The following is a 72,089-nucleotide window of genomic DNA, read 5'->3' as shown; positions in this document are numbered from 1 at the left end:
TGGTGAATTGCAGAATTTTAGTTGTTGCATTGCAGGCCTGCAGGCTTTGCATTTGCGAAGCTTGGCTCGCAAATGCGAAAGAAGCCCAGGCCAGCCTACCTCGCAATTGCGAGGGTTCTATCGCAAATGTGATACTCCCTCTTTTAGCTAGTCGTCGCAAATGCGACGCATCCTTCGCATTTCCCATCTCGCAAATGCGAGAACCCCTTCGCAAATGCGAACATAGTAGACTGGTCGCAATTCCCATATCTGCAACCTGCAATTTTATACTTAGCCGAAAATCTCTCATTTTTCCCACTCTTTCAAAACCAAAACACTCTTGGACGATTTTTCAAAGACAACTCTTCTTCCAAATCGATTGTAAGTCAACTTTAACTCGTTTCTTTCAATCATTAACATCTTTTCACATGATTTCAACTCAAAATCAATGATTTTTATGGGGGAAATTGGGTGTTTTGGGTAGAACCTAGGTGTTTTAAACATTGGGGATTTGGACCTCGATTTGAGGTTCGATTTCAAAATAAATTATATATTTGGGTTCGTGGGGGAATGGGTGATCGGGTTTTGACCATGTGGGCCCAGGGGCGACTTTTGACCTTTTGGGTAAAACTTTAGAAAACTCATTTTTATGCATTAGAATTGATTCATTTAGCATTTATTGATGTAATTAAGTAACTTGTGGCTAGATACGAGCGAATTGGTGGTGGAGTCAAGAGGTAAAGCGATAATAGAGGCTTGAATTGTGTTAGTGGCATCCAGCTAAGTGTTTGGTCTAACCTTAGCTTGAGGGATTAGGAGTCTAGTCCTATTTGCTATGTGGTATTTGTCGTGACGTATAGGCATGGTGATGAGTATCTATACGTTGGTGTCAAGCATGACCGTGAGTCTTATATTGTGACTATTATGGCTTCTTTGTATTATTAATGCTTTGATGATGATTTCTATTGTTGGAAAAATTTGTGGAAGTAATTGTGACATTTGAACATTGAGGAGCGTTGGCTCAAGTTGTACAATGAAATGTGAAAGTATAAGTGGAAGTTGAACCTTTTAGAGCATTGGCTCAAAGTCGTGAAGTGAGTTGTGAAGTAAAAGTGAAAAAGAGAAGAGAATCATTATACTATCTCCCTTGCCGGGAATTTGTTATTTTTTTATATTATCTCCCTAGCCGGGATGTTGATGCTTCTTTTGATGTTATTCCCTTACCGGGACTTGATTGTTGAACTATTATTCCTTTACCGGGATTCTTATTGTAATTTCAATTATTCCCTTGCCCTATTATTTGTGATTGTTGTTTGGGTGAGGAGGAGTGTTAAAGCACGAAGGGTGATGTCGTGTATTGTTTTGGTGAGAGAGTGTTAAAGCACGAAGGGTAATGTCATATATGATATGTGAGGAAAGAGTGTAAAGCACGAAGGGTGATGTCGTGCCGCACGATGTACCATTATGTGCCAATTATATTGATTATATGGTGAGGACGAGAATAAAATCATGCCTTGTACATTTTCATTACTTGATTGCTTTGGTGAGGACGAGAGTAAAAGCACGAAGGGTGATGTCGTGCACTTATTGATTTCTGATTCTTTGTTGATATCTCAGATATGTTGTTTCTTTCAACTTCCTGTTGTCTTTCGATTCTAAATTGATAGTTCCCCCACAGCATGTTACCCCTCCCATACTTGATCGTATATTTTTATTCTTCTTTTCCGTTGGATATAGTTAAATTGCACAGGTTTATTTGGTAGTCTGATCCTAGCCTCGTCACTACTTTGTCGAGGTTAGGCTAGGCACTTACCAGCATATGGGGTTGGTTGTGCTGATACTACACTCTGCACTATGTGCAGATACTGGTACCGGAGCGTTTGGACCGCAGTGAGGTTGCTGCTTTCAGTCCAACAGGTGACCCGAGGTAGTCCTGCAGACGTCCGCGGGCCTTGGTGTCACCTCCTATCTTTCCTCTTTATGGTTTTACTTATTCAGAGACAGACTTATGTATTTCATTCAGACTTTGTTTGTAGTGTTCTTAGACTGTCTGTGAAGCTGTGACTCCAGTTTTGGGTAGTATTGTACTTCAAATTATATAGCAGCGTTCGGTTGGAATATTAAGTTTCGGCTTCCGCATTTTCCGCTTGTTTAATCTTATTCCGTTGTTTAACTACTTAGTATTTTACATTGTTTAATATGTTTAAATAAAATGGGAGATAAATTCGCAATATTCGACTTGCCTAGCTTCCACGAGTAGGCGCTATCACGACTTCCGAGGGTGGGAAATCCGGGTCGTGAAAAATATAACTTAGGCAAACACTATGAAGTAGAGTGAATGGAGTGGGGTGAGCGAGTAGGGAGTTGGGTGGGTGGATTGGTGGTTGTGGGGAATGATTGAGGGTGAGTGGGTGGTGGGGTGAGGGAAGTGGGGATGGGATGGTGGGTGGGTGGGTGGGGGTGGGGATGGTGGGGGAGGTGGGTGGGTGAGAGTGGGGATGGGGATGGGGATGGGGATGGTATGGTGGGTGGGTGGGTGAGGGTGGGGATGGGGATGGTGGAGTGGAGGAATATGGAGGATAAGGTTAAAGAAGAGTTTTGGAAATTGTTTTTCATCGTCTTGTTAGAGAAAATATTTTTCTGCAATTGAAGAAAAATGAGTTCATAAAAAAATATTTTCTAAAATATTTAAATCAATCGAATGTGAAAACTAAACAGACCCTTGAACTCATACTTACCATATGATTAACTTACTCTCTATATGATAAACTTCGATGGATTAAATACTTAGATAGCATAATGAGTGACACTTTGTTCTAACTTGACAGTAGGAACATTTATTTTCTATTCTCGCTCTTGACGGGGTAAATCTAATGTGGTCAAATAATGTAACTTAGCGGTAGATCTATCTATCTATATATATATATATATATATATAATTAGGAATTGGCCAGCTGACATCCCTATTTGCCCAGGAAACCTAATTATCTATTTTGTCAATTTTTCTATTGTTATCCTATTTTTTACTACTTTCTACTATTTCTAAAAAATTCCAAAAGTCACCACCTCAGGCGACTATTAAGAGAGCAATTATGGTACTCTTACAAGTTACAATTCCAAACAAAAGTAACGCCCTTAAACAAGCAATTAAGTCCTACAAAAAGCAATCACTTGTGTACCAAAATTGAAGAAATCCTCAATTAATGTCTCTAAGAAATCAATCAGTTTCTCAAAAATTCTCAAAAAACTGCCATTGATTGTGTTTGTACCAAGACAATAAAGAATTCCTCAAATTTGTTTGTTCTACTTTGTATGATTCTGTCTATGATATAACTCTCTCTCTCTCTACTCTCTCTCATCTATGTTACTAATTCTTATATTTGATTTTTCAGTAGAACGTTAGACTTTTTCTGCAAAGGGTTTTTGTATCTTCTGTGCTTCTCGATCGGTTCTTGCTGAAGATCAAATATGCTATATATGGTCACTGGCGGCTCAACAATTTCCAATACATCTGATCTTCTTTCTTTAATTTTATTTTTTTTTTGCTTTTATCCAAATCTTATTAATAACAAATTAGATTTTAAAATATAAAAATCGTGATTCACGTTCCTGGTATCATAGAAATTCAATAAAGCAGAAAAGAATAATTTATTATAGGGTTCAAATAGATATTCTAACAATTAAATTCCTCACTGGGTAAGTACACAGTTTTTCAGTTCAGATTTCCTTCTTCGTCAGCCGTTGTTGGTTAAGCCGTGTCCACGAGAATGTCAATGTGACCGACAAAGTAAAGGTAGTATCGATAAGAGTTTTCAATATTAATTCTATATTTTTTCCCAATTCTGAAATTACACAGATTGAGTTGCACACAAATAGACTCTTAGGTATACTGCCTTTTTTAATTTTCTTTTTCCTTTTTCACATTTCTTTCTTTGATTTCAATTTTTTTAGACGTGTACATGAAAATATTGATCTCTGATTTAAGGGAGCATTTCACTAATTAAATAATTTTCAAAATAAATTTATTCCTTTTAATATATAAGATAACAACCATATTATCTTTTTCCATACTTTCTTATCGTTCTTCACTTGATAGCTTCGTGTTATTTGTACACCATGCCCCTTTACAATTTTGAATTTAAAAAAATGAGCTTTTTAGATTTCTTATGTGTAAAAGATAGATCTTTTACGTGTAAAATAAAATCTCCCATGTGCAAAAAAGAGATGAGTCAAAAAACTAAAAATAAGTTTGCAAAGAGCCAAAAAACCAATTGACCCTGATAGCTTCTTACATAATTTGATTGAGATATACTGTAAGTTTGTATTTATATAGATGTTATGTCTGAAAGTACAATTAGTAAATTGATCTTTCCATAGTTACTAATTTACTTAGTTAATTACTTCTTGATGGTTTGGTTTGTTCTTCTGTTAGTTCAGTGCAAGAATGTCCAAGAATTATAAGGTTGATGTGTCTTTATAAATGAGAAGTATAATTGCATTCCTTTTTTGGTTCAATGTGAATGTCCAATAATTGCATTCACATATACTCTCTCTCATGCTAATTTCCATATTTTTGCTATGAGATTTTTATAAGTTAATGTTTTTTATTTAAAAATATTTAATTTCTTATTCTCTTTTTGTATAGGACAAGAAGCTCTTTGAAAAATACGAAATAGGAGATGTTTCCAGCAGTACACAAACTTTTGCAATACTTTATATGGGAGCTTTTAGTTGGACCATGTGATTTCATTCTATTTGTGTCTGAGGTAGGATCATAAAACTAAAAATAAATTTGTAAAAAGCCAAAAAATCAATTGACCAAGCTAAAGGATTGCAAACCATACTTGTGCCTTTTTATGAATTGTCAACCCAATGATCTTTTTATAAATTGTCAAGTGTGCACTAATACGATTACTATCACAAACTCCCGCTTGATTTGGATGCTTTTTCGTTGGATAAAAAATATTTTACATTCTTAACATCTCTTTATTAATGATCAATTTTCATAGGATGTTCTGGAAAGGTCTCATTGTGCTAGAATCTTAAGTGACAATTTTTAAACTAAGGGGACAAGAAGATTTAAAAAATGGCATCTTGAAAACAAGACAACAATGGGTAAGTTGAACAAGAAATTTTCACTTAAAATTCTCTTGGAACTGAAGTGGGGTATTGATTTTTTCTCTTTATACTTTAACATTCTTCTCTTTTCTCGCCCAAGTGAACTTTCAGACATTATTGTCTCTTCGTTTTCTACCCTTTTGCTTTTGTTGGTCATATATGAAAGAAAATGATAAACATCTTAATTGATGGAAATGATCTTATGAAACGACATAATACTTTTAGGACGTTATTTTGATTTTGAAGGAAAAAGGTTTTTTCATGTATTTAGAGAAGTGATTTTAATTTTTTTCTTAATAAATGACGGGTACTAACAGGTAAGAAGAAAGGATATCAAAATGAAAAGACAAAGGAAAAAAAAGGTGAAGAAAATGAGAACCAAAATATATAGTATTAATTAGAATAAGGAGCAAGTAACTATTTAGAACAAACACATGATAATATCTATTTTGTTTTCTCAATCACCGTCTGGACAGAAGTGTTGTTCTATTAGCATTGGAGAACTTTTTGAAAATATTTTTTCGAAGAAATTTTAAAGAACAGGGAGGAAGAACAATTTGAAAACACGCGCTATTGCCCGTTTACCGTTTCCACATATAAGTATTTTTTTTATTATTTGGACTAATTTTTGAAAATATTTTGTTGGAAAAATTTCTAGAACAACAACAACAACAATAAACCCAATGGGAATTTCCCACGAGTAGGGTCTGGAGAAGGTAAGATGTAAAAAAAGCGATTTCCGATAGACCCTCGGCTAAAGAAAAAAGGAAAAATAATGTGTTTGAATAGTTTAGTTTCTACCCAAACACAATAGACTTTCTTTCTTTTGAGATATTTTTATTTATGTCTGAAAAACACTTTGGTTTCTTGGCCAACAACAAGCAATTGTTCTTTTGCGAACAAATTATTGATTGCTACTGGTTTTTTTGTTGCTATTGATGAATGTTCTAATAAAGCATTAATCTAATCCCAAAGGTTAAAACCTCAAAACTAAGAGATGCAATGAGAACTAAACTTTCTTAAAATAAATTTCTACTGAATATCATATAGTCATATGTTAGAACCATCTTTGATAGAGGTGGAAAAAAAAGGAAGGATAAAATTTGAAATCTAGGAAAATGACCTTTTTTCGTTGAGAAGCTAAACACAGAAGTTCCTTTATTTATTACTTTCAAACTTTATCTTACTTCTAAATTAGACCCATATGAGAAACTCGCTCTTTTATTTTCTTCTCACTATACCAAACAACCAACACAATAAATTTTGAATTTCTTATACGAAACAAATAAATAAATGGATTTCTCTTTTATTTATGTTTCTCCTTTACTTTGTTAAACCAAATATGATATGAAAGAACTAGGGCATAAATAAAATAGCTCCTCACAACCTATTATTTTATACTTTTAACTATCTAAATGTTGGAAACAATTCATTTCTAAATATAAGAATTCTTTTTAATTGCGCGAAGCGCGATAAATTCACTAGTATATACTAGTATATATATAAAAAGGGACTTAGAAAAGTGATGTGGCACCTCTTTAAAGCCAAGGATTATTTTTTCTCCTTTTTTTGCTTTTTCTTACTCATTTTTCATTTATTCTATTAATTAAATTAATAGAAAGTGCAAAAGTCATGTTCTAACGTATTATTTTGGTTTCTCTTCGCCATAAATCGTTTTGCTCCGAAAGCGTTGCGAAGGTAACTCATTGTCTCTATTATTTCTTCCGTTACTTATAATTAACCATTATTAATATATGGTAATGTTGTACCGTTTGAATTCTGGCACAACAAACTTATATATATATATATATATATATATATATATATATATATATATATATATATATATATATATATATATATATATATACACACACACACACACACACACACACACACACACAATTATTATTATTATTATTATTATTATTATTATTATGAGATAAGAGGGCAAACGATGCAATGGAGTTTTTTGGGAGGCTGATAAACATTTTCAGAGTTCTTAAAAACTCAAGTGATGTGGATCTGTTTCTTAGTAATTCTCAACATTTTGTTAAACCGTTTTAGAAGAGAAGTTGTTCCCAGATGTTGCTATAGTGTTTATCTTGTGAATACCAGATAGTTTTGCTGCTTTGTTTTAAATAATTCTTAATATGTTCCCTTGCTTCTGAGAACACGTAAGTTATTGGGTTTTCCTTCTAACAGATTATACATTTAATCTCTTATTTCATTGATGATCTACCTTCTTCATTTTGTCTTTCAGTGACTGTATTCCACATTTTTAAAAACTTTTCTTTCTTGGTTTACTAACTTCACTGAACTTTTCAAATGTGCTCGGGGTTCCTTTTTACAGGGATATAGGGTTCCTTTTTTCAGGGATATAAGCCAGCAGTGGAAAGTGGAAGAATGACTTTGCAGTATATATGTGAACTTGGATGGAGGGAAGGTTTCTGAGAATTGATGTAAAGATTAATATGTTGTTATCTGTAGTCTCATTCTTTCTGTGAGGAAACATCCGATATAGAAGGAAGTTTTAGTGATTGATATATCAAAATCTTTCAATGAATAAATTGAGATTATGAGATCTTACGAACTTATGCAGAAAGCTATGCATTTGGTGGTACTGTTTATGATGGGAAGAGATAGCAAGTCATAATTTAAAAGTTCTCTTTACCATTTTTTATTAGCATAGATAAACTCGATATGTTTACTTTAATGTGATTATTATTAGAAGAATTTGTTTTTGCACTATATAAGTTTAGTGTTAATATTAAGTCAACTTTTATACCTTTGAAATGTTTTGTGTGTGATTTTTTTTCTCTCTATTCAATTCTCATAAATATTCTCTGTAAATTCAAAACAGAAAACAACCTATAAATAAAAACTGGTTTATTCGACCGACTAAGGTGTCAGTTGTATGGCACATCTTATAAGCCATCAAAGGTACATTTTCTCTCATTTTTTCAGTTATCTTCTTTTAAAAGCACCGCTACATAACTCATCTCTTCAACTACCTTATCCATAACTCTCAAACTCTTCATGTCCATAACTGTTAAATTTTAGTTTATAAGTTAATGACACTTTATGACATTCCTCCATTTTGCCGATATAAATTTATTTTTGTCATAAAGATTTTCCCCCAAAGTTATGTGTTCCATGCCATATTTGGAATGGTAATGTTGTTTGTTGTTTGTTGTTTGTTGTGGAATCAGATGACAAATTTAGATATTAATTTACTCTCTTTTCCTTGCAGAAAGACAGATATGTGATGGTAGTACTCCTATTTTCTAATCAGAATAATTACACAATTGATTGCACATGATATTGAACCACAGACAGTGCTATAGTGATTGCTACTTTTTCATTTTTTTGGTAGAAACAAATGCCTTAAGCTACATGTATAGATTAACTTGATTACATATAGACCTTAAATAGGCGAAAAAGTCCCGACATTGATGAATATACAATTTATAGAAAATAAATCTGGCAGACAAAAACACATTCCTAAAATATAAATGTACTACAATAGAGAATGAAACAATAAAATTAAATAGCACTTCAACATAAAAGTAATGGGTATACTGCAGACAAATATTTATACAACTTTTCGATAGATGTATAATGTTGTCACTATGGGGAATAAAATAATAAAAGAACATTACTACAAAATAAGAACAATAGGTAATATTTCGATGGTGCTAATTTAAGTAGTCTTCTTTTCCTTTTGGATTGACATATTAATTTCCTAAGAACCATGTCTTTTGTCATGAAGAGTTAATGAAAAATACTATAGGTGTTAATAATAAGATGGATTAAAACTTGAACTCCATTATTTTAAAAAGAATCATTAAAAATATTTTTTTGAATATAATGATGAAATAAAAGCGCATAAATTTAATAAGTTCTTTATAACTGCGCGAAGCGCGGTGTAATTTACTAGTGTATATATATTTATCTTTTAGGCCAAGAAATATATTTATCTTTTTTCTCCCTTTTTGGGATTTTTTATCATTCCTTCAATTTATTTTATAGTAAAATTAAAAAATGTATTTTCATTACTCACAACTCTTTATCTTCATAACCTATACTTTTAATAGTCTCAGTAACTCCAATCCATTTCATATTCATAACCTCCAAACATTTAATGTGTAAGTTTATGATAACTTATCTCATTTTGTTAATTTTCCCCTTCATTTCTCTCATTTTCATAATTTATACTACCTTAACTTCTAATTTTAATAATATCTATTACTCCCATACTTTTGATATTCATAACTGCCAAATATTTAATTTAAAAATTAAAACACCTTATGGTATTCATCTATTTTTTCCTATATAAATTCATAACTTTGTTTCATGAGACCCCTACCCAAGACTATCCTTTCTATTCTTTACCTGAAACAGTAATGTTGTCGCATTTACTGTAACATTCGATTCATATTTTAGTTTGGCTTGAGGAAGAAGGCTCTTTAATAATGATCGATATTGCGGGAGGGGGTGTCGACAAGAACACGAAAAATCATCTGAGTTTGCATTTCTATTTCCTTCTATTTTCTTAAGATTAAGGTCTCAAGTTGTATCTTTTTCTTTTCTATTTACTTTCTCATATGTTCTCTTTCACTTTATTTTCTATGAACTTTTGTTTGTCGCAAATTTGTATTTTCGTTTAGACTCAAATTAATTACATATGAGTTAAACTTTGTTTGAAGTCTGCTAACTACTAACCAATAACAGCTCATTGTGTAAAAGGGATAAATTTTAAACTTTCAAATATGCCCTTCATTGGATATTTTGACAACACCTCTTTTTTTTTAGCGAGTAAAAAGTGTTAGAGCTAAAAGTCACAGAACAGGAGCAGATTCTTCTTTGTTGAGTCATCGGCATGTGTTGTTTCTTGTAAAATAGAAATTATTTTCTACTTCATTTCTACTTGTGATTTTTATAAAATAAGTAGTTATTTTATTCGTATGATTGGAACATGTATTATATGTACGATAAAATTTAAATTATTTAGTTTACTTTATAACTTTTGATTCTTTTGAAGTATTGTGATAATTATCTTTCTTTTTGAAAGTTATGTTTTGATTTCTTCTTTGAATTACCTATTATTTGTAAAATAATTTTTTTTATTTAGCCGAGAGGATATAAAATAATTGAGCAAGTATTCTGAAGTGAAGTACTCTGTTCTCCTTGGAATGGAGAATATGAGTGGGAAACTAATGAATAGAAAAGAAAAGACAAAAATGAAGAATAAAAATGGCATAACAAGAAGGAATAGAAAAAAGAATATGCTGCAATTTCCACATATTTCTTTTGTTTTGTTTTCTTTTCGTTATTAGTTTCTTTACTTTTATTTCATATTTCTGTTATTTGAATATGAGAAATTTTAGCAAAGCCGATATTTTACTATCTATTGAAAAAATAATCTATTTACATGCCTCTAACATATAATTGTACTTAAAAAGTCATGTATCAACCTCTCACTTTCTCCTCATTTATTATAATATATATAAGTGTAATTTTTTTCTTAAAAATTCTAAGTGTAATTTTTTTCTTAAAAATTCTTTCTCTTTTTGTCACGACCCTAACTCCGAACCCGGTCATGATGACGTCTCTCGTGAAGACAAGGCCAACCAGTTCAACCCAACTCAACTTTTAAAGTAGTTAATCAACATAAAAATAGTCTAAACTTGATTTAAACAATACTAAATAGCGGAAATATCGATAACAATGCGGAAAGTCCAACCCGACATAGCCCTAACCGGGGTGTCACAAGTCACGAGCATCTCTAAACCATAATATTGGTCTGCTAAAGTTATAAAATACTACAAGTGTTTGAAAGGAAACAGAAATGATAAAGAAGTAGAGACACGGGGCTGCGGACGTCAACATCTACCTCGTAATCTCCGAAAACCGCCTGGAACTGGAGGAATCAGCACTCAGGACGGTACCAGCTACTCCTGAATCTGCACACAGGGTGCAGGGAGTAAAGTGAGTACTCCAACTCAGTGAGTACTCCAACTCAGTGAATAACAAATGTAAATAACGACTGAAAGTAAGAAAACACATAAAACACAAGGCATGCTATACTGAAGCAGTAAAAAAAATCACTTAAAATAGTAAAACAGTGAAGAGTCAAGTAAAATCCCTTTTTAACAAGTAAAACAAGTAATTGACAGGTAAGTAAACAAATAGAAGTTCGCCCCTCAGGCACAGTATCAACGAATTCGCCGCTCGGGCAACATCTCAGAATAGTACCAGCCCCTCGGGCTCAATCTCAGAACAATATCAGCCCCTCGGGATCAATCTCACATCACAATGGGTATCCGCGCTCACTGGGGGTGTACAGACTCAGGGTGGGGTCCCTTACGGCTCAAGCACAATATCAAGCCATCTCGTGGCATCAAATCTAGGCCCTCGGCCTCATATCAATCAAGCCACCTCGTCGCATATTTATGTATCTCAGGCCCTCGGCCTCATATCAGTATCAATGTATCCTCACAATTAGGCCTTGTCCTTACTCAATCTAAAAAATCATCACAAGCCCCTCGAGCAATAGTAAAACAGTATTTCTCAGCCCAAAACATCATTTAAAAATATCATTTAAGTCTCAAAACTGAGAAAGATGGCTGAGTAGTAAAACTGTAAAAAATAACATGACTGAGTTCAAGTAATAAGTCGAAACAGTGAGGAAATAATAATAAAAATCCCCGAAGGATTCAAATAGTTGGCACAAAGCCCAAATATAGCAATCAGCCCAAATCATGATAATAGCAAATAAGTTTCAGTCAAATACGCGGTAAAATCATCAATCGGGACGGACCAAGTCATAATCCCCAATAGTGAACGACCCCACGCTCTTCATTGAGCGTGACTCTCACCTTAATATAGCACTACGATATGAAAATTTGGGGTTTCAAACCCTCAGAGCATCATTTACAATCATTACTCACCTCGAACCGGTTGAATCTCTATCTCGTGATACCTTTGCCCCTCGAATCGTCCTCCACGCGCGTCGAATCTATCCAAAATCAGAAAGAATACGTCACAATATGCTAAGGGAACAAAGCCCAAGCGAAAATAATCAACAAAGGGCACGATTCCCGAAATTACCAAAACCCGAGCCACAAGCACACATCTCGGAATCGGGTAAAATTTGCATTTTCGGAATCCTCATAACCTCACGAGTCTAATCATACCAAAATTATTCAATTCTGGTACCATTTGGTCCTTCAAATCATCATTTTATATTTTTGGAAGATTCCACAACTTTTCTTCCCAAATTCCATCCCAAATCACGAATTAAATGATGAATTCAATGATAGATTCATGTATTCTAGCCAAATCTGAGTTAGAATCACTTACCCCGATGAATTTCTTGAAAACCCTTCGAAAAATCGCCAAAATCCGAGCTCTCTAGGTCAAAATTTTAAATAAAATCCAAAATCTCGTATTTATAGAGTACCCCACAGATTTCCACCTCTGCGGACCACACAAAAACGACCGCGGTCCGCACAAAACCAGTGCGGTCCGCACAAAACGACTGCGGTTGCACAGGTTTTTATCTGTAGTGACAGGCTTTAGTATTTTGGCCATAACCTTCGCTACAGATGTCCAAATTGCGATATCTTTACCTTTTTGTAAACGAGACACGAAGGGCTACAACTTTCGTTTTGAATCATCTCAAAATTCCTTGTAGATCAAAAATATGAGCTTCCGAAGTAGGACCAGTGAAATGTTCCCTACCGCGGCCACACTACATTTTGTGCGGTCCGCACAGCACCTACCGCGGCCGCACTTCATTATCTGCAATGACAGGCTTTAGTATTTTGGCCATAACCTTCGCTACAGATGTCCAAATTGCGATATCTTTACCTTTTTGGAAACTAGACACGAAGGGCTACAACTTTCGTTTTGAATCATCTCAAAATTCCTTGTAGATCAAAAAATATGAGCTTCCGAAGTAGGACCAGTGAAATGTTCCCTACCGCGGCCGCACTACATTTTGTGCGGTCCGCACAACACCTACCGCAGCCGCATTTCATTTTGTGCGAACCGCGCTGGTAGGTTCCGAGGCCTACAACCCTTCTGGACCTGCTACAGCTATGATTTTCGGCCTAAAATATCCCGGAACCTACCCGAATTCCCCGGAACTTCAAACCAATTGTACCAACACATCCCATGACATCGTTCAAACTTGTTCAAAACTTCGGAACGCTCACAACAATATCAAATCACCAATTTAACACAAGATTCAAGCCTAAGAACTCCAAGAACTCTTAAATTATGCTTTCGATCAAAAAGTCTATCAAAACTCGTCCGAATAACCTAAAATTTTGCACATATATCCCAAATGACACAACGAAGCTACCGCAACTCTCGGAATTCCATTCCGACCCCTATATCGAAATCTCGCCTATCAACCGGAAATCGCCAAAATATCAACTTCGCCAATTTAAGCCTAAATCTTCTCTACAACTCCAAAACTCATTCCGATCGCGCTCCTAAGTCACAAATCACCTCCCGAAGCTAACCGAACCATCAGAACTCACTTTCGAGCCTTCTAACACAGAAGTCAATATCCGATTGACTTTTCCAACTTAAGCCTTCTTAAAAGAGACCAAGTGCCTCAAACTTCACCAAACTCATTCTGGACTTGATCCGACCAACCCGATACTACAAAAATATGGATAACAAAGCATAAAGAAGCTTAAATGGGGGAACGAAGCGGTAACTCATGAGACGACTGGCCGAGTCGTCACACTTTTATTTTCTTTTAAAAAGAAAACCAAGAAAAAATGCAGTAACCTAAAATCTAATTTTAATTAAAATGCTTAATAAATGATTTATCAATATGTAGAATTATCTTTTATATCCATATTAATTTAAAAAATTATGTCTCTCATCTGTTATATGTCGTTATTTTTTTTTTCTTTTTAAATTTAGTGATATTTCTTATAACCGCGTGAAGCGCGGAAATTTTCCCTAGTTAAAGTATAATACACCTATAAAAAAATCATAAAAACTCTTTTCAAAGTAGGTCTATTTGTAAAGCAAATGTTGTTTCATTTCATCTACTTTTATTTTTTAAATATAAAATTACAAGTTTTTAATGTTAAAAAAAGAATTATTAATATTCTTATTTGATGTTTTAACAAATAAGTGGAAAAAATAGTTGAACCCACTTGTTTTAAAAGTAAATTCTGCGTTCTGAGGCCTTAAAAATCTCTTTCGGTATTATCTTGATTTACGTGCGTAGTCCGGGTGTGTAGCCAGAAAGCCATTTTTCGAAAATCTATGAAAATGATGAATTTTGACTTTAAAATGAGTTTAAATTGACTTCGGTTAACATTTTAGGTAAACTGACCCAGAACCGTGATTGGACGGTCCCGGAAGGTCCGTAGGAAAATATGGGACTTGAGCGTATTCCCGGAATCGAATTCCGAGGTCCCAAGCCCGAGAAATGAATTTTTTAAAGACAATTGTTTTCTGAAATTATTTATGAGTTTTGGAAATGAAATGTATTTAAAACTTGATGGTATCAGGACCGTATTTTGGTTTCGGTGCCCCGTACAGGTCTTATATGTGATTTAAGGTAAGTTTGTGAAATTTGGTAAGAAACGGATTTGAAACGACGTGAATCGAATCGTTTTTGAGAAAATTGGAAATTTGAAGTTGTTAAGAAAATTTCATAATTTTGATGCTAAATTCATAGTTGTTGATGTTATTTTAGTGATTTGAACACACGAGCGAGTCCGTATGATATTTTTAGGTTGATGTGTATGTTTAGTTCGGAGCCCCGAGGGCTCGGGTGAGTTTTGGATAGGCCACGGGGTGGATTTTGGACTTGGTGAGTTGCAGGTTTTTAGCTGGTGTGATCAGGCCTGCAGGCTTCGTATTTGTGAAACCAGGCTCGCAAATGCGAGTTTGCAAATGCGAAGGCTGAGTCGCAAATGTGAAACAACCCAGGCCAGCTCTTCCTCGCAAATGTGATACGCCCCTTTTGGGCATGTTATCGCAAATGCGATCCTTTGTTCACATTTCCCAACTCGAAAATACAAGAACCCCTTCGCAAATGCAAACATATCATCGCAATTCCCATATCTGCAACCTGCAATTTTATAACTTAGCCGAAAATCTCTCATTTTTCACACTCTTTCAAAACCAAAAAACTCTTGGGCGATTTTTCAAAGACAACTCTTCTTCCAAATCTATTGTAAGTCAATTTTAACTCGTTTCCTTCAATTAGTAGCATCTTTTCACATGATTTCTAACTCAAAATCAATGATTTTCATGGGGGAAATTGGGTGTTTTGGGTAGAACCTAGGTTTTTCAAAAATTAGGGATTTGGACCTCGATTTAAGGTCCGATTTAAAAACAAATTATATATTTGGATTCGTGGGGGGAATGGATAATCGGGTTTTGGTTTGAACCTCGGGTTTTGACCATGTGGGCCCGGGGGCGATTTTTGACTTTTTGGGTAAAACCTTGGAAAAACTCATTTTATGCATTATAGTTGATTCATTTAGCATTTATTAATGTAATTAAGTGTCACGACCCGAATTTCCCACCCTCAGGGGTCGTGATGGCGCCTACTCGTAGAAGCTAGGCAAGCCGCGAAATAAAGAATCACTAACTCTTTCATTTTAGCCCTTTTTAACAATTTGAATTAATAGGTAATCAACATAAAAATATTAACGATAAATAAAATCAAGCGGAAGACTTAATCTAATAGAATAATCAAAGCCACTACGACAATGCTAACATACGTCTCTATCCAGAATTCGGTGTCACAATATCACGTACTATTTATGAATTCTACAAGAAAATGTCAGAAAAAAAAGTACAATCTGTCTCAGAAACAACTGAAAACAGAATACATAATAAGATAGAAGAGAACGTCGGGCCTGCGGACGCCTACAGGACTACCTCGGGATCTCTAGCCGGACTGAAGGCAGCCACCACAAATGCTACTATCCAAAAGCTGCTCCGGGATCTGCACATAGTGCAGAGTGTAGCATCAGCACAACCGACCCCATGTGCTGGTAAGTGCCTAGCCTTACCTCAGCGAAGTAGTGACGAGGCTAGGACCAGACTACCAGATAAACCTGTACAGTTATATAATATGCAATGGAAAATAAAACAGGAATAACAAGTAAAGATGGGAGGGGGTACATGCTGCGGGGGTATATCAATATCAACAGTAAATCAAAAGTTAAGGCATAAGGACAACATAGAATTCACAGAATAATAAGGAACTTGTATCCAATCTATAAACACTTGTATCATCAATTGTTACGGCGCGCAACCCGATCCCAGCATATAACAACACTGTTGCGGCATGCAACCCGATCCATATTATTTATCACTGTTGCGGCGTGCAACCCGATCCGATTATATTATTGTTGCGGCGTGCAAACCGATCCATTTATATCATTGTTGCGGCGTGCAACCTGATTTACATATAATATTGTTGCGGTGTGCAACCCGATCCACATATAATATTGTTGCGGCGTGCAACCCGATCCAAATATAACATTGTTGCGGCGCGCAACTCGATCCACATATACAATCAACAACAATCATAACAAGAGTCCCGACAAGGGATCAATAAAGAACTATACTATCCCGGCAAGAGAATCGACGGTATAAGTAAATACGTCCCGGCAAGGGAGAAACAGCTATAACCAAACTTGTTCCAACATCTAACTACCTCATCTAACACCAATACTCAACCATAAGTAATTTCCACGAGAATAATCATAATCCTTGCTCAATTCAGAGGATCATCAATTTAAGCATCCGCAGTATTATTTAAGAACACAATAAATTACAATTTGAGACTCATGGTCATGCTCGACACCAACGTATAGATACTCGTCACCATGCCTATATGTCATACTCAATAAGAAACAAGTAGCAAATAGGACACAACTCCTAATCCCTCAAGCTAAGGTTAGACCAAACACTTACCTCGAACTTCCACGGTCAACGCAAGCCTCAAACACCGTTTTTCCTTTTGAATTTGGCTCCAAATCAATTGTATCTAGACATAATCGACTTAACAACATCAATAAATGCTAAACAATCCAATTCCAATGCTTAATTATAGCTTTTCCATCATTCTTCCCAAAAAGTCAAAAATTGACCCCGGGCCCACACGAGGTTCGGACCAAAACCCGATCATCCATTCACCCACGAGCCCGAATATACAATTAGTTCCAAAATTCAACCCCAAAATGAGGTCTAAATCCCAAATATACAAAAAGCCCTAACCCTACCCAATTCCCTAATTCTCTACCCTTAAGAACATGATTTAGGCCTAGAAATCTAATGGGTGTTAATGAAAATTGAAGAAAATAAGTCTAAGATTACATACCAATGGATTGGTGGTGAAATCCCCTTTCAAAAATCACTTAATTTGGAGTTTGGAAGAAGAAGTTATGAAATTTTGATTAAGTCCCGTTTTGCTTCTGTTTTAAAATCACTAGACAGGCCTTCATCGTGTTCGCGATAGGCCTGTCACATTCGCGATTAGTTAGGCCTAAGTGACCTTCGCGTTCGCGACATTGGTCTCACATTCGCGGAACTTTGACCCCTTGAGCCTTCGCGTTCGCGTAGAACAAGTGAGAACCTCTCCCCCAGGCCAATTGACTTACGCGTTCGCGAGTACCTGGACGCATTCCCGAAGGGTACTCCCCCCTCAGCCTCGCGTTCACGTCTCAGGCTTCGCGTTCACGAAGAAGAAAATTGGCACCTGGGAAATTTGCCTTACGCGCTCGCGAGAGGGACCATGCGAATGCGAAGAACAAAATCCCTGGGCACTGAACAGCAAAAACCTGCAACTTTCAATAGTTCAAAAACTTTCCGAAACTCACCCGAGCCCTCGGGGCTCCAAACCAAACATATGTACTAACTCAAAAACATCATATGAACTTATCTGTGTGATCAAATCGCTAAAATAACTTCTTAAACAATGAATTTAGCATAGAAATCTAAGAAAAATCTCAAAACTTTCAAAGTACTAATTTTCAGCATTACGGGTCCGAATCACCTCAAACGACTTCTGTTTCTTACCAAATTTCACAGACTCATCTTATTTCAAATATAAGACCTGCACCAGGCTCCAGAACCAAAATACGAGCCCGATACCATTAAATTCTAAATGTATTTCATTTCCAAATCTCATATAAATTTCCAGAAACTAATTTTCTTTAAAAATTCATTCTCGGGCTTGGGACCTCGGAATTCGATTCTGGGCATACGCCCAAGTCCCATATTTTTCCACGAACCCTCCGAGACCGTCAAATCATGGGTCCGGGTCCGTTTACCCAAAATATTGACCGAAGCCAACTTAAATGCATTTTAAGTCAAAATTTCAACATCTTTCACAGATTTTCACATAATAGCTTTCCGACTACACGCCCGGACTGTGCACGTAAATTGAGGTGATGCTGAAAGAGGTTTTTAAGGCCTAGAAATGCAGAATTCATTTTAAAAACAAGTGATGACTCTTTTGGGTCGTCACATTAAGTAACTTGTGGCTAGATACGAGCGAATTGGTGGTGGAATCAAGAGGTAAAGCGATAGTAGAGGCTTGAATTGTGTTCGTAGAATCGAGGTAAGTGTTTGGTCTAACCTTAGCTTGAGGGATTAGGAGTCGAGTTCTATTTATTATATGGTATTTGTCGAGTACGATGTATAGGCATGGTGACGAGTATCTATACGTTAGTGTCAAGCATGCCCGTGAGCATTATATTGTGACTATTATGGCTTTGTTGTATTATTCATGCTTTGATGATAATTTCTATTGTTGGAAAAAGTTTGTGGAAGTAATTGTGACATTTGGACATTGAGGAGCGTTGGCTCAAGTTGTACAATGAAATGTGAAAGTATAAGTGGAAATTGAACTTTTTAAAGCATTGGCTCAAAGTTGTGAAGTGAGTTGTGAAGTAAAAGTGAAAAAGAGAAGAGAATCATTATATTATCTCCCTTGCCAGGAATTTGTTATTTTTTTATGTTATCTCCCTAGCCGGATGTTGATGCTTCTTTTGATGTTATTCCCTTGTCGGGACTTGATTATTGAACTATTGTTCCCTTGCTGGGATTCTTATTATAATTTTATTTATTACCTTGCCCTATTATTTGTGATTATTGTTTGGGTGAGGAGGAGTGTTAAAGCATGAAGGGTGATACCATGTATTATTTTGGTGAGAGAGTGTTAAGCATGAAGGGTGATGCTGTGTATGATTTGTGAGGAAAGAGTGAAAAGCACGAAGGGTGATATCGTGCCGCACGATGTACCATTCCATACCGATTATATTGATTATATGGTGAGGACGAGAGTAAAAGCACAAAGGGTTATATCATGCACATTTTCATTACTTGATTGCTTTGGTGAGGACGAGAGTAAAAGCACGAAGGGTGATGTCATGCACTTATTGATTTCTGATTCTTTGTTGATATCTGAGATATGTTGTTTCTTTCAATTTTCTACTGTCTTTCTATTCTAAATTGATGGTTCCCCCGCAACATGTTACCCCTCCCATACTTGATCGTATACTTCTGTTCTTCTTTTCTGCTGTATATAGTTAAATTGCACAAGTTTATTTTTTAGTCTGGTCCTAGCCTCATCCCTACTTCGCCGAGGTTAGGCTAGGCATTTACCAGCATATGGGGTCGGTTGTGCTAGTACTACACTCTGCACTATGTGCAGATCCCGGAGCAGCAGCATTTGGACCATAGATTGGGGTAGTTGCCTTCAGTCCATGCGGAGATCCAAGGTAGACCTGCAGGCGTCCACAGGCCCTGGCGTCTCCCTCTACCCCTTTATTCCTGTTTCATTTCCTTAATTCAGAAACAATGTATTGTTTGTTTTCAGACTTTGTATGTAGCATTATTAGATCATCTGTGGTACTGTGACACCAGTTCTGGGTGGTCTAGGTTCAAATAGTTGTATTAGACATATATATTCAGATAATTTACTGCATTTCTTCCGCTTATTGAAATTTTTTGTTGTCTACATGTTTTGGCTTTATAATTGTTAAAGAGTATAAAATGGATAAAGAAGCAATTTGTTCAAATAATTGGGTCATGAAAAGTTGGTATCAGAGCTCTAGGTTACATGGGTCTCAACGTTCACAGACAAGCTTAGTAGAGTCTGAGGGATCGGTACGGAGACGTCTGTATTTATCCCCCAGAGGCTATAGAGTTAGGAAAATTTTCACATTTATTCTTTCCTGTCGTGCGGTTGGGTTTCTCAATACTAATTCGATTTCTACTCTGTTCTTTCGCAGATGGCGAGAACACGCGCTTCCTCATCCATTGACCAGCAACCCGAGCCCTCAGCAGCAGCTCCCTCAACGTTCACAGACAAGCTTAGTAGAGTCTGAGGGATCGGTACGGAGACGTCTGTATTTATCCCCCAGAGGCTATAGAGTTAGGAAAATTTTCACATTTATTCTTTCCTGTCGTGCGGTTGGGTTTCTCAATACTAATTCGATTTCTACTCTGTTCTTTCGCAGATGGCGAGAACACGTGCTTCCTCATCCATTGACCAGCAGCCCGAGCCCTCAGCAGCTCCCATGAGGGGTAGAGGGTGAGGTCGAGGCCATGCTAGAGGCCGAGGTAGGGGCAAATCTCAACCTAGAGCAGCAACACCAGCGGCAGAGCCTCAAGTTGACTTTGATGATGAGGTTTCGGCCCAGACAGTTCCGGTGGTCCCAGAGGGGTTTATTGCTACCCCCGTACTCCAGGATGCTCTGGTCTACCTAATGGGCCTCATGGAGAGTGTCACCTGGGCAGGCTTGCTTCTTGTAGCACCAGCCGTCTCTCAGGCTGGAGGAGGAGCCCAGACTCCTACTACTCGCACTCCGGAGCAGGTAGCTCCCCAGTTCCAAACTCTATCAATTCATCCAGTTAGAGCAGTTCAGCCAGGTGTGGTAGCTCAGACCGGTGATGGAGCAGCTATGTCTGTCGATGCTTTGTGGAGGTTGGACAGGTTCACCAAGCTCTTCACTACTACTTTTAGCAGTGTATCTTCTGAGGATCCCCAAGATTATCTAGGCAGCTGTCGTGAGGTTCTCAGGAACATGGGGATAGTGGAGACCAATGGGGTCGATTTTGCTACTTTTCACTTATCTCGATCCGCCAAGACTTGGTGGAGAGATTATTACTTGGCTAGACTAGCCGGATCACCAGCTTTAACTTGGGAGTAGTTTACTCAGTTATTTCTGGAGAAGTTTCTCCCTATTACTCAGAGAGAGATCTATCGAAGGTAGTTTGAGCGTCTCCAGTAGGGTTCTATGAGAGTTACTCAGTATGAGACCAGATTCATCGGCTTGGCCCGTCATGCTCTTAACATACTTCCCACCGAGAGAGAGAGAGGGTGAGGAGGTTCATTAAGGGACTTATTCAGCCGATTCGACTTCAGATGGCCAGGGAGACTGGGAGTGAGATTTCTTTCCAGGAGGCGGCTAATGTAGCCAGGAGAGTTGAGATAGTTCTATTGCAGGGAGGTGGTCAGGGGTCTGACAAGAGGCCTCGTCATTCAGGCTGATTCTGTTGTACCTCGTCTGGAGACAGAGATTCGTATGGTAGAGGCTATCCTCCTAGGCCTTTTTAGTCAGCACTTCAGGTTTCTCATGGTGCTTCAAGTGGTCGTGGTTCCCATATGCAGTATTTCAATTAGCAGTCCCACAGTGCACCACCAGCTCCTGTTAGTGCACCGCCGCTTCAGAGTTTTCGGGGTGGTCATTCAAGTCGTCAGGGTCAGTAGTCTCAACAGCTGAGGGCTTGTTACACTTGTGGTGATATGGGTCACATTGCTAGGTTTTACCCTCGAGCACCGAGTATCTCTCAGAATCAGGGTTCCCGTGCTATGGTTCAGGCACCGAGTGTTCCACAACTCGCCCAGCCAGCTAAAGGTGGGGGTAGAGGTGGAGGTAGAGGTATTAGAGGTGGAGCTCAGGTCACTAGAGGTGGAGGGTAGCCAGCAGTAGGCCATCCCAGAGATGTAGTTCAGGGTGGTGGGGCCCATCCCCAATGTTATGCTCTTCCAGCGAGGCCCGAGGCTGAGGCTTCAAATGCAGTTATCATAGGTATTGTTCTGGTTTGTGGCACAGATGCTTCAGTTTTATTTGATCCAGGGTCTACATACTATTATGTGTCATCTTATTTTGCACTGTATCTGGTCATGCCTAGTGATTCTTTGAATGCTCATGTTTATGTGTCTACCCCGGTGGGTGATTCTATTGTGGTAGATCGAGTCCATCATTCATGTGTAGTTGCGATTGGGGGTCTTGAGACTCGTGTAGATTTGGTTCTTCTGGACATGGTTGATTTCGATGTCATATTAGGGATGGACTGGTTATCACCTTACCATGCTATATTGAATTGTCATGCCAAGACTGTGACCTTAGCCTTGCCGGGTTTACCTCGTTTGGAGTGGAGAGGGACTCCTGGATATTCTACCCGCAGTGTTATCTCATATATAAAGGCTCGGCGTATGGTTGAGAAGGGGTGTTTGGCCTATTTAGCCTATGTCCATGATTCTAGTACTGAGGTTCCTTCTATTGATTCTGTGCCCGTTGTTCATGAGTTTCCTGAGGTATTCCCTTCAGACCTGTCGGGTATGCCACCCGATAGAGATATTGACTTTTGCATTGATTTGGCTCCGCGAACCCAGCCCATTTCTATCCCGCTATACCGTATGGCCCCACGTGAGTTGAAAGAGTTGAAGGAGCAGTTGCAAGACTTTCTTGAAAAGGGTTTCATTAGACCTAGTGTTTCGCCTTGGGGTATGCTGGTGTTGTTTGTTAAGAAGAAGGACGTCTCGATGAGAATGTGTATTGATTATCGGTAGTTGAACAAGGTTACAATCAAGAATTAGTATCCATTGTCGAGGATTAATGATTTGTTTGATCAGCTTCAGAATGCCAAGGTATTTTCGAAGATTGACTTGAGATCTGGCTACCATCAGTTGAGGATTAGGGCATCTGATGTCCCTAAGACAGCTTTTCGCACTCGGTACGGGCATTATGAGTTCTTGGTGATGTCATTCGGGTTGACAAATTCCCCAGCAACTTTTATGGACTTGATGAACTGAGTGTTCAGGCCTTACTTGGATTCGTTCGTGATAGTCTTCATTGATGATATTTTGATCTATTCACGTAGCTGGGAAGAGCACGAGCAACATCTTAGAGTGGTTCTTCATACTTTGAGGGATAGTCAGTTGTATGCTAAGTTTTCGAAGTGTGAGTTCTAGCTAAGTTCAGTTGCATTCCTGGGTCATGTTGTATCAGCAGAGGGTATTCAGGTTGATCCGAAGAAGATTGAGGCAGTCAAGAACTAGCCTAGACCAGCATCTGCTGCAGAGATCCAGAGTTTCTTGGGATTGGCAGTCTACTATCGTCGGTTTGTGGAGGGGTTTTCGTCTATTGCAGCCCCTATGACCAGGTTGACCCAGAAGGGTGCCCAGTTCATATGGTTGGACGAGTGTGAGGCGAGCTTTTAGAAGCTCAAGACAACTTTGACTACGGCATCGGTATTGGTTTTGCCCGCAGGTTCAGGGCCTTATACGGTTTATTGTGATGCATCTCGTATTGGACTAGGTGCGGTGTTGATGCAGGATGGCAAGGTTATTGCCTATGATTCACAGCAGTTGAAGATCCATGAGAAGAACTATCAGGTTCATGATTTGGAGTTAGCAGCTGTCACACCTCCTTTTTTCCTACACCCCCGGAAGGGAGTATATAAGGAAGCTTTTTCCAACTTAAAGTGACAATCGAAACGGGATTATTTTATTAAAATTCAGAGTTGCCACTTGGGATAGTTTATGGTGTCGTAAGTCACCGGTTCAAATCCCGAATCGAGGAAAAGGTTGAATCTGTATTACAGTCCGCGAACACAGAAATTCGGGTAAGGAATTCTCTTAACTCGGGAGAAGGTGTTAGGCATTCCCGAGTTCCGTGGTTCTAGCACGGTCGCTCAACTGTTATTATTAGCCTATTATCTGATTTTAGTACATGTTTTAGCCTATGGTTCAATTTTAACTTTATAACCGCTTTTTTTAAAATATTTTTAGGAAGATTGCAACGTCATTTAAAATATGTCTTGAACCACGTCACATAAATGCACATGCAGTCCGCAACACATTTTATATAACATTGTCGAGATTTGGATTTGGGCCACATAAATGCGCACCCGAGTTTAAGAAGGTAAATTATTAAATAGCGCGCCTAAAGCAACTGCACATTTTCAAGTTAGCGAGGGCCATGGAAATTCAACTAAATGGCATGCCTCGATTTTTAAAGATTAAAATTAATTGAGTGAGGGCCATGGGTTTCGGGATTTTATTTGGCATGGAACGCCTCAAATTATTCCAAAGGGTTTTATTATTCGAAGTTGTTATGATCGGGTCACATGAAATGCACCCCCGAATTTCGGAATTAGGCATCGCAACTACGTCACGGGAACCGTACCCATAGTCACAATGGTTTATTAATCGTGCCTAAAGCAACTAGCGCATTTGAGTTATTTTCCTATGTTAAGAATTATCAGTGCTTTTCAAGTCCATAGTACATTCACCTTTTCTCTAGGATAAAGACATGCTAATACATATTGATTATATCATGAAGTACTACTGACAAGAAAAATATAGCAACTTTGGAATGTTATTTTTCAGTTTAAAATTCTATGCACTTATAAGTAACCAAAAGGAAACAACAGAAAACTAAAAAAAAGGACGAGCAAGATCAAGGTTTTAATTAATTTATTCACATAGGCAAATAAGATACCAGTAGCGTCAAAGTCATCCAAAGGATAAACAAATAAACCAACATAAACATGCATAGGAAAATAAAACAATACACAACCAGTAGTTCTCCTATTTCCCTTTGACCATTTCTTACATCACTGTCATTTCAATGTTCACGCCAAAATTACAAGACTTTCTACAAACTAATATTCAAAGTGTCAAAACAGCTTCTTTTAATAAATTAGCCAACACCCACTTCATTTTATTGATAATCTTTGATTTTCTCTACAACTTTTAAAGATGGTGTTCGTTTCAGGCAACGTCCAAAAGCAACAGCCTCTTTCAAAAATAGCCACGGAGAAAACTCAACTTATTTTAACTCACACCAACTCTAAGTTAAGTAATTATGTTCTCTTCTCAAATCAATTATGTACTGTTACTTCCTTTTCGAAATCATTCAAGCTCACGAACCACTGCCATCTAAATTAAAATTCAACTTCATATGAAAAATAAGTAGGAATCTCTAACTAAGGAAAAAGAAAGTTAAGAAATAAAACCTACTAAGTGAAATGGAATCGAAAGAGTGAATAGTAACTGAAGCTTGCAAACATGTTACAACCCATATCCACATGTGTTAGTTCATGCCATATATTAGTTAACATAAATCTAAAAAGGAATTATCTTTGAGATGATAAGAAGTCAATCCTATTGGTCTTAAATGATACAAGAGTGTATAAGGGTGATTAACCAGTATTAGAAGTTAAACGAATCAAGGATGTTGTAACTCGTATTTTCAGGTAATCTAGCGGTGCTTAATACACTCAAGAGGTCATTTATTAAATTATTTTAATCATATAATATCTGTATCATAAGTCTTGAAGTCAAACGAGTTATGAAACAAAAGTCGACAAAACTTGTCGCAACTTAGGTTCATAAGTTTACTTAAACATTAGGTCAAATGTTTCTATTCTTTTCTCATAATTTACAAGGAATTACGGGGTGATCTACCAACAAAATTAAACATCTATGAGTCTAGTTTTCAAATCATTAAACCGTTCATCGATACGATCTCGGAGTAGAGAGATATTCATATATTCGCGAGACTGCGCCAAGCACCTCTCTATGGGGCCCACTAAGGCGGTTTAAGATATTTGGACCTATATAGGATGACTCCAACCCGTTTTAAGTCATTTATTTTCACTATTTTCAGACCTTAGAACCCTAGGAACATCCTCTCAAGGTTCTCTCAAGATTCAAGACCCAAAAAAAGGGCAAACAACATAAATCAAGTGTCGGGAATTCCGTGGCGCTAGTAAGTCTCTTGTTCTTCTTGTTGTTGCTCATTTTTGTGTCGTTCCAGCTCGTGTGGGAGGTTGTTTTAAAGGGTTTATGTTCTGTAAAAACTCCCTCATGTTCTTAATATCAATCTTAGGTGATTTCAAGCCTTCTAAAGTGATTCTAGTGCCGAAAAACACTAATTGATCGCTAGTTTCGCTTTTTTGTTGTTGTGGCAGCATTGGAGGGATATTTCATGGAAATTTAAGGTCAAATTGGAGTTGTTCTTTCTGTATAAAGGTAAGGAACCTCTTACTCTATATGTATTTAAGATTATCCAAGTTGCAGCTAAGCCATTGAAGCTAGAACTTGTGAAATATATATCGAAAGGCTTGGAAGTAATGTTATTGTTTTGTGGACTGTTTTGCGTTGTTGTTGGGCTGCATATTTTACTACTATCTTGTGGAGTTTTGGAGGAGTAAGGGTGTGGATAAACACCATATATATGTAGGGTTATGGGCTGATAGTTATTCGTAACATTTCCAGGTTGTTTGACACGACTACGGTGGTCGTCGTATGTATGGAGTGATTAGGCTGTGTGTGGACTATTTTGGGAGGCTCAATATGTTTATTATTGATGTTGTTTGGGATGTTTGGTGATTGTTTTTAATGGTGTGAGGTCATATATATAGGGGAGGTGTTGTCCGTTTCATCGTAAAATAGGTTGTGGTCGATACATAATAGTTATGACACTTAAATGATAATGATAGTATCGTTTCTCTTATTGTAGACTAAGGAGTTTTGACAATTGCATAGCTTGAGATTGGGGCAGTATATACAAGGTATGTGAGGCTATCCCTTTCCTTCTTTTGCACGACTCTGATTGTACATAATGTAATGAACGATCTTCCAAGATACTCTACTCTTAGAAGCTAGCAGTACTTACATTGTTTTCCCTCTTATGGAACGATTGATGTTAATGTTGCTTCTCTTAGTCTTATGTTATCAATGTTGTTGGTACTTCCTGATTCTTATAAGGTTCATAGTGAAGAGTTAGTCCTAATAACGTGTACAGAGGATACCGACCTTACGTCACTCCGAAAGGTTTAGAATGTGATTCCATGAGTCGAGCATGCATTATATATATGTATCTATTTTACTCTACCGAGCCACGCTATAGTTGGCCGGGTACGGCACCTATTGTGCAAACACTGATCAGTTGGGTTTTACCGAGCTCCACGTGGCCGGGTACGATTCTACCGAGCCTATTATGGCCGGGTACGATATGATGATGATGATGCCCATAGAGGCGAATGCTTTAAAGGTTTATGTATTTATACATATGTATCATGCATTTCATGTAAGTAGCCCTCAGGGGTACTAAGATGTTACAGGTTGTATATTCTCTATCCTTGCTTACATTACTGATCGTATTTATGGTTCCTTGCCTTACATACTCAGTACTTTATTCGTACTGACGTCCTTTTATTTGTGGACGCTGCATGTCGTGCTGCAGGTCCTGATAGACAGGTAGGTGCAGCTCCCCCACCACAGTAGACTGTCCAGTTCAGCGGTGATTGGCGAGATCCCTTCTCCGGACTTGCCTTGGTCTTGGTATGCAATTTTTGTTATAGAGATTATGGGTATGTCGGGGCCCTGTTCCGGCTATGTTGCAACACTTATGTTCTTTTAGAGGCTCATAGACAGGTGTCGGCTCATGTATAGTTTAGTATGCCTTGTCGGCTAGTTTTTGTTGTATAGTCTTTCATAGTAGCGTGGTAGCTCATACCTTATATGTAGTTTCTTGATTGTCTGGTCATCCCCTGCTATGTATGTTCATGCCGTCATATTTTATTGCTGGTTGTCCATGATCTAGGTCTACCATTTATATTGATCTCGTCAGCCCTAAAAGATAATAATGAAGGTTAGATGAAATGTATGTTGGTGCTCGGCAAGTGTGGTCGGGTGCTAGTCATGGCCCTTCAGTTTGGGTCGTGACAAACTTGGTATCAGAGCAAGTCTGTCCTAGGGGTTGTCTATGAGCCGTGTCTAGTAGAGTCTTGATTATGGATGTGTAGCGCGCCACATTTATAATCAGGAGGCTACATGACATCTAGGGTTGTTACCTTCTTCCTGAATCTAGATCGTGCGTAGAGTTGAGTCGTAAGTGTTCGTCTCTAATATTCACCTTGTTTTTTTCAGTGATGCCTTCGACTAGGAAGCAAACGATTAGTAGACGGCTTGATACAGCAGCGGGAGAGGGTACCAGTCAGGTGCCCCAAGTCAGAGCAGGACAAAGTGAGGCTCAAAGTGAGATGCCCTCTCATACCTCATCTACTCCATCTCCTCCAGAGGATATTAGAAGGCACCTAGCACCTCCAGTTCCTCCGTCTGGCACTCCAGACCAGGATATGCGAAGTGCTTTGCAGTTATTGACTAGCTTGGTAGCTGCTCAGGCTCAGAGGCAGAATACAGGTGCTGCTGAGAAACCAGTTAGTACAAGAGTTCGTGATTTTATTAATTTAGACCCTCCAGTGTTTACCGGATCAGACCCCAAGGAGGACCCACAGACTTTTATTGACCAGGTTCATCGTACACTTCGGGTTATGCATGTTAGTGATACAGAGGCAGTAGAGTTGGCTTCTTATCGGCTACGGGATTTAGCAGTTCTCTGGTATGATAGTTGGGAGAGATCCAGGGGTCCGAACCCTCCTCCAGCTGTGTGGAAGGAATTTTCTGAGGCCTTTCTTCGTCACTACTTGCCAGTTGAGATACGACGAGCTAGAGCTGATAAGTTCTTGAACCTTAGACAAGGTAATATGAGTGTGCGAGAGTACAGTATGCAGTTTGATTCTTTGGCAAGGTATGCTCCCCATATGGTGGCCGAGATGAGTGATAGGGTGCATATGTTCGTGAATGGGTTGGGACCACATCTAATAAATGAGTGTACGACAGCCTCCTTGGTGGAGGGCATGGATATTTCCCGTATTCAAGCTTATGCCCAGACCCTAGAGGATCGTAAGCGCCAGTAGAGGGCAGTTAGGGAGCAGGATAGAGGCCAGCATAAGAGGGCGAGATTTGCAGGGTATTCTAATGACTTCAGAGGCCGCATCAGGCCACAGTTTTCGAGGAGTTCGGCGCCACTTGTAGCTAGTGCTCCTCCACAGTTTCAGAGGCCTCGATATGATCGATCCTATTCTGGTCCAGGTCAGATTTCGCGGGCATCTGGCTCGTAACATCATAGGGATACTAGTCAGATGAGACCCCCAACACCACATTGTGATCAGTGTGGCAAGGCCCTCTTTGGATTGTGTCATCTAGGTTCTGATGCATGCTATTCGTGCGGGCATCCTGGCCATATGATGCGGGATTGTCCTAATAGAGAAGGTGATGGTATGGCTCAGCCGACTGGATCTGTGTCTGGTTCTTCCTCATCAGTTCGACCTCCAGCACGGGGTTTTCAGCAGTCGACAGGTCGTGGTAGGGGTAGAGGTGCAGTGCCGAGTTCGAGTGGTGCTCAAAATCGAACCTATGCTCTAGTAGGTCGACAGGATCTCGAGTCGTCTCCAGATGTTGTTACAGGTATTATATCTGTGTTTTCTTATGATGTATATGCGCTGATTGATCCGGGATCTACATTATCATATGTTACACCCTTTGTGGCTAATAAGTTTGGCATTGAACCTGAATTGATAAGTAAACCCCTCGCGGTATCTACTCCGATAGGAGATTCTGTGATTGCTAGAAGGGTATATAGAGGTTGCACTGTGATGATTTGTAGTCGTCAAACCTCGGCAAATTTATTTGAGTTAGAAATGGTTGATTTTGATGTGATAATAGGAATGGACTGGTTGGCCTCATGCTATGCAAATGTTGACTGTCGTACGAAGATGGTTAGGTTCCAATTTCCGGGTGAACCCGTCATTGAATGGAAAGGGAACATTGCTACACCGAAAGGTAGGTTTATTTCCTATCTTAAGGCAAGGAAAATGATCTCAAAAGGTTACATTTATCATCTCGTTCGCGTTAGGGATGCGGAGGCGAAACCGCCTACTTTACAATCAATCCCTGTGGTCAACAAATTCCCAGATGTTTTCCCAGATGAACTCCCAGGCCTTCCTCCTGAAAGGGAGATTGAGTTTAGCATTGATGTGTTGCCTGACACTCAACCGATCTCTATTCCTCCATACAGAATGGCCCCGGCAGAGTTGCGAGAGTTGAAGGTGCAGTTGAAGGACTTGCTGGATAAGGGCTTTATTAGGCCTAGCACTTCACCTTGGGGTGCACCAGTCCTATTCGTGCGGAAGAAAGATGGGTCGTTACGGATGTGTATCGACTATCGACAGTTGAATAAGTCTACTATAAAGAACAAGTATCCACTTCCAAGAATTGATGACCTGTTTGACCAACTCCAGGGTGCCAAGTATTTCTCTAAGATTGATTTACGTTCAGGGTATCATCAGGTGAGGGTTAGGGAGAAGGATATTCCAAAGACGGCCTTCCGGACAAGATATGGGCACTTTGAGTTCTTGGTGATGTCGTTCGGGCTAACAAATGCCCCAGCAGCTTTTATGGATCTCATGAATACTATATTCAGGCCCTATCTTGATGTGTTCGTGATTGTATTCATTGATGACATTCTAGTGTATTCTCGTTCGGAGGCGGAACATGCGGGCCACTTGCGGATAGTATTACAGACGCTTCAGGATCGTAAGTTATATGCTAAGCTCTCCAAATGTGAATTCTGGCTGAACTCAGTAGCATTCCTTGGCCATGTGATATCTGATGAGGGTATTAGTGTCGACACTCAGAAGATCGATGCAGTAAAGAATTGGCCGAGACCTACAACACTATCAGAAGTCCGCAGCTTCCTAGGGCTAGCAGGATATTATAGGCGGTTTGTAGAAGGATTTTCCTCTATATCATCACCATTGACTAAGTTAACACAAAAAGCTACCAAATTCCAGTGGTCTGACACTTGTGAACGTAGTTTTCAGGAGCTGAAGAATCGATTGACATCTGCACCAGTGCTCACTCTTCCTGAAGGAACAGAAGGTTATGTGGTATATTGTGATGCCTTAGGTATAGGTTTGGGGTGCGTATTGATGCAGCGTGGGAATGTGATTGCTTATGCATCAAGACAATTGAAGAAGCATGAAAAGAATTATCCAACCCATGATTTGGAATTGGCTGCAGTAATATATGCTTTGAAGATATGGCGGCACTACTTATACGGCGTCCATGTTGACATCTACACAGATCACAAGAGTTTACAATACATCTTCAAGCAGAAAGAGTTGAATTTAAGGCAGCGTAGGTGGCTTGAATTATTGAAAGACTACGACGTCGAGATATTGTATCATCCCGGTAAAGCCAATGTTGTGGCAGACGCTCTCAGCCGTAAATCAATAGGAAGCTTAGTACATATTGAGGCAGGTAGATGGGGGTTGATTAAAGAGCTTCATCAGCTAGCCAATATGAGAATCAGATTGTTAGACTCTGATGATTGAGGTGTTACTGTACAGAATACATCAGAATCATCTTTAGTAGCCGAGGTAAAAGCACGACAATATGAAGATCCTATCTTAGTACGATTAAGAGAAAGCATTCAACAGTGTAAAAGTATGGCTTTTGGGATCGAAAAAGATGGGGCACTGAGATACCAGAGCCGATTGTGTGTGCCTAATGTGGTAGGGTTGCGAGAGAAGATTATGAATGAGATTCATCAATCCCGATATTCCATCCATCCAGGCTCGACAAAGATGTATCATGATGTCAAGGAGCAGTATTGGTGGTATAATATGAAGAAGTCTATTGCAGAATTTGTAGCCTAGTGTCCCAATTGTCAACAAGTAAAGATAGAACATCAGAAACCCGGTGGATTTCTTCAAAATATAGAGATTCCGACCTGGAAGTGGGAGGTGATTAATATGGACTTCATTATTGGATTACCTCGCTCTTATCATAAGTTTGACTCCATCTGGGTGATAATTGATCGACTTACAAAATGTGCCCATTTTCTGCCAGTGAAAGACAACTTACACGGCTGAAGATTATGCAAAGTTGTATATCAAGGAGATTGTTAGGCTTCATGGTATGCCCATATCTATTATATCAGACCGAGGAGCTCAATTTACGGCTAACTTTTGGAGGTCTTTCCAGAAGGGTTTAGGCACACAGGTAAATCTCAGCACTGCATTTCATCCGTAGACTGACGGACAGGCTGAACGTACCATTCAGACACTGGAAGATATGCTACGAGCATGTGTTCTAGATTTTAAGGGGAATTGGGATTATCATCTTCCACTCATAGAATTCGCCTATAACAATAGCTACCATTCCAGTATTAAAATGGCCCCATACGAGGCACTATACGGGAGGAGATGTAGATCACCAGTTGGATGGTTCGAAGTCGGTGAAACAGAATTATATGGCCCAGATTTGATTCACCAAGCTATTGAGAAGGTGAAAGTGATACAGGAGCGATTGAGGACGGCACAAAGCAGGCAAAAATCTTATTCTGATGTCCGACGTCGTGATCTAGAGTTTGAGGTTGGTGATTGGGTTTTCCTGAGGATCTCACCAATGAAGTGTATTATGCGTTTTGGGAAGAAAGGTAAGCTGAGTCCAAGGTATATCGGACCGTATAAAATTCTTCGACGGATTGGACAGGTTGCTTATGAGTTAGAATTGCCATCCGAATTGGAATTTGTCCACCCGGTATTCCATGTATCTATGTTGAGAAAATGTATTGGAGACCCTTCTCAAGTCGTCCCTATCAAAGATGTACAAGTTACAGAGGACCTATCATATGAAGAAGTGCCAGTGGCGATATTAGATCGGCAAGTCCGCAAGCTGAGAACAAAAGATGTAGCTTCCGTCAAAGTATTGTGGAGGAACAAAAATATGGAAGAAATGACATGGGAAGCAGAAGAGGAGATGAAGTCTAAATACCCTTACTTATTCCAGAATGAAGATAACAATAATGCTGGTGGAAGACAGGATACATTGGAAGGTGAAACGGCTCTATGAGGTAAGCAATAATTTGAGAATACTCCTCCTTAATACAAAATGGTGATATGTAGATAATGTAAATATGCATAATGCTTTGTGTAGACTTGTGAAGCCATATGTTGGGCTTAATTACTTGCAAGTTTTGCTAGTGACCATTTTATAGGGGAAAATTGATCGGAAATTTCCATTGGAATCCACGATGATTAAAACTCCCCATAAACCCTTACATTCGAGGACGAATGTTCCTAGGGGGGAGGGTGTTACAACCCATATCCACATGTGTTAGTTCATGCCATATATTAGTTAACATAAATCCAAAAAGGAATTATCTTTGAGATGATAAGAAGTCAATCCTATTGGTCTTAAGTGATACAAGAGTGTATAAGGGTGATTAACCAGTATTAGAAGTTAAACGAATCAAGGATATTGTAACTCGTATTTTCAGGTAATCTAGCGGTGCTTAATACACTCAAGAGGTTATTTATTAAGGTATTTTAATTATATAATATTCGTATCATAAGTCTTGAAGTCAAACGAGTTATGAAACAAAAGTCGACAAAAGTTGTCGCAACTTAGGTTCATAATTTTACTTAAACATTAGGTCAAATGTTTCTAATCTTTTCTCATAATTTACAAGGCATTACGGGGTGATATACCAACAAAATTAAAGATATATGAGTCTAGTTTCCAAATCATTAAACCGTTCATCGATACAATCTCGGAGTAGAGAGATATTCATGTTTTTGCGAGACTGCGCCAAGCACCTCTCTATGGAGCCCACTAAGGCGGTTTAAGATATTTGGACCTATATAGGATGACTCCAACCCGTTTTAAGTCATTTTTTTCACTATTTTCAGACCTTAGAACCCTAGGAATATCCTCTCAAGGTTCTCTCAAGATTCAAGACCCAAAAAAAGGGCAAACAACACAAATCAAGTGTCGGGAATTCCGTGGCGCTAGTAAGTCTCTTGTTCTTCTTGTTGTTGCTCATTTTTGTGTCGTTCCAGCTCGTGTGGGAAGTTGTTTTAAAGGGTTTATGTTCTGTAAATACTCCCTCAAGTTCTTAATATCAATCTTAGGTGATTTCAAGCCTTCTAAAGTGATTCTAGTGCCGAAAAATACTAATTGATCGCTAGTTTCGCTTTTTTGTTGTTGTGGCAGCATTGGAGGGATATTTCATGGAAATTTAAGGTCAAATTGGAGTTGTTCTTTCTGTATAAAGGTAAGGAACCTCTTACTCTATATGTATTTAAGATTATCCAAGTTGCAGCTAAGCCATTGAAGCTAGAACTTGTGAAATATATATCGAAAGGCTTGGAAGTAATGTTATTGTTTTGTGGACTGTTTTGCGTTGTTGTTGGGGTGCATATTTTACTACTATCTTGTGGAGTTTTGGAGGAGTAAGGGTGTGGATAAACACCATATATATGTAGGGTTATGGGCTGATAGTTATTCGTAACATTTCCAGGTTGTTTGACACGACTACGGTGGTCGTCGTATGTATGGAGTGATTAGGCTGTGTGTGGACTATTTTGGGAGGCTCAATATGTTTATTATTGATGTTGTTTGGGATGTTTGGTGATTGTTTTTAATGGTGTGAGGTCATATATATAGGGGAGGGTGCTGTCCGTTTCATCGTAAAATAGGTTGTGGTCGATACATAATAGTTATGACGCTTAAATGATAATGATAGTATCGTTTCTCTTATTGTAGACTAAGGAGTTTTGACAATTGCATAGCTTGAGATTGGGGCAGTATATACAAGGTATGTGAGGCTATCCCTTTCCTTCTTTTGCACGACTCCGATTGTACATAATGTAATGAACGATCTTCCAAGATACTCTACTCTTAGAAGCTAGCAGTACTTACATTGTTTTCCCTCTTATGGAACGATTGATGTTAATGTTGCTTCTCTTAGTCTTATGTTATCAATGTTGTTGGTACTTCCTGATTCTTATAAGGTTCATAGTGAAGAGTTAGTCCTAATAACGTGTACAGAGGATACCGACCTTACGTCACTCCGAAAGGTTTAGAATGTGATTCCATGAGTCGAGCATGCATTATATATATGTATCTATTTTACTCTACCGAGCCACGCTATAGTTGGCCGGGTACGGCACCTATTGTGCAACCACTGATCAGTTGGGTTTTACCGAGCTCCACGTGGCCGGGTACGATTCTACCGAGCCTATTATGGCCGGGTACGATATGATGATGATGATGCCCATAGAGGCGAATGCTTTAAAGGTTTATGTATTTATACATATGTATCATGCATTTCATGTAAGTAGCCCTCAGAGGTACTAAGATGTTACAGGTTGTATATTCTCTATCCTTGCTTACATTACTGATCGTATTTATGGTTCCTTGCCTTACATACTCAGTATTTTATTCGTACTGACGTCCTTTTATTTGTGGAAGCTGCATGTCGTGTTGTAGGTCCTGATAGACAGGTAGGTGCAGCTCCCCCACCATAGTAGACTGTCCAGTTCAGCGGTGATTGGCGAGATCCCTCTCCGGACTTGCCTTGGTCTTGGTATGCAATTTTTGTTATAGAGATTATGGGTATGTCGGGGCCCTGTTCCGGCTATGTTGCAACACTTATGTTCTTTTAGAGGCTCATAGACAGGTGTCGGCTCATGTATAGTTTAGTATGCCTTGTCGGCTAGTTTTTGTTGTAAAGTCTTTCATAGTAGCGTGGTAGCTCATACCTTATATATAGTTTCTTGATTGTCTGGTCATCCCCTGCTATGTATGTTCATGCCGTCATATTTTATTGCTGGTTGTCCATGATCTAGGTCTACCATTTATATTGATCTCGTCAGCCCTAAAAGATAATAATGAAGGTTAGATGAAATGTACGTTGGTGCTTGGCAAGTGTGGTCGGGTGCTAGTCATGGCCCTTCAGTTTGGGTCGTGACAAAACATTAGGCCTAAGACATGTATATTCCTATTTTATCAACACATGCCAAACAAATATTCCGTTCAAACACCAAAACAATTATGAAACCTGAAAATATAAGAAGAAACAGAGTGAAGAATAGACCTTTAATTGAGCAGCAGCCAAAGAAGCTAACGGGGATACAAATATGACGGAATCTCGAACAGAACCCCGTGCTGATGACAAATCGACCCTCTCCACTTAGACCAGAATACTCGTTCAAAGTTCTGTTTTCGAAGAAACATGCTATTTAAGAGGGTCAAAATCGAAAGGTCACCGGAGCTCCGATTTGGAATCTTTATGAGTTTTCTCTGTTGCAAATTTCAGGAGATGAAACAAATCATAAGTTAAAGAAGAAAGATTTTTTGGGAAGGATTGAAAGGTTTGCTTGCTCTTAAGAAGAGAATGATTCTATAGAGAAGGGAGGGGTGTCGCTGGGTTTTTCGTGACAGCATGGAGGTGAAGAGATGCGGCTGCTGCTTTGTTCTTCTTTAAGAAGTTGATGCCCATCTCCTTTTTCTGTGTGTCAGCCCTCTTTGTTAGGTCTAGGGTCTAATTGTTTTATAGGATTTTTTAGGTTAGGGCGTATGGGACTAGGAATTATGGGCTTGGGAATTATGGGCTAGGTTCAAAATTAGGCCTAAAAATGGGTAATTCGAGCCAGAGTTTTATTCTTTCCCCGCGAACGAGATTAAAAATACGATCTCATTTATTAATTAATTCTACTTAAGTAAAATAACTATTAAAATAAGACTGACCGTTAACACAAAACTATTTTTTCATATTTTTCAATATTAAAAATGACTACAAAACATTAATGAAACTACTTTTTTGTAATTTTCATTTTCTTGTAATAAAATAAAGTAAAAGAGTAAAAATTAGTTGAAATAGCTATATTAGGCCTAAATTAAATATTTACGTGGTAAAATATAAAAAATCTTGGGGAGGGTCAAAAATCACATGTCTACAGCTGCCCCTCCTTGACTGCAAACGCGAAGAGTTTTCAGACAAAGAACGACTAGACAGGTTTTTTGACCCGACCCTTATTTGGGAGAGACTAAAACTGAGAAAAGGGGAATGTGACCGAGCCCTAGTATCTGAGCTGCCTACATATCATTGGCTATAAAGGAATCAGGCCACGTGTAGTTTAGAGGTGAGTGAGATGATGGAGTATGCCGAGGTGGAGAGCCGGTCGAGGTGCCATTCCGCCGAGGTTCCGGTCCGCGGTCCTGTTATTACATCAAAAATCAAAAGACGAAAAAGACTAGCTAAGCCTGTCAACTATGAGTTACAAGATTCCTATCTATAAGTCTTCTGATGCTTGATCTTTAGCCTTGAATGGTTCTTCATGCGGACTTTGGATTTGAACCTTGACGCTTGCTAGTTGCAGGTGCTAGCTCGTTCTTCTTCAGATTTTCGGATCAAGACCGGACATGTTGTGCTTGTGACCTCAACCATGTCTTGAGAAGCTCATATCATTCATCAACTTCTGCATTTGGATTAACTTCTTGCCCTTCTCTTTTTTTTTCTTTATTGTGACTAACTTCTGTTGATCAGCTCGGACTGTTGACTCGCATTCTTGCCGCGAGCTTCTTTTGTTGCTGACTTGAATTGTAATCTGAGATGCTTTCCCTTTTCTTCAGGTGGATGCCTGATTACTGAACTCGAATTAAAATCTGAGATGTTTTCCTTTTCTCCAGGTGGACGCCTGATTACCGACACTTAAATTGTTTCCCTTCCCTAAAACTGGTGATGTTCTCCCTTGCTTTCCAGGTGATTGCCTGATTGCCAAAATTTTATATGTATTCCCCTGCTTTCCAGGTGGGCGCCTGATTGCCAAAATTTTGACTGTATTCCCGTGCTCTCCAGGTGGGCGTCTGATTGCTGAACTTGAACTGTACTCCCATGCTCTCTAGGTGGGCGCCTGATTACTGAACTTGAACTGTATTCCCGTGCTCTCCAGGTGGGCGCCCGATTACTGAACTTGAATTGTATTCTCGTGCTCTCCAGGTGGGCGCCTGATTGCCAAAACTTGAACTATATCCCGTGCTCTCCAGGTGGGCGCCTGATTGCTGAATTTGAACTGTATTCCCGTGCTCTCCAGGTGGGCGCCTGATTGCCAAAACTTGAACTGTATTCCCGTGCTCTCCAGGTGGGCGCCTGATTTCAACAAAACTTGAACTGTATTTCCGTGCTCTCTAGGTGGGCGCCTGATTGCTGAACTTTAACTGTATTCCTGTGCTCTCTAGGTGGGTGCCTGATTGCTGAACTTGAACTGTATTCTCGTGCTCTCCAGGTGGGCACCTGATTGCTGAACTTGAATTGTATCCCTGTGCTCCCCAGGTGGGCTCCTGATTTCAACAAAATAGATAAAATAAAGAAAATGTTCTGCCCCAGTTTGGTAGCTGGGCACATATGTGAGTGTTAACTGAATCATGTTACCGAATATTTTAAGAATTTGAAAGCTAGATCCCATTATCCAAGAGGGTCCTGACAACTCCTAGTTAAATGACGGTTTTAAATCTAAATTATATCTTCTAAAGGTATGACTCCCACTAAACCTTGTTATCTAAGAGGGTCTTAAAACTTCATCCCATTATTCAGGAGGGTCCTGAAAATCAAAAATCAAGTCTTATCTTAAGAGTGACAACTTTTACGACTAAATTATACTACCCTACAGCAGAACTTATGCTAAATCTTGTTATCTAATGAAAATCTTAAAGCTAAGTCCCATTATTCAGGAGGGTCCTGAAAGCTCTTAATTGACCTATCTCAAGCATGAAAATTTTGAAGCCAATTTATATTCTTTTGGGGTACATTTACGCTAGACTTTGCTACTCATGATTGTTTTGAATTTTAAACTAGGTCCCATTTTTCAGGAGGATCCTGAGAATTTATGGTCAAACCTGTCTGGTGCTTGATTTTCCTTACGGAGGGTTTCTCCGAAACAAACAAAATTTTCTGCCCCTGTTTCAAATCAAAGAACAATCTTGTCAGTTCAAAAATATGGTTGTTGGTTTTTGGCCTTGACTTTGAGGGCGATGGCTCCTTTACTTCCCATGGTAACTGATTTCCGCTCGAAGACCTTGCTTGCTTATTGACTAACCACTTTCTCTGTCACCCTTATCACAGAATATATCTCTTCTCCGTTAAAATCCAATACCCTCTATCTGTTGCATTGCTCATAAACCGACATTTACCAAACCTTTGTGTTTCACATAAACCCCAAAGCATATTGATTGTTACCAACTCAGTGCGCACGTTGTTCATTCCTGATTTAAATCACTGACCTTGGCCTTGAGGTCTATTGCCCCCATCGCTTGCCATGATAACTTTGATTTCTGCTTGGAAGATCTTGTTTGTCACTAGTTTACCACCCCTTTTTGTCAATCTTATCACAGAAAATACCTTTGATCTGTTCACCCTAACCCTCCATTTGTTGCATTGTTCATTAATTGATATATACCAAGCCTTTGTATTTCATACGAATCCCAAAGCATGTTGATTGTTACCAACTCAATGCGCTTGTTGTTCTTTCCTGACGTATGCCACTTTGATGTGCTAACCAGATCCCGTTTTGTGTAATTTGGAAAGATGGTGGTAAATTTTGAAGTCATTTCTCACTTGTTCTGACCAAACAGACTCAGGAACAGGAAGTAAACAAGACAAAAGAAATAGAGTAAAGGAAAATGGAAAGAGATGATTCCTAACAAGAAAACTACACAGTAGGAACCTATCAAATGTGAATACCAACTCTAATGACCATGACATTCACCTATGGCCTTTTTTGTCAATGCAAGTCGGATGTTCAACTCTTGTTGTACCCTTAAACCGTGAAACTGGGCTTCAATGCTCTGATTATCTAATCTGATTCACAATCCTTATTCGACTTGTAGTGCCCGAAGGGTTTTCACCATCAACCCTCTCTCATTTTGTTCTTTCTCTCAACTTACAGTTGCCTCAAGGTGCCCGTGAAGGTTTTCACCAATAAGACTCTCTCATTTTTTATATCTCTCAGCTTTCATCGCCTTACGGTGCCTGTGAGGGTTTCCACCAATAAGACTCTCTCATTTTTCAGTTTTCCTTGTTTGGACCGGAGTGTTGTCCCTGATATGAATTACCTTTACTTGCTCGACTTGGCATCTCTCGAAGACTGATCGGAAGGTATTTCTTTGGACCGTAATATGGGCTTTTGGATAGGGTTAGAAAGAAAGGGTATCAAAAGGCTCAAAACAATTCAAATGGGTTCAAGATTACAACTTTCGGAATCAGAATTCTTACAACAACCACAACTTCAGCCCAATTCCTTTGCTTGGGGACTTTTGAATTTTTACTTTGATGAGACCAAACTGTGAGGCTGCCTACGTATCCTTAAAAGGAATCAGGTCGAACGTAGTTCATGTCATAGAAATTACTTTTGTTGTTGTGATTTTTCTTTTCTTTTCCTTCCTCTTTCTCTTCTTTTCTTTTCTTTCTTCCTTTTTCTCTTTTTGCTATTTTTTTGTTTTTTTGTTTTTTTTTCTTATCTTTTTCCTCTTTTTTCTTTCTTTTTCTTTTCTTCTTCTTTTTTCCTCTCTCTCTTTTCATTCTTTTTCTTTTCTCTTTTTCCTTTACTTATCTTTCGCGCTTGCGTTTCTGATCTTTGCTACTGATTCCAAAAGAGGGGTATGAAAGGAAATAAGTAAGGCTCAAAAGGGGTAACAAAGGATAAAGTATTTAGATAGCATAGCAAAATGCCTTCATCATTCCAGTCTTCAAAATATGCCAAGTACAAATAAATACAATTTAACCAAAGAAAATGATATATAATATCTCTTGACCGCATCGGAATTGATGGCCATTTCTACACACTTGCCTTCTATATCTGTTAAATACAAAGAACTATTGGACAACACTCTCACTCTTATTACCACGAACAACCCCTGTCAATTTGGGCAAACTTGCCTTTAGCTTCAACCCGATGCGCCATGATGCATTTCAATAGGATTTCTTTATGTTATATCTGCCCTAGTTTCACACAATTCGGGCTTGAAGTGATCTCAAAATGCCTTTGCTTATTTCCCCTCAAATGTCCCTACATCTTCAAAATTGTTTCATTGCTTCATAACTAAATTGACTTTTAAAAACCAGGTTGAGAATTACGCGTGCATGTCATGTCACTAGAACCAGCATTAGACTTGGCATAGAAGAGAACTAAACAAAGAAGATGACTAGAAATAACAAAAGACAGGAAATTGCATTAGACAGACGGTGAAACGGTTCGAATAACAAAATAAGTAAAACAAACTGGGGTACAACCCTAGAACAAAACTAGGTAACACTAAATAAGTTGCTATGGCTAAAGGAACTAGGAAAAATAAAAGGATAGAAGGGTTTGAGTCACAAGACAATATCTGGATTACAATCCTGAAATAACCCGGACAACAGAAATGACAACAAAATAAACCACCAAAACTCCTCCCTGGCTAACCAAGAAAAGAGCGTCTTTATAATCACCAAACTCAACATCTTAGCCACTGACTTCTGCATTAACAATACTAGGACCTTCACAGGTCTCCATCACATTGTTCTTAATAAATTGCTTTTGGGTTCCCTTTGCCTGCTCGTTCTTAGGATCAAACTCTAATAGCTCTTAAAGCTTTGCAGCGCGTGGACCTCCGAGGATCTCAGAATAATTCTCATATTACTTTTCAAAACAAATCATACCCACCATATGCGTCTTATTATGAACAGGCGATGGACTTTGGCTAGTGTCTGCTGCATCTGGATTTTGCACGACAATGTCACTTGCATCAATAAGCTCCTGAATTGCCTTTTTAGGTGCCAACACTTTTCTGTATCATGCCCCGAGGCATCTGAGCAATATGCGCACCTTTGAGAAAAATCAAACTTCTTTGGAAGAGGGTTTGGCATTTTTAATTGAATCGGCTTCAACATGTCCAATTTCCTTAGCCTCTGGAACAGACTGGCATATAACTCTCCCCATGGAGTGAAGGTTTTTTTCTTCTGCAACCTCTCATTCTTAAATGCTTGATTGGGCCGGAAACCTGATCCAGGAGGGTTTTGGTAGGCTCGTTGAGGCGGGTAAGACATTTGTAGACGTGGTACGGGCCATCACGGGCCTCGTGGGTGTGGAGCATATGGTGGTGCACTGTGGACAGGGTACTGGGAAAGTTATGTACGACTTTGGGGGTTCTGTAGAGAGAAGTAGCATTGGGGAGGGTCATCTGGTGCACAAGGATATCCATGGGGCCGATGTCGAGGCTGAGAGTGTTGAGCAGGAATGCCCAGCAGATCATTTTCTATTTCTCTTTCTTGCACCCAAACTTATTGGGATGTTCTGAATGTCTTTTGTAGTATCTGTTAATGTAGAATAACTTATGATTTTGCCTAACTTGATTCCCTCTTCTACCATCTCTCCCATTTTTAGCACATCATTGAAAGGCTTTCCCACGGTCGTGATCAAATGACTGAAATAGGTGGGGCCCTGGGCTTGTAGGAAAAGCTCTACCATTTCTTCTTCACCAATCGGGGTACTAACTCGAGCAGCTTGCTCCCTCCATCTGAGCCCAAACTCCCTAAAGCTTTCCTCCGGCTTCTTTTCCATTTTAGATAGGGAGGAGCGGTCTGGGGTAACGCCTGATTTGTATTGAAAGTATCGAAAAAAATCTTGAGCCATATCACCCAATGTAGGCCACTTACCGACATCTTGACGATTATGCCATTCCAAAGTTGCCACAATCAAGATCTTACTAAAATAGGCCATCAACAAGTCATCTTCCTCTCCAACACTTCTCATTTCACTGCAATAAACCTTCAGGTGTGCTACCGGATCTCCACACCCATCATACAAGTTAAATTTTGGCACTTTAAACCCCGTGGGCAGGCGAACATCAGGGACACAGACAGTTCTTTGTAAGCCATGCTACCCTGGTTTCCCATTCCTTGCTTGTTCTTTAAGGATTGTTCTATGCCTTTCAGCCTCCTGGGTATCCCATCTCGCCTTTCTCTTCCTGTGAACTTTTCATTTTCAACATGAGGCTCATCCCGCGGGCCCTGCTTGTATGAGTTGGCAACCTTGTGGGCAACCTCTGAGGGGTAATATTGGGCATCATGAGATTTAAGTGGGTGTTCATTGTCGGGGATAGTGGACATGACAGGAGGGCACTTTTGGGAAAAGCTAGTTGGAGGACGAGTGATGGAGCTACTAGGGTGGTTGGGAAAGCTGTGATAAGCGGGTGGATTTGGAGAGTATGGAGGATCATCTAGCCCTATGACCGAAGTTTGGGTAAGGGTAGCATCTAAGAAGCTAGGTGGTGACGGGGGTGGTGTCTTCCCAGTCATCCAGCCTGATATATGTCCGTTATGTGTTGTCTTAACATCCTCACCTCATCAGCCAAACTAGTGTCCTGTCCAACCAACTGCTTTCGGGCACCGGTATCAACCAACCCAATTATGTTGTTGTCCGCCATTGCCTTTTGACTTTATGTTGTGGAGAGGAGTTACTACATCGAGAACCACAAACCAACTGCCTGTCTGCTATGGAGATATCAAAAGGAACAAAATGGGATCATCCCGTTAGCGTTAGGGCATTTAACAGCAAAAATATCACTATGCGTGCAATGCACCTAGCAACAATTAATGGTTCTAGAATGACTTCGAGGGTCATAAGGTCATTTGGCATCATCCCAATTTGTCCATTTGAATCTTCTCTTTTCTTTGCACTTCTTAGCTCGCTCATTTTCCTTCCCTTTTTTTCTTTCTGATTATCGCTCTTTTTCTTCCTTCTCGTTTCTCACATCCCATAATTTCACCATCTTCTCTTCTTCTTTTCTTTTCTTTTTTGTTTTTTTTCTTTTAATAAAAAACAATGATTCGATAGACCCTATGTAGGTTGCCTACGTATCATGACGCCGCATGAATCAGATCTTTGCGTAGTTCGGGAAGATCGAGAATAAAGCAAACAAACTAACGTTCTTTTTTTTTCTTTTTTACCTTAATGACTACTCTGATGAGAAGAGAGAAATAAAAGAAGCAAATCTTTTTTTTTTAAATTTTCTCGACTTAATGTTCTATGACCTATTCTAAGCTCAAGCTTAACAGGCATGTTTTTTTCTTTTTTCTTTTTATTTTCCTTTTGAAACAAATACTCTATTAAGGAAATATACTAGAAGAGAAAAATATTTTTTGACTATCTTTTTTAGGAAGAAAATCTAAAGAAAAAACCACAGAAAAATATTTTAAATTTTCATTTGATATCTTGACGCAAGATTTCGAAACAAGCAATGAAAAAGATAAAAAAAATATTTTTGGATTTCAATTTTGATTGCCTAGAAGAGAAACTCTGAAAATAAATCAAAGATAAAGTATGTTGTCTTTTTCTTCTATGTACAATATCGTAAAGTTCTAATGAAAATAAAAAAAAATTAATTAATTTCCAAAGGAGAACCTCAAAAGAAAATCTTTTTGGATTTTGGAATTAATATCTTAAATAAAACATTTAAAAAGGTACTAAAAGAAAAAAAAATTGAATTTTGGTCCTAATATAGTAAAGAAAATATAAAAATAATTTTTATTATAAGTTCTAGATATTAATTGCCTAAAGGAAAAACCACCTCAAAAATATTTTTTTTCATTTTTACAATTAGTATTCTAAAGAAAATTCCTAACGGAAATATAAAACGCAATTTTTTTTTTGATTTATTACACCTCTTTTCAAATGCAAAATAGAAAATACAATAATAATAATAATAATAATAATAATAATAATAATAATAATAATAATAATAATAATAATAATAATAATAATAATAATAATAATAATAATAATAAAACTCGACATTACTATACAAAACTAAAAGGTAAAAACGACATAAAATAAAAAAATAGACTCAAAACATTAAAAAAAAAAAGGAAATCTTCTTTTAATCCACTCCTGAATGAGCGATCCTGACTAGATGTCCTAGGGCTCTGTCATGCTCAAACTCCGATAAGTAAATCCATGACCTGTATGAAAAAAAACTCAAACTGACACTAGATGAGACAATAACATTCCTTACTAGACACATGCAAGACATGGTTGAGGCTATTTTTGCAAAATGGCTTATGTGGCCGAAAAGGTGGCTAGAAGTACAAAATTTGGCTAGGACCCCGCAAAGACAATAACTTAAGATTTACTAGGAAGACCGGATCCTATGTGGGTTGCCTACGCATCACGCCCCGAAAGACGAGAATCAGATTTGCGTAGTTCGGGCAGATTGGATACAGGTGAGAATTAAAAAAAACAACTAATCTAGAGAAAATATATTTTTTTTTCTTTTCCTTGAAAATGATGAAACATGCAAAATCTTTTTGGATTTTCTTTTTCCTTTTTTTTTTGATTTTTGATTTTTGAAAAATGATATAAAAAAAAGTGCGAAATTTTTTGAATTTTCATGCTCTTTTTTTCGTCTTTTTCTTAATAAAGATGTAACAAAATATAACTGGGCCCACTTGCTTTATTTTCGCACTTCACCCTCTCTTTTTCTTTTTCCTTTTTTTTTATTTTTTTTCATTTACTCTGAACTATCATTGGTCTGCCAAATGACTCTTTTACCCTTGAAGATTGTCACATGTAGCATATTAGGATGCATCAGGATGGTCCTTTCATTTCAGGTACACCTGCCCTAGACAGACCCAACCCCTGTGTTGAGTCTCCAAAGTCAAATGCACATGATGCAAACAAACACTCCTACTAGGGATACGACATGAGGCTGAGTTATTTTAAGTTTAAAACCTGGGTGTATTATTCTAGACCTGGCTTACCCGAGCTGAAAACTCGAGTCGAGGAGGGGCTGCGTACCGGTAACCAAAAGATCATCCGGCTTTGCAACTTGTCCGAACCTTGTTCTATTTGGGATACAACACTAACAAAAAGAAGTCATGACCAGCGTGCACTCCTCGGGAGAGAGAAGAGAGGGGTTTCGTAGCAGTTTATATACAATTCAAATAATATCAAAGCGGTAAAAGCAACATTTAGCACATTAGGCCCAAACATGTAATAAAATCAGATAATAAATAAAGCCAAATATAACAATTCATCTAAGCTCGAATTCTGAACCCTGAACCAAAGATTCTGGGTTCGGTCCCCAGCAGAGTCGCCAGAGCTATCACACCTCCTTTTTACCTACACCCCCGGAAGGGAGTATATAAGGGAGTTTTTTCTAACTTAAAGTGACAATCGAAACGGATTATTTTATTAAAATTCAGAGTCGCCACTTGGGATAGTTTATGGTGTCCCAAGTCACCGGTTCAAATCCCAAATCGAGGAAAAGGTTGACTCTGTATTACAGTCCGCGAACTCAGAAATCCGGGTAAGGAATTTTGTTAACCCGGGAGAAGGTGTTAGGCATTCCCGAGTTCCGTGGTTCTAGCACGGTCGCTCAACTGTTATTATTAGCCTATTATCTGATTTTAGTACATGTTTTAGCCTATGGTTCAATTTTAACTTTATAACCGCTTTTTTTTAAATATTTTTAGGAAGATTGCAATGTCATTTAAAATATGTCTTGAACCACGTCAGATAAATGCACCCGCAGTCCGCAACACATTTTATATAACATTGTCGAGATTTGGATTTGGGTCACATAAATGCGCACCCGAGTTTAAGAAGGTAAATTATTAAATAGCGCGCCTAAAGCAACTGCACATTTTCAAGTTAGCGAGGGCCATGGAAATTCAACTAAATGGCATGCCTCGATTTCTAAAGATTAAAATTAATTGAGTGAGGGCCATGGGTTTCGGGATTTTATTTGGCATGGCACGCCTCGAATTATTCCAAAGGGTTTTATTATTCGAAGTTGTTATGATCGGGTTACATGAAATGCACCCCCAAATTTCGGAATTAGGCATCGCAACTACGTCACGGGAACCGTACCCATAGTCACAATGGTTTATTAATCGTGCCTAAAGCAACTAGCGCATTTGAGTTATTTTCCTATGTTAAGAATTATCAGTGCTTTTCAAGTCCATAGTACATTCACCTTCTCTCTAGGATAAAGACATGCTAATACATATTGATTATATCATGAAGTACTACTGACAAGAAAAATATAGCAACTTTGGAATGTTATTTTCAGTTTAAAATTCTATGCACTTATAAGTAACCAAAAGGAAACAACAGAAAACTAAAAAAAGGACGAGCAAGAACAAGGTTTTAATAAATTTATTCACATAGGCAAATAAGATACCAGTAGCGTCAAAGTCATCCAAAGGATAAACAAATAAACCAACATAAACATGCGTAGGAAAATAAAACAATACACAACCAGTAGTTCTCCTATTTCCCTTTGACCATTTCTTACATCACTGTCATTTCAATGTTCACGCCAAAATTACAAGACTTTCTACAAACTAATATTCAAAGTGTCAAAACAGCTTCTTTTAATAAATTAGCTAACACCCACTTCATTTTATTGATAATCTTTGATTTTCTCTACAACTTTCAAAGATGGTGTTCGTTTCAGGCAACGTCCAAAAGCAACAGCCTCTTTCAAAAATAGCCACGGAGAAAACTCAGCTTATTTTAACTCACACCAACTCTAAGTTAAGTAATTATGTTCTCTTCTCAAATCAATTACGTACTGATACTTCCTTTTCGAAATCACACAAGCTCACGAACCACTGCCATCCAAATTAAAATTCAACTTCACATGAAATATTAGTAGGAATCTCTAACTAAGGAAAAAGAAAGTTAAGAAATAAAACCCACTAAGTGAAATGGAATCGAAAGAGTGAATAGTAACTGAAGCTTGCAAACATTAGGCCTAAGACAAGTATATTCCTATTTTATCAACACATGCCAAACAAATGTTCCGTTCAAACACCAAAACAATTATGAAACCTGAAAATATAAGAAGAAACAAAGTGAAGAATAGACCTTTAATTGAGCAGCGGCCAAAGAAGCTAACGGGGATACAAACACGACGGAATCTCGAACAGAACCTCGTGCCGACGATAAATCGACCCTCTCCACTTAGACCAGAATACTCATTCAAAGTTCTGTTTTCGAAGAAACACGCTATTTAAGAGGGTCAAAATCGAAAGGTCACCGGAGCTCCGATTTGGAATCTTTATGAGTTTTCTCTGTTGCAAGTTTCAGGAGACGAAACAAATCATAAGTTAAAGATGAAAGATTTTCTGGGAAGGATTGAAAGGTTTGCTTGCTCTTAAGAAGAGAATGATTCTATAGAGAAGGGAGGGGTGTCGCTGGGTTTTTCGTGACAGCATGGAGGTGAAGATATGCGGCTGCTGCTTTGTTCTTCTTTAAGAAGCTGATGCCCATCTCATTTTTCTCTGTGTCAGCCCTCTTTTTTAGGTCTAGGGTCTAATTGTTTTATAGGATTTTTTAGGGTTAGGGGGTATGGGCCTAGGAATTATGGGCTTGAGAATTATGGGCTAGGTTCAAAATTAGGCCTAAAAATGGGTAGTTCGAGCCCGAGTTTTATTCTTTCCCCACGAACGAGATTAAAAATACGATCTCATTTATTAATTAATCTTACTTAAGTAAAATAACTATTAAAATAATACTGGCCGTTAACACAAAACTATTTTTTCGTATTTTCCAAGATTAAAAATGACTACAAAACATTAATGAAACTATTTTTTTTATAATTTTCATTTTTTTGTAATAAAATAAAAAAAAGAGTAAAAATTAGTTGAAATAGCTATATTAGGCCTAAATTAAATATTTACGTGCTAAAATATTAAAATTCTTGGGGAGGGTCAAAAATCACATGTCTACAGCAGCCATCGTTCACACGTTGAAGATTTGGAATCATGATCTGTATGGCGTGGAATGTGCGGTGTTCATGGATCACAAGAGTCTGCAGTATTTGTTCAAGCAGAATGAGCTAAATTTGAGGCAGAGAAGGTGGTTGGAGCTATTAAAGGATTATGATATCACCATCTTATATCATCCGGGAAAGGCCAATGTGGTGGCCGTTGCTTTGAGTAGAAAGTCAGCCAGTATGGGCAGTCTTGCTTATATTCCGGTCGGTGAGAGGCCGCTTGCCTTGGATGTTCAGGCTTTGGCCAATCAGTTCGTGAGGTTGGATGTTTCTAAACCCAGTCATGTGTTAGCTTGCACGGTCGCTCGTTCCTCTTTATTGAAGCGTATTCGTGATCGCCCATTTGTGTGTCCTTAGAGATACGGTGCAGCATAGAGGTGCCAAGCAGGTTACTTTAGGTGATGATGGAGTTTTGAGATTGCAGGGTCGAATTTGTGTGCCTAATGTGGACGGGCTTCGAGAGTTGATTTTAGAGGAGGCCCATAGTTCCCGGTACTCTATTCATCCGGGCACCGCGAAGATGTATCAGGATTTGTGGCAATATTATTTGTGGAGAATAATGAAGAAGGACATCGTTGCATATGTGGCTCGGTGTTTGAATTGTCAGAAAGTTAAGTACGAGCATCAGAGACCTGGTGGTTTGTTCCAGAAGTTTGAGATTTCTGAGTGGAAGTGGGAGCGTATCACTATGGACTTCGTTGTTGGACTCCCACGGACTTAGAGGAAGTTCGATGCAGTGTGGATTATTGTTGATAAGCTGACCAAGTCAGCACATTTTATTCCTGTGGCAGCCTCCTACTCTTCCGAGAGGTTAGCTGAGATCTATATCCGGGAGATTGTTCGTCTTCATGGTGTGCCCGAGTCTATCATTTTGGATCGAGATACACAGTTTACCTCCCATTTCTGGAGAGCAGTTCAGCGGGAGTTGGGCACACGGGTTGAGTTGAGCACAATGTTTCATCCTCAGACGGATGGGTAGTCCGAGCGAACTATCCAAATTTTGGAGGATATGCTCCGAGCTTGTGTCATTGACTTTGGAGGCTCGTGGGATCAGTTTTTGCCTTTAGCTGAGTTTGCCTACAACAACAGCTACCAGTCGAGTATCCAGATGGCTCTTTATAAGGCTTTGTATGGTAGGCGGTGCCGGTCGCCAGTTGGATGGTTTTAGCCGGGAGAGGCTCGGTTGTTGGGTACAGATCTGGTTCAGGATGGCTTGGACCAGGTCAAAATTATTCAGGATAGGCTTCGTACACCTCAGTCCAGGCAAAAGAGTTATGCCAACCGTAAGGTTCGTGATTTGGCATTCATGGTCGGTGAGCGGGTATTACTTCGAGTGTCGCCTATGAAGGGCGTGATGAGATTTAGGAAGAAGGGCAAGCTTAGCCCTAGGTTCATTGGCCCGTTTGAGATTCTTGATCGAGTGGGAGAGGTAGCTTACAGACTTGCATTGCAACTGAGCTTATCAGTCATGCATCCAGTGTTTCATGTGTCCATGCTTCGGAAATATCATGGTGATCCATCCCACGTGTTAGATTTCAGCATTGTCCAGTTGGACAGGGACTTATCTTTTGAGGAGGAGCCGGTAGCTATTCTAGACCGGCAGGTTTGTCAGTTGATATCGAAGAGTTTTCCTTCTATTTGTGTTCAGTGGAGAGATCAGCCCGCTGAGGCATCGACCTGGGAGTCCGAGTCCGATATGCGGAGCCGTTATCCCTATCTTTTCCCCGAATCAGGTACTTCCTTCTTCTGTCCGTTCGAGGATGAACAGTTGTTTTAGAGGTGGAGGCTGGGTCATCACTTGTTTTAAAAGTAAATTCTGCATTTCGAGGCCTTAAAACCTCTTTCGGCATCACCTCAATTGGCATGCGCAGTCCGGGCGCGTAGCCGGAAAGCCATTTTGTGAAAATCTGTGAAAAATAATGAATTTTGACTTTAAAATGAGTTTAAATTGACTTCAGTCAACATTTTAGGTAAACGGACCCGGACCCATGATTGGACGGTCCCGGAGGGTCCGTAGGAAAATATGGGACTTGGGCTTATGCCCAGAATCGAATTCCGAAGTCCCAAGCCCGAGAAATGAATTTTTTAAAGAAAATTATTTTCTGAAATTATTTATGAGTTTTGAAATAAAATGTGTTTAAAATTTGATGGTATCGGACTCGTATTTTAGTTCTGGCATCGGGTACAGGTCTTATATGTGATTTAAGGTAAGTTTGTGAAATTTGGTAAGAAACGGACTTGAAACGACGTGAATCGGATCGTTTTTGAGAAAATTGAAAATTTGAAGTTCTTAAGAAAATTTCATGATTTTGATGCTAAATTCATAGTTGTTGATGTTATTTTAGTGATTTGAACATAAGAGTGAGTTCGTATGATGTTTTTGGTTGGTGTGCATGTTTGGTTTGGAGCCCCGAGGGCTCGGGTGAGTTTTGGATAGGCCACGGGATGGATTTTGGACTTGGTGAGTTGCAGGTTTTTAGCTGGTGTGATCAGGCCTGCAGGCTTCGCAGACTGACTAGCAAATGCGAAGGCTGAGTTGCAAATGCGAAACAGCCCAGGCCAGCTCTTTCTTGCAAATGCGATACGCCCCTTTTGGGCCTGTTATCGCAAATGCGATCCTTTTTTCGCATTTCCCAACTCACAAATGCGAGAATCCCTTCGCAAATGCGAACATAGTAGAGGTCGGGGTTCGCAATTGCGAACCCTGGTCACAATTCCCATATCTATTACCTGCAATTTTATAATTTAGCCGAAAATCTCTCATTTTTCACACGCTTTCAAAACCAAAACACTCTTGGGCGATTTTTCAAAGACAACTCTTCTTCCAAATCGATTGTAAGTCAATTTTAACTAGTTTCCTTCAATCATTAACATCTTTTCACATGATTTCAACTCAAAATCAATGATTTTCATGGGGGAAATTGGGTGTTTTGGGTAGAACCTAAGTTTTTTAAAAATTGGGGATTTGGACCTCGATTTGAGGTCCGATTTTAAAATAAATTATATATTTGGATTCGTGAGGGAATGGGTAATCAGGTTTTGGTTCGAACCTCGGGTTTTGACCATGTGGGCCCGGGGGCGATTTTTGATTTTTGGGTAAAACTTTGAAAAAACTCATTTTTATACATTAGAATTGATTCATTTAGCATTTACTGATGTAATTAAGTAATTTATGACTAGATACGAGCGAATTGGTGGTGGAGTCAAGAGGTAAAGCGATAGTAGAGGCTTGAATTGTGTTCGTGGCATCGAGGTAAGTGTTTGGTCTAACCTTAGCTTGAGAGATTAGGAGTCGAGTCCTATTTGCTATGTGATATTTGTCGAGTACGATGTATAGGCATAGTGACGAGTATCTACACGTTGGTGTCAAGCATGCCCATGAGTATTATATTGTGACTATTATGGCTTCGTTGTATTATTCATGATTTGATGATGATTTCTATTGTTGGGCAAAGTTTGTGGAAGTAATTGTGACATTTGGACATTGAGGAGCGTTGGCTCAAGTTGTACAATGAAATGTGAAAGTATAAGTGTAAATTGAATCTTTTAGAGCATTGACTCAAAGTTGTGAAGTGAGTTGTGAAGTAAAAGTGAAAAAGAGAAGAGAATCATTATATTATCCCCCTTGCCGGAAATTTGTTGTTTTTTGATGTTATCTCCCTAGCCGGGATGTTGATGCTTCTTTTGATGTTATTCCCTTGTCGGGACTTGATTGTTGAACTATTGTTCCCTTGCCGGGATTCTTATCGTAATTTCATTTATTCCCTTGCCCTATTATTTGTGATTGTTGTTTGGGTGAAGAGGAGTGTTAAAGCACAAAAGGTGATGTCGTGTATTATTTTGGTGAGAGAGTGTTAAAGCACGAAGGGTGATGCCGTGTATGATTTGTGAGGAAAGAATGTAAAGCACGAAGGGTGATGTCGTGCCGCTCGATGTACCATTCCGTGCCGATTATATTGATTATATGGTGAGGACGAGAGTAAAAGCACGAAGGGTGATGCCATGCACATTTTCATTACTTGATTGCTTTGGTGAGGACGAGAGTAAAAGCACGAAGGGTGATGTCGTGCACTTATTGGTTTCTGATTCTTTGTTGATATCTGAGATATGTTGTTTCTTTCAATTTCCTGTTGTCATTCTATTCTAAATTGATAGTTCTCCCGCAGCATGTTACCCCTCCCATACTTGATCGTATATTTCTGTTCTTCTTTTCCGCTGTATATAGCTAAATTGCACAGGTGTATTTGGTAGTCTGGTCCTAGCCTTGTCACTACCAGCACATGGGGTCGGTTGTGCTGATACTACACTATGCACTATGTGCAGATCCCGGAGCAGCATCATTTGGACTGTAGATTGGGTGGCTGCCTTCAGTCCACGCGGAGATCCAAAGTAGACCTGCAGACGTCCGCAGGCCCTGGCGTCTCCCTCTACCCCTTTATTCCTGTTTCATTTCCTTAATTCAGAAACAATGTATTGTTTGTTTTCAGACTTTGTATGTAGCATTATTAGATCGTCTGTGGTACTGTGACACCAGTTTTGGGTGGTTGAGGTTCAAACAGTTGTATTAGACATATATATTCAGATAATCTACTGCATTTCTTCCCCCTATTGAAATTTTCCGTTGTCCACACGCTTTGGCTTTATAATTGTTAAAGAGTATAAAATGGATAAAGAAGCAATTTGTTCAAATAATTGGCTTGCCTAGCTCATATTAGTAGACGTCATCACGACTCCCGAGGGTGGAAAATCCAGGTCGTGACAATAGATAATCGAAATTCTTCTGAGATAATTTAAATAGTTAGATAAAAAATTTAATTTGGATTATACACATTAAATTGACCAAAAAATTAGTATAAACTATGAATTTCATCTATTACTATTTATTAAAATTAAAATTACAGTTTTTAACGCTATATTGCTGTTCGATAACTTTATGTAACAAATGAGAATTACTAATTTTTTATTTTGACATTTTAACAACTTAGTACCAAAATTAGTCGAATCAAATAAAAAATAAAGATGAGTAAAGCAGGTTATATTTTAAAATTTTAATTATATACATTAAATTAAGCAAAATTAGTAATATGATTTTTGTAAAATAATAGGCTGACGCATAAATATGACGAAGATATAGAAATCTAAAATCATGAAAAATAATCATTGTCATATGTATATTACGTAATGAGAAGACGAAATAAGAGCAGAAATTTTTTTGGAGAAGTACAACGGGTAATGGGAATTTTACAACAATTCCGAGCAATCTCCGGGAAGCTTTTCAACCGGAGAAGTCAATAGAAACTATCAGAAGATGCATATGCTTTAGGTTGAAGCAGGGGCGGCCCGTCCATAAAGCAGGTAAACCAACTACTTTAGGCCCCATATTTATGGAGGACTTTATTTTTTTTAAAGAGAAATTTTCATAAAGCACTATCTTTAGTGGTAATTAGCTATCTATAGATACCATTTGCTATATTACGGATTGTAGATCCGTTTTATGTTGTTATAAGATGTATTAGATGTATTTAAGTGAATACAGTAGCAAAAATAGACGTGAATCAGGAAAGTCCAGCTAATCAGTTGTTGTATTTGAGTATATTCGACTGTATTCATGGCGTGAAACATGGGATTACAGCTGGACAGATTGTTGTATTCGACTGTATTCACGGCGTGAAACATGAGATTACACTATTTTTAAACGGAAAGTGAATCAATTAACATAATATACTCCTAATATAACTCAACAAACTCAATCATAACACACAAATTTTGTATTTCCTTGTATAAAAAAATTCTCAACAGAAAAATACCCTAAAAACATAGCAATCTTCAGAGAAATTATATAATACACCTGAATACATAAATTATATTAATTTAAAAAAACATATGAATACATTCATGACATATAGCGAGACAGTGACTACAATTAAATACATAGAATACAGCGGGATACATTGAAATACAATGAAAAAAAGACCGTGAATACAATGAAGTAAATGAATACATCGAGATACATTGAATTGTAATGAAAAAAAGACAATGAATACAATGAAATACATGAAAATACAGCGTGATACGTTGAAAATACATTGAAACGGAGGGAAGATTTTTGGGTATGATTGAGTCAAGTCTCATTGCTTTTGGACCTAGACTACCGTTTGAAACGCGTTGCAACGTAAACTTTACGAATCTTGTACTAGCTATTTGTGCTGGTCGTTAATGGGGTTCTTGCCCTGTTTTGGCGTTTGTTATGTCCAGGCATGTGACAAGGGTTTTTTGGGTGGGAAGCGCTGGTTGTTGTGGCTGGAAACGGGTGTTCTGGCCGCTGGTGTTGTTGGTAGAAGAGGGTGGACGACTGGAGGCTTGGGAGTGAAGAGGAGAAGGACTTTGGGTGGCTCAGGCTTAGAGGTTCAGGGGGGTCGCTGGCTCTTGGATTTTTCGGCGACTGATGGCTGGCGGCAGTGAGCAGTTGGTGGACTGGCGGCGGCTGCTTAGGGGCGTTGGATGCTGCTAGTTTTGGGGGTTCTCATGATCTAGGGTGTGTGGAAGAAGTAGAAGTGGTTGTTGGTTGTGAGATCGGCGAGAGGAGCCCTCAATCATGTTTTCAGGGAATGAGGGAAGAGAATGGCATGTATCAAAGTAGAGAGAAAAACAAAATAGTGTAGCTGAATAACGTATTTAGTGGCTTAGAGGTAGGAGGTAACTAAAATTAGATATTTCGCTATAAACATTAAAAGGTATCTATAGAATATAATATTTTTAAATAGTATTTATTTAAAATAAATAAGGTGTTAACCTTTGCTATAGGAGGTAAAAATTCATTTTTTTAACACCTGATAGGCTATATATAAATTTTAAAAAAAAAAGTTATGGGAAGTGAAAAAGTTTGATTTTTTTATTTAACAAATATAGAGACGAAGGATTTGCAACTGCTTTGATTTCTGTCAAGAAAATTGCATTTGAAACTAATATCGACCTAGATTCTATAAGAAACGTGTAATATATAGGAAGAAACAATTTGAGGAGAATGTCAATAGTGAAATCTCGAAATCTCTCGAATAGTCTTTTAGAGTTGATTACCTTTTATACTAACTCCCTCTGGTCCATAATAAATGACTTTTTAACCTGTGTTGTGCCCCTTAAGAAAATACTGACTCCTAAAATAAAATTGTATTTTGACTGAATTATCCTTAATTAAAATTTATATGTTATTAACTTGACACATTGAGATATGTAAATAAGAACAAATTTTGAAAAAAATAAAGTTAATTCCATCTCGATTATATAAAAAGACATTTATTTTGGACCGAAATAAAAGTCAAAAAGTCACTTATTATGAACCAGAGAGAGTAGTAGACAAAATTATGTTTGCACTTTAAAATAGATTTGAACAATTAGAGGCATAAGAAAATATTTTTGGTTTTCTATTTAGCGATAAAAATTGAGATCACTAGATGATGGAAATTTAAAAAAATATTGCCTTCATCTTGAATGCTCCTTAAATCATAATAATCAACCCGATATTGATAGTTTAGATTTATTTTCTGAATTAAAAATATTAAAGAAAATAGTACAATTAGAAGATAACAATTTAATTGATATACTCAATCAAATAAAAAGATTCGATTATTTTTCAAATACCTATATTACTTGTAGAATAATGTTAATAACTCCTATTACCGGTTCTTCAGCGAAAAAAAGTGTTTCAAAATTAAAATTGATAGAACCTTACCTAAGATCAACAATGTCTCAAAGATATTAAATGAATTAGCTATGTTGTCAATTGAGAAAGATTTGTTAGGAAAAATTGATTATAAAAAAATTAATAATAATTTTGCATCTAAAAAAAGTTAGAAAAATAGACTTCAAATAAAAATAAAATATTTTTTATTAATAAAAAGTTAAGGCCCCTCATAAAATTTGGCTTTAGATCACGAAATTGGTCGGGCCGCCCCTGGATCGAAGGTGTTGTTGTAAGGAGCTGGTTATGTTTAACGGAAAGTTTTCCTTTTACTGTTAGTTTTAGGTTATAGGACCAAAACAGTACACTTTTTGTATAGATTAAGGACCTTTTGCTAGCCCAATGGATTAAGACTTATTTATTCAATCCGTATATGTTGGACCTATATAATTAATTCATGGGATTTTTACCTATCTATACCATATATCAAATCTTATTACCAAAAATGTTCATAATTTGTTATTTACCCATGTAGTCCACACTTTTACTACAAATTATATACCAATCCAAAAATAGGTAGATTTTGCCATTAAAAAAGCCCTAAAATGAAGGCACCAAATCTGATGTGATTCTGTCAAGGATTTTATTCGAATTTTGAAACTGAAGGAGATCTCTCTTCCTGATGAAGGCACCAGTTGCGTAATTCTCTCCTTCCTCAACAGAAAGAGATCTCTGTTGATATCAGCTACAACAAAAAACGCAATCAAATTGTACAATTACTGAAGAGAGACTATATCTGTTCTTCGTCTCAAATTGTACAAAATTGCTCTTCGTCGATATCAGTACTCAAATTGTAGAAACTATATCTGTTCTTCGTCTTTTTTCCTATCAACTACACGAAATCATGTCAAAAATCCCAATAATGCTGAAATCGAATGGTAATTGGGATAACTATGGCAGATTTAGAGATTTTGAAGTTGATGCCATTGTGGTAGATGATAATGCAAACTACGGAATTCTCAGTTCTACAATTGCAGAACAATTATCGATTGATACATCGGATAAAATTATAGAAATCAAATACATTGTGAACGAGAATTGTCCTCCAATGGAGATTAGGAATGATATGGGGGTTCGTGCTTACATGGAAACCAAAAAGGAGAATAAAAACTTAGGTTCGTATCTTTTATGTATAAGCGTAAGAGATTTCAATATGGAATTGGCAATCAACAATGAAAGTACCAGTGCAGGTATGTTTGATTCGACATTGCAGAGAGTTATGGTGTTACTATGTTATCTACAATATTACTACAATTACCTACAATTAAACTACAAAGCTCACATAGTACTGAAAAGGATAAAGCAATGTTGCTTTCAAAATTATCTACATAGAAACTACATTTATGAATTTATTGTTTGCAGGTTCGTCTGGATCCCTAAACTTACTTGAATTTCCATCCTCACCAGCTATATAGGAATATCAAAGTGAAATAATAACTGAATCTACGCAAACATATATTGAAGAAGGACAAGTTTATCAAGACAAGCAAACAGTAGTTGCTGCAATGAAGAATTATTCAGTGATGCACAAGTTCCAGTTCAGAGTAAAAAGATCTAGTCATAGAAGGTATGTAGTTATTTGTGGATAATATATCAGCAAAATCAGTGTATGATTGAAGATAGGTGGGTTTTATAAATTGTAGTTAAATTGTAGTCAGTTTGTAGTTAATTGTAGTTTTTTCATAAATTTGTGTAAATATTGTATTTCTTTTGTAGCTACTGGCTTATATGTGTTGCTGAAAGCTGTAAATGGCATTTCAAGGCAACGTCAATTAATGATTCGGCAATGTTCAAGATAAGAAGTTTCAGCCGTCAACACACATGCTGCCTAATGGACGAAACATTCATACAGCGCAAACGTACTGCAACAGTACTTGGTAGCATGGTCGTTCCAAAGTATTGTGATCCTAAGACTGTTTACACACCAAAGGACATACAAACTGACATGTTATCCGAACATGGACTGAACCTAAGCTACATGCAAGCATGGAGAGCAAAGGAAAAAGCTTTACAGTTTTTGAGAGGGAATCCGTGTGACTCCTACAACAAATTACCCAAATATTTTTATATTCTTGAGAAGAATTATCCTTGTTCTGTTGTTAAATTGAAGAAGGCAGGAGATGATTGCTTCTTATACGCATTTGTTGCTCTTTGTACATCAATAAATGGTTGGCAACATTGTAGGCCGGTAGTAGTGGTTGATGGAACATTCTTAAAGTCAGCCTACAGGGGGATTATGCTGACAGCAAGCACCATGGATGCAGCAGGTAAATAATGGAATAATTTTGTACATTTTGTAGACAGTCTTTAAAATGCAGTTAAATTGTAGTTATGTTGTAGTTATTTTGTAGTTATATAAAAGAATGTAGTTAACATGTCTATATTTCTCAATATATATTGTAGTTGTTATTTAATCATATTTTATGTCTTAAAAATGTAGGTACTATTTTTCCCTTGGCATATGCTGTGGTTGATTCTGAAAACGACGCGTCTTGGAAGTGGTTCTTTGAGCAATTCAAGGAGGCATATGGTGAAAGACCTTCAATGTGTGTTGTTTCAGATAGGCATGAGAGTATACTGAAGGCAACATCAGTTGTCTATCTGGGATTGGCACACTACTCTTGCATGTGGCATATATGGACAAATATAAGGTCAAAATTCAAGAAGGGACATCTACAATTACATGAATTGTACTTTGCTACAGCACGGTCATACATTATGGATGAATTTAATGAAAGGATGTTGAAGATTGAAGAGGTAGACCTGCGTGTAAAGTCTTACCTATATGATATTGGCTATCATAGATGGTCAAGAGTACATGCAACGGTGAATAGAACTTTTACTATGACGTCAAACATTGCCGAGTCGTTGAATGCTGTAACAAAAGATGCAAGAGAGCTTCCAATATTTGATCTATTTGAGTATATGAGGACTCTTCTTGAACGTTGGACAAAAGAAAAGTTATCGAAGGCAAATGGTACTTTCACATACCTTGGTCAGAAATACAACAAAGAATTGGAAGACAACAGTACATTATCTCAGAAACTAAGGGTAAGATATTTTTTTTTGGTGCAGTAGAATCAAAAAAGTACTAGCCGCAGTTTTTCCAGATTGTAGTTAAACTGTAGTCAAATTGTCGGTAATAATAGTTTGTAGATGAGCTGTAATATATTTGTTGCTGATTTGTAGGTAAATTGTTGATAATCCATTTTAATGATTGATGTATTATTATTTCTGTTTGGTCTTCAATTGTAGGTGACGGATTCAACAGATCATATACATACTGTGTTAGATGGTGTGAAGCGGTACATTGTGTGTCTAGAAAACAAGAAATGTAGCTGTGGACAATTCCAAATACAAAAAAAAGATGATCAAATACAAAAAATTGACAAAATGAATTACAATTTTAAAGTATAAAAATGGTGAACAGACAGTGTAAAATGAAGCATTCATACCTCCTAGATACTTTATCACTACGAATGTATAACCAGTTGGTGAACCTTTCTGTCAATTCAGGATCTACATTTTCACCTATGACACTTGTGAAGGGGTGCTTGAGGTAAAAAAATTTAGGTCCAATAGATGTGCTGCCTCCAGAACTATACAAAGATGTGAAAGGTGATCGTGCATGTTTTCCCGGTTGCCTGGTTCTACCGGGATGAACAGGGGTTGATTCATCTCGTATGGGCTCGCCATACATGACCAACTGTGATAAGTTTTCTGGCAGCTCAAAGTCATCCAATGTCAAACCTTTGTTTTCAATGCCTTCAGGAACAACTTTTTTATCAATGCCTTCAGGAACAACTTCAGTCACAATCACACCGTGAATTGGCGACTGTGGAACTTCACCTTCTGTAGATAAGTGTAGATCTATGTAGATATGAACAATATTATGGAGTTATAGAGAATATATTACCTGCTTGTTGTGGCTCAGCCACTTCATCAATTACTGGTTCTTCCTCAATATTTCCTTGTAGATGTTCTGCTGAAACATCAGCTTGAATGAATAATTGAGAATGAGAATTGTAGATATATGTAGGAATATGTAGTTAAGGTGTAAATTATTAAAATTTTGCATTAAAACCTTATTGTAATGAAGGAATGGTTTTGTACCTGCTTTATATGCCTCAGCTGCTTCTTGGAAGTCAGGATATAAGTCAACATGTGGTTGAAAATGTTCTGGAGAAATTGTAGCTGCAACACATAGTAAAAAAATGATTAGTATAATTAAATAATGCTGTCTTGAAATTTGTAGATATGTATGTAGGAATTTTGTAGATACATGTATTGCTTGTGCTTCCATGCAGTTGATCACCAGCATTGAACTGGAATTGCTGGTTGTTCTCTCCTTGATGTTGGTAATTATTTTTTGTTGAACTACCAGCAAACTACAATTTTGGGGAATATTTGAGACTACTTTATTCATATGTCTTAATTAGTCTTAGTACAAAATTATATGTAAATTCTTACCTTTGACTCGTCCAAATCAAACCTCTTGTTTATCACATTCATAACACCCTTCAAAGATTGATCTATGAACTCTCGAAGGCTTGAGAGTTCCTCAAAAACATCCTTCCTATAGGCATCTAACTTTCCATCAACCTAAAAATTAAATATATAATTAGTTGGTAATCTTATTCTAACTGCTACAGTTACACTACAATTCAACAAATATAATTGTTATAGATTTATACCACAAATTAACTACAATGTATAACATACTATAATTGTTATGTAATGAAGTCAAAATGTAGCAAATTATGTCAATATATTGTAGTTATTCATAATACCTGCACAATCCCCTTTTCCAACTTCATGAGCTTGCTACTGACAGATTCAATGTCCTCTTGATAATCTGTATATTTGGGTTCAAATGATGGAGAAGCAGCAGTTGGAACATGTGATGGTTGAGCACCATGTTCATCTTCATATTGAATCTTGTCTGGCAGATTAAGCACTCCAAGCTCTTCTCCAGATTCAATCATGTTTGTGAACTGAATGATGAAAATAACAGTTAATTCAAGTGACAAAAAAAATGTAGATTCAATGTAGTTATTATGAATGTAATTGTAGCATCATACAAAAGTGGAAAAAAATACCTTGATCCACTCAGGCTTGATCATCTTCTCTTCAATTGCAGTTAACCAAATCTGCCCCTTTGTAGCTGACCATCTTAAAATGCGAGGTATAGATTCAGAACATCTCGTAGCAAGCTCGGTGCTGACGGACTAGCAACACTCATATAGCCACACTTGCAAGGCTAATGAGCATCCCCGTATCAGATAAGAATGTACATGGGGATTAAGACGATGTCGGACAGATTCAATAACCTGCTTGAAGGATTTGATACCCCATGGGTATGATTCAAAATTACCAGACTCTATTAGAAAGAACATAAACTTGTCTATGAAAGTCACATGGTCTTTATCAGAAGGACAAACAAAAAATTCCAACATATAAAGAATGCACAACTTCACCGCATCCACATCGTTTGCCCATGCTTTATTAGTCACTACATTTTTCAAATGCCATTTCTCAACCCTTTCTTTGTTCGGAAAATATGTATTCATTAAAGGGCTAACATAGGTGGAAGTGTAACCATAGTCTGAAAACTTATTCACACAATTAAGACCAGTTATCAACCCAAATTCTCTCAAGGAAAAATTAAATTTTTCACCCTTAAATAGTACTGAAAAATATGAGTCAGTAGACTTTGTCAATTCATACTTCATCAGAAGATGAAGTGATTGGTTTTGCATACAGATTGTGGGGAGACCTAATAAGTAACCAAAACAAGTTTTTCTGAAAACCCTTAAAGCATTCAGAGAGAGTAAAGCTTGTATCTGGCTAGGTATGCTAGGATCACACAAACTGTGGAATCTAAGCACACCATAATCAACATTTTGTTGTGCAAAGTAAGGTCCATTCTGTAGAAAATATAAAATTAATGAACATTAGTAGTTTGCATAAAAAGGAAGCAGTAATCTACATATAACTACATGACAAATACAAAATATAACTAGAAGAAGAATAGCCTACCCACACCTATAACTACAAAACAATAACAGAAGAACAATGCACGTGTAAACATTATCTACAGGATGTAACAGTTACTTCAAGTATCTCACATAAATGTAGATTAACTGTAGTTAGAATGAAGTTAAATATATGAGCTATACAGGCTACAATAAAAAATAACATATCTACAATTTAACCATCAGACTACACATCAACTACAAACTAACTACATTTATACACTGTCTAAGAGTCACAGTTCCAATTAAACTACAAAATTGAGACAAAGAATCTACAAAACAGTTACTTCAAGTATCTCACATAAATGTAGATTAACTGTAGTTAGAATGAAGTTAAATATATGAGCTATACAGGCTACAATAAAAAATATCATATCTACAATTTAACCATCAGACTACACATCAACTACAAACTAACTACATTTATACACTGTCTAAGAGTCACAGTTCCAATTAAACTACAAAATTGAGACAAAGAATCTACAAAATTAGGACAACACCACATTTTACCAAAATACACTTGAACAATCAAAGAAGAACAATGCACGTGTAAACATTATCTACAGAATGTAACAGTTACTTCAAGTAACTCACAAAATGTAGATTAATTGTATTTAGAATGAAGTTAAATGTAGCAGCAATACAGGTTGCAATGAAAAATACCATCTCTACAATTTAACGATCAGACTACAAATCAACTACAAACTAACTACAGTTATACACTGTCTAATAATCACAGTTCCATTAAACCTACAAAATCGCGAAAAATAATCTACAAAATTAGGACAATACCACATTTGGCCAAAACACACTTGAACAACAGATTTTTACAACCAAAATCAAACTACAAAACAGTGAGGAAACATAAATAGTGTTTACCTTTATTGAAATTTTTTCCTTAACCAATTTTGGTACTTTTTTTGAGGGTTTCTTCTTCTTTGGTTTTGATGAAGAAGGAGAGACCTTGTGTTTTTTCACAGATGGAACTTTGGGAGAATCATCTACAAAATCGTCATCTACACTCAACTCTTTCCCCTTGCGTTTCAGTTGATTCTCGACTAGTTTATCAACTCCACCAACATCAACATCGTGCAAATGCTTGCTTCTCATTTCCGCACGAATTTGTCTAGGAGATGAAATACCAGTAGTTTGTTCACTTGCATGCGTCGTTTGTGGGTTTTTTGGTGGTGATTTTGGTGTTAAAACACCCAAATCAAAGGTTGGAATATCAGCTAATATAGCTTTTGATGATTTTTTTTGGGGAGTGTTGGTTTTTTTCATGATTTAGGAGTTGAAGACAAAGATGGAAGTGAATTCAAATCGGGGGGGATACTATCAACTGAAGGTAATTAAGTGGAGAAGAAAGTGATGGTAATTGTGGGTGAGAAGAGATTGTACGAGAATGGAGGAAAAACTGAAGGTAAATCGTGGGGGTGGGGGGAATTAACTGAAGGTAAATCGTAGGGGGTGTGGGGGGTGGGAGGAGAGAGAGGCGGGTAAACCAAATAACGTGAAAATACAGTCCTAAAATCACGCCTAAAATAAATGAAGGAATAATTATACCCTTAATTTGAATTATGGTATAGAAATGGTAATTTGGTATGCTTAAATGTAATAAACACAAACCTTAAACATTGAGGGTAATAAGGTTTGATATATGGTATAGATAGGTAAAAATCCCTTTGATCATTCCTCACATGCAATATACATGGATTTCGCATTTGAACTTTATGGTTTCAGATTCGAAAGTTTACCGCATTTCATCTAATTTATTGGGTTCAAAATCTCTTATTTAATAATAATTTATGTGAATTTATTTCTTTTTAATCAGTTAAAAAAGAATAAACCTTTTTCTAATACTGTAACTTTTAATTTTAGTATTCCAATATTATCCTTAATGAAAAGTTTTCACGCCATACAATTGGTATGTCATGTTTTACATTACAAGTTTTAAAAAATTTGCAGTCACACAAATATATCTCATTTGTTACATAAAGTTATGGAACTACAATAAAGCATTAAAAACTGTAATTTTAATTTTAAGGAATAGTAATAGATGAAATTCATCTTTCTAATTTCGTGGTTAATTTAATGTGTATAGTCGAAATTAAATTCTTATTTCGAACTATTTAAATTATCTCAATTTTTTAAATTCTATTCGATTGTTTTTGCTACTAATTCGTTAGAACATCATAGAATATTAATAATTCTCATTTGTTATATAAAGTTATCGAACTATAATATAATATTAAAAACTTGTAATTCTACTTTTAAAAAATAGAAACAGATTAAATGAACGACATTTACTTTTAAAAAATATATTATACTTTACCATTAAGGTACACTATTTGACCACATTTGATTTACTCAGTCAAGAGCGAGAATTGAAAATAAAAGTTCCTAATTATCATGTTAGAACAAAGGATCACTCATTGTTCCGTCTAAATAGTTTAATCATAACCATCGAAATTTATAATGTAGGGGTATCAATGTAAGTTAATCGTATGATAAGTATGAATTCAAGTCTAATTGTTTTTCTCTCATTTTCTTTCCTTATGTAATTAAAAAGGTTTAAAGAAAAATAATGTAGCTCAATAATATTTTCAGACTATGCTACTGAATAGGGGTGTCAATGGATATTCGAAAACCGACCAAACCGACCGAACCGTATCGCACCGAACCAATTTTTAGGTTTCTTTTTAAGAAACCGTAGGTTTTTATATAAATTTATAACCGCACCGATAATTAGGGTAAGTTTTTTATTTTATAAAAATAAACCAAAAAAAACCCGAACTGTACCGAATAAATTTTACATGTAGAAAATATATTTATTTAGTAAGTTTAAAAATAATAATGCATTAAATTTTCTTTGAGCCTTGGAATTATGAAAACTATTACAAGTCAACAAGTAATTAAACTCAAAATACTAATTCCTAAAACCTATTATGTTACTTCTACTTAAACCAAGTTATTTCAAGTATCTTTATTAGCAAGACACAAAGTATTCTAGCAATTATGAGTAGCAAACTATAATGTATTGAATATGTTTCTTTTCATATAATTTAGATTTATTTTTTTGAATATTTAATCTTCTATAGACTTAAAATTCTTGAGTCCCAACTTGGTACATCTTTTAACTCGTGTGATTAATATTTTCTTTGCCTTTGTTTGATTTCTTTTACGCTGTTGTAGAATAGTTGATGGATCTATACTATGGCCATATTTTTTTTTTAAATTCATCACCCTTTAAACAATAAAAATGTCTAGAGAGTTTTGCTAAGTCCTATAAAAGAACGTACGTTATTGCAATTCTACTTCTACTGATGAATTTTACATGATATTAAAAAAATACCAATAATTAACCGAACCGTACCGATACCGAAGAGAAACCGACATGATTGAGACGGTTTCGAAAAGTCTAATTTTGGTTATATATAATAGAATAACCCAAAAATTGATATGGTACAAATTTTATAAAATAACCGACCGAACCGAACCATTGACACCCCTACTAAGATGATAAGGGGTGGTTTGTTTACAGAATGTCCTGGGTGTATCCCGTGAATAAGCTATGAGTTCATTTATATTTAATAGTTTTGGCTTAAACTATATATTTATGTTAAAAAAATATTTATTCCCTCCGTTTCAATTTATTTAAATTTATTTGATTGGGCACAAAAGTCAAGAAAAAAGAAAAAACTTTTAAATTTTTTAATTATTTGACATTTTAACAACTTAGTACTAAAATTAATCGGACGGCATAAAATAATCAAGATGAGTGAAACAGGTTTTTTTTTTTTAAATTTTTTAGTATGTACATTAAATTTTTTTAATAAAATCTTAGTATTCATATATAGTTTTTTTAAATAACAGGCTGACGCATATATATGATGAAGATATAGAAATATAAAATCACGAAAAATAGTCATTTTCATATGTATATTAGGTAGAGAGAAGACGAAATAAGAGCCAAAAAATTTGTGGACAACAGGTAATGGGAATTTTACAACAATTCCGAGCAGTCGCCGGTAAGCTGTTCAACCGGAGAAATCAACAGAAACCATCAGAAGATGCATATGCTTCTTCAGAAGGTGAGTACAGTGTAACGTCGGCGGTAACCAAAATCAGTGGTCCCGTTAAGTATGACGGAACTCAATCAGATGAGAAAATCAGCAACATTCTCTGCAAGCTCCGGAAATTTGCTATTGTCTCTGCCGTTGACGAGTCTCTCAGAACCGTCGCTGGTCAGTATCTCTCTCTATCTTTCTCTTTCACACACACAACTCCACCATATTCTTTAGGGAATTTTTGTTATTTGGAATGTTTATGTGGTTTATTTCTAAAGGGTTTACGAACTGTTTCCATACTAGTGAGGAATTGTCCGATTTCAATATACTGTTGAATTTTGATTTTGGAATTAGTCGATTACAGTTCGCTTTTTGATAATATTGATGAGGTTGAGCTGGATTTTATGTAAATAGGTTTTCAGATGGTTGGAATTGATTTCATCTCCTAAGCTTTGTACTGCATCAGTATGATGCGGTGTGTGAGGGGAAAATCATATACTACTGTTATACAATATTTTCTTTTTATGACGTAGTGTCGGGGCCAACTTGCGCACACCGACTAATTCCACAGGATACCTGCCACTTCTCACCAGCGGATGGAATAAAATCACCTAATATGTTTTTGCCTCTGCCTGGATTTGAACATGAGCCCTCTTGGTTCTCCTCCCACTTGACCATTAGGTTACACCCTTGGGGGCTATTATACAACATGTTGTTGAGTATGCGGGCATTCCTGTGAGAAACTAGGTGTGTAGTGCCTTAGGAGTTATTGTGATTCTCAAGAGAATACCTTAACTGTCGGTGCAGTGTCTATAATCTTGGTGATGGAGAGAACCTTGGAGTTGGATTTCTCCCTTCTGCCTGCGCAATGTCTAAAATCTTCTTAACTTTATGGTAAAGTAATGCAATCTTGTACCGTGGTGATCACTGGCTAATACATGAACCAATCAGATGGGTTGATTTAGAGAAGAGAGGCTAGGAACCTTTGTTTTAGGAGTGAGCGAAGTATAAAATGGTTGAAAAAGTTTACTACTGTATTATTAACAGTTTCCAGGATTAGCTATTTAAAATAGAATTTATTTAGCTTAAAAGTTTCAGATAACTACTAACCTTCCATCTTGAAGTCGTCTTGTGAATAAACATATGAGGGCCAGGCCATTTTGTGAGTGACAACTGAAAACAGTTGCTGTAGAATGTTAATATTGGGCAACTTTCTACACCAAATATCAGACCAGAACTTAATTCTGTTGGTAAGATTGTGTATACAATGGGTTGCGGAAGTACCTCCCCACTTATTAACTGTCCCCACCATATCCTGTATTATAAGTCTATAATAGAGTCTAGCTTATTTAAGTTTTCCGGTTTACACCCTCATGTTTGTATTTACGCCTTGCTTAACTAGTTCTTCCAGACTTAATTGTCCTTGGAAAAAGGGGAACTTATTGTTTCTGAAGTTTGTTTTGAAGGGGGGTTCGTTTAAGAATGGGGGTATCATTAGGAGAGTGATAATTTGTCCTGCTTAATCCCATGTTTGGTTGATGTGTGGGAAGGACAATAGGTGCAAATAATAATCTATTGCTCCAAGCAAGAAGCTGGTGGGTTTCTAATCAAGGTTAATCTTGAGAAAGCATCTTACTTTATACTCCAGCCAGCACAACCTTCCTTCAGTCTGACCATAATCTTCACTAAAACTTTTGGAATGCAATTCTATACTGACTTAGGATCAGTGGCAGAACTAGGATTCTTAGGAAAAGGGGGTTCAACATTTGAAGAATGAATAATAAAAAATTTCGATAACTCAAAAAAATTTGAGTCAAAATGAAATTAAACTAACAATATATTTGATAAAAAAACTTGCATTCCTTTGAATAACTTTTAGAATTGAAAATGTGAGTGAAAAATGCATTTAAAGGAAGAAAAAGCAAATATATCATACAATAATAAACAAAATACGAATTAATGATGATAACTAAGTAACATAATTCTTTTTTTAAATATAAGTATTAAAAAGCTGTTGTGGGGATGTTCAGATAAAGATCTTTAATCAAAATATAACAAAATACTAATTAAATTTACAAGTTATTAACAGTTTTAATTATAGTAATTAAAAAAGAAAGAAAGGGATTAAAAAAAGACTATGGGACCTTGTGAATGAAATTACGAGAAAGATGATAGAGATTATTACTCGTGTCCTGAAAAATGAAAGATAAGTGCACATTGCTAGATTCGAGCACACGACTTCTACTTCAAATTTGAATCCCCTTACCAAATACGCCACCATACTTTTTATGATTTAAGGGGATTCAAAATCCTTTTTTATGTCAATATTAACATTATTTTGTAAAATCTACACAAAAAATCAGTGAAATTTCAGCAAAGGGGATTGAACCCTCTTTCCGCCATGTGGCTCCGCCCATGCTTAGGATATGATAGTCATAAGATTGGAGTGCTTATTGCTGTTTTAGCCCATAAGTGTACCGTTCATGGGATACTTGGTTCTCCAACCTCCTTCAGGATCCTTGCTATTTCTGCCATCAGCAGTTACAAACAGCTATGTATATGCTGACTCATTCGTCCTTGGAACGAGCTCTACTTGATATTTTTCTTGAACTGAATAATCGTGAGTCGAGATGGTTATCTTTGCCTTCTAGAATTTTCACATATTTCTTTATGATTTTCATCTAACATTTGTTACTTTATGTGTTGATATACCTATTAATTTCAGTATTTTCAATTGTTTCTGCAGGTGGGAGTAAAATCGTAAAGGAAGGATCGAAAGATCAATCGCCTTCACGTCCTAGACTTGACAAACAAGAAATTACTGTTATGATGGAGGAGATGCAAGCAAAGATGGAGAAATTTCAGGATGACATGAATAGCATAAAGCAGCAAAATGGAGTGTCAGCTAAATGTGCAAATGGATTGGATTCCCTTGAGTTCTCTGATGAGCCTATCAAGAGTTCAACGCCTGCAAAATCTAATAGAAAAAAGGTTTTCATTCGTTCTCGGCTGTAGAAAGCAGTACAATCTTGGCAATGAGGAATCTTCACTTCTGTAATTTTCATGTGATTTGCATTGTATCTGTGTAATATATGTATTAATATTTATATAAAAGTATTAAACTGGTATTCAGATGTGCCAACTACAGTGTCCGCTCCACTCCCCAACCAATCAGACATCCTGGGGTGTGCTAATGTTATGCTCTGTGGTTTTTTCTAAAACTCTGCATTCTCTCAAGTGTTTGGTTACTTTACACAATATAACAATTTGATCAAACACCATATTAGTATTAATTTGTTCGACGTATCTCAAGAATGAGCGATAACTAAAAATTCTGTACCATTTGTTTTTTCGATATACAAATTAGATCATAGAAAAAGTTCCCTTAGTAATGCAGTCATTATATCAAACCATATTTTCCCTTTTGCAAAAAATTTAAATGGATGGTCAAAATAACTGCGAACGAACATATATTATTTCTATAATTTCTATAATTAACTTACTTTCACAGTATCACCGACTCAATATGCGGAGGTACCAGAATATCATCAGGCAACTGACTAATGCGAGTGCAAGCTCGTCTTGGACACTTCTTTAAAGCAAAATTATTGGAAAATTGCAGTCTTTTCTCCATGAATCTCATGGGAAGGAAAGAAGCAGAACAAAGATGCACTGCAACAAGACGACCTATGCCTACATCCTTTTAGTAATATACTATTCTTTACTCGAAATATTTGATGTAATTATCATCACATTCATTTTTCTTGCAGACACTATTATTTGATTGCTCTCCTTTTTATTACTCTCTATGTCACATTTTATATGATATCATTTGACTGGATTGTAAACTTAAGATTAATTTGACTTATGTATTAACTAGTAGCAAAAGAAAAATAATTAAAATAATAGTAAAAAATAGTTTTCTAAGGAAAATATCCCATCAAATTTCAATTTAATTATTTATATATTTGAATTCTAGAAACTTTTGAAAGTTATGTACAATAACATCAATAATAGAGCAATACCAACAATTTTGTAATAGGTTAAGCCGGTATGGGGGAACTTAAATGTCCTAGGGGGACTTATCTATCGTTTGTAATATGTTAAACAACTTCTAGCTATTAATATATAAAACTTCCAATTTCCTCAACAAAAAACAAAAAATAAACATTTTGCGATGTTTTAAACGGGGCATTTGAATCTATACTCGCTTTTTGGGCCACGTTTTAACTTGTGCCCGCTTTGCTAAAAAAATTGCAAGCATACCCACATTTTCGCTTAGCTTCAGCATACGGGGCTGAAGTAGCAAAGACAATCACTCAAAACTTCAGCATTCTAGTATACGGGACTGAAGTAGCAAGTGTGCTGAAGATTTTTTTTTTTTGTAACTAGCGAACTTCAGCTATAGAGCTGAAGTTTTTATTTTGTAATTGGCGAACTTCAGTTTTAGAGCTGAAGTTTTGTTTTGTAACTGGCAAACTTCAGCTCTTTTGTAACTGGCGAACTTCAGCTCTAGAACTGAAGTTTTTGTTTTGTAACTGGCAAACTTCAGCTCTAGAGCTGAAGTTTTGTTTTGTAACTGGCGAACTTCAGCTTTAGAACTGAAGTTTTTGTTTTGTAACTGGCGAACTTCAGCTCTAGAGCTGAAGTTTTTCTGATTTGCTCCTGTCTCACACGTGAAAATGTGTAAGCTTCTATATTCATCTCTAGTGCAGACTTTCTTTAACAAACCTACTTAGACGTGATATTTCCAGTTAAATGAAGGTGCACATTCTCGCACTGAACAAGGAAAGCTTCAACCTAAAAGTTTTTAATTAAGTCAGGGAGGTTTCAACCTAAAACTTTGAATCTTTAAAATATTTATAAAGACAATGGATACACTACATAACAAAAATTTGGCATGTATACCTGAATCGAAATTCTCGTCTCATTGTACACGGAGGACAAGATTCCTAGTAAAAAGGGCATCCTTTATATGATTTGAGCCAAAAACTGACCTTAAGATTTTGCAGAGCAAATAGAATCTTAAATAACGAATTATACCTCTAAAAACCATGTTGTAGCAAAGTATGTGAACTATAGAGCTTTCCTTGTTTAGTGCTAGAATATAGATGGTTACACCTAAGAAGAAGAAGAAGAAGAAGAAGAAGGAGGAGGAGGAGGAGGAGGAGGAGGAGAAAAGGGGCTGAAGTTGTTTAAAAAGTGGGTACAAGTTAAAAGTTTTTAAAAAAATAGGTATACGTTAAATGGGGGTGACCAAATAAGCGCCCCGTGCAATTTTTACGTTTTAAACTAAACAATATGTCATAAAAATTGAGACAATAAAAAAAAATCTCCAT

General features: G+C 37.2%; 2 protein-coding genes and 1 long non-coding RNA gene across 4 annotated transcripts; 2 read left to right on the top strand and 1 right to left on the bottom strand.

Annotated features, from left to right (window-relative positions):
- Positions 1-37,177: 37,177 nt before the first annotated feature.
- LOC142162876 (uncharacterized) lies at positions 37,178-48,474 on the bottom strand. 2 transcript variants are annotated; one of them, XR_012694366.1, is made up of 2 exons: positions 48,001-48,474; positions 37,178-38,434 (listed from the first exon to the last, which is right to left on the bottom strand). It is a non-coding gene; the product is annotated as an uncharacterized LOC142162876 (long non-coding RNA). The 2 variants fall into 2 exon arrangements; XR_012694365.1 differs by lacking the exon at positions 37,178-38,434 and adding an exon at positions 47,374-47,744.
- Positions 48,475-57,492: 9,018 nt separating this feature from the next.
- On the top strand, positions 57,493-60,506 carry LOC142163424 (uncharacterized). The gene is made up of 6 exons (XM_075220706.1): positions 57,493-57,838; positions 58,113-58,215; positions 58,365-58,915; positions 59,089-59,699; positions 59,904-59,960; positions 60,447-60,506. The coding sequence occupies exons 1-6, from the start codon at positions 57,493-57,495 to the stop codon at positions 60,504-60,506; spliced, it is 1,728 nt and encodes a 575-aa protein (XP_075076807.1).
- Positions 60,507-66,602: 6,096 nt separating this feature from the next.
- LOC107791711 (uncharacterized) lies at positions 66,603-69,987 on the top strand. The gene is made up of 2 exons (XM_016613830.2): positions 66,603-66,927; positions 69,497-69,987. The coding sequence occupies exons 1-2, from the start codon at positions 66,678-66,680 to the stop codon at positions 69,763-69,765; spliced, it is 519 nt and encodes a 172-aa protein (XP_016469316.1). The 5' UTR covers positions 66,603-66,677; the 3' UTR covers positions 69,766-69,987.
- Positions 69,988-72,089: the final 2,102 nt, after the last annotated feature.

Source organism: Nicotiana tabacum, chromosome 8 (assembly GCF_000715075.1).
Source record: "Nicotiana tabacum cultivar K326 chromosome 8, ASM71507v2, whole genome shotgun sequence".
Classification (NCBI taxonomy): domain Eukaryota; kingdom Viridiplantae; phylum Streptophyta; class Magnoliopsida; order Solanales; family Solanaceae; genus Nicotiana; species Nicotiana tabacum.
Note: the sequence above shows the minus strand (reverse complement) of the source record. Positions and strands in the feature narration are given on the sequence as shown.

What these genes read in the sequence shown, in the direction of transcription:
- LOC142163424 (XM_075220706.1), top strand. Translation starts at nt 57,493, where the DNA reads ATGTCAAAAATCCCAATAATGCTGAAATCGAATGGTAATTGGGATAAC. An exon ending in AAGCACCATGGATGCAGCAG is followed by an intron (nt 58,916 to 59,088) that starts GTAAATAATGGA and finishes TTAAAAATGTAG; the next exon opens with GTACTATTTTTCCCTTGGCA. An exon ending in CATTATCTCAGAAACTAAGG is followed by an intron (nt 59,700 to 59,903) that starts GTAAGATATTTT and finishes CTTCAATTGTAG; the next exon opens with GTGACGGATTCAACAGATCA.
- LOC107791711 (XM_016613830.2), top strand. Translation starts at nt 66,678, where the DNA reads ATGGGAATTTTACAACAATTCCGAGCAGTCGCCGGTAAGCTGTTCAAC. An exon ending in GTCTCTCAGAACCGTCGCTG is followed by an intron (nt 66,928 to 69,496) that starts GTCAGTATCTCT and finishes TTGTTTCTGCAG; the next exon opens with GTGGGAGTAAAATCGTAAAG.